We start from the raw sequence: 57,993 nt of genomic DNA on the forward strand, positions 1-57,993 counted from the left end.
GTCCGGCTGCTTGTGTCTTCTTGGACCAATGTGTTCCTCTCGACGTCCAGAGGCTTGTGTGCCTGCCTGCTATGGTCTTGTCCTGGGCCTCATCTTTCACATTCTCCTTGACTATTTTAGGGCTCTTCCTAAGCTTCCCACCTCATTTTTACAGGCCCCAGAGCAGGGGAGTGTGACTTCTTCCTACTCCATTTCTAGAGAATGGGCAGACACTCCATTGCACAATAAGCCTGAGAACCTCCAGGTCACACAGATTCTAGGCACAAGATGGGGGCATGGTGGGCCAGCGTGGTGTTGGGAAATGCAACATTTGGGCACGAAGGCAGGAGTGCCTGTCCTCACCACGGTTCGTGACCACCAGCAGGTGGGCAGAGTCCTAGCCGGCGACCCGCCCTTCCCTTCCCTTCCCAGCCCTTCCCCACCCCCCTTCCATATCAAAGTGTTCCGTCTGGGACAGAAAAGGGAACTAAGCCTCCAGGAAAAAATCCTTGTGGCAAGTTCGCAACCCGATTACAGTATGAGGAAATGATTTTGGATGTGCCAATCAGCTGGGATTAGAGAAGAGCAGCTGCTGCTTCAGCAAAGCTGCTTCACAGGTACAGATGTCCCTATGTCTGTTCATATATTTTCCCAGGGCCCAAGAAAATCTAATATCTTCTTTGCAGGCAATAAATGTGTCCATTGCGAATGATGGTAAGACAGGGTGTTTGTCAGGAGGAAAGCACAGGGACAAGGAATACGCAGAGGAAATAAAGAAAGGAGAGGAGAAATAAGAGCGACAAGGGAGAGGAAATAAAAGAGAGACCACATAGGGCAGAGCCCTGTGTGTGAAGCTCTTCGTTTCTCAACATACCCGTTACCAACCAAAGCCTGACTGCAGCGCCAGCACCAAGGAGGTGTTCTGATAGAATCACTCACATGCTGACCCTTCTCGGCTGCTCTGTCCCAGCCCATCAAGTTTCTCCTTCTTTCTCTCCTGCTCTTCCTTCCCCATTTTGCCACTCTCTTTCCCTTTTCCATCTCCCAATCATTTACTTTCTTCTTCTCTATTTTCTCACTCTGTAAATGCTCAACTCAGAAACAGGTAGCACTGAAAGAGCTGCTAGCCCTGGCTGTGGCGTGTGGCTCGTTACTATGTTGTTGTACTAGGAAATGGACTGAGTGAAATAAAGCAAGTCCGAAGCATTCAGCGCCCTTATTCTCATTGAGGTCAGGTCCTAGGTCAGAATTTGATAACATCCTAACACTTTCAATGGTATAACTCAGTCCTGAAGTCCTTGCCTACTCCACCCAGGTCCCTGTGACAGCCTTTGATCTTTATCACATGTAACATTTTGCAATCCTACCGCTGCAGGGGAAAGATGTTTGCGTGCAATGGGAATCCGTGATTCAGTGCTGTTACTCTGATTTCTTCTGAGATGTTTGCTGGTGTTTGGGCACTTTGGTGTTCTTGAAATTGTATATACTGGTGTGATTAGTTTGGACTCAGTTTCAAGATCATTAAGATAATCTCTTTACTGCCAGAGGAAAGTATGTTTTGAAGGAGTATATTCAGAGAGAAAAGATGCAATGTCTTTATATATAAAGTTGCACAACATTAGGTGGTGAAAATTCACTTTCTGGCACTGTTAGGAAGTCATTCATTCATTGGACACATGCTTAAATATATCAGAAGTTATATATGCTATGAATAAAAATAAAACATGGTAAAGGGATAGAAAATGGAGGGGAGGCTAGTTTAGATAAGGTGGACAGGGATGGCCTTCCTGAAAAAGTAACATTTAAATAGAGCCCTGAAAAAAGTAAGGTAGTGAGCCATGAAAACATCTGCAGAAGAGTGATGTTCCAGGTGGAAAGAACAGCAGATGTGATGGCCCTGAGATGGAAATGAGCTTGATGAGTTTGAAGAATAGCAAGAGGGCCAGTCAAGTTAAAATAGACTCAGGAATAAAGCAGTACTTGTGAGGTCACAAAGCTATGCAGAGCCTGATAGGCTATATTTCATAGTTGTGAATGTCTTGTAAATGTGATGAGAAATCGCTGGAGGATTTGAGCAGGAGAAAGACATGATCTGTTTTATGTTTTATAAAGATTACTCTGGCCTCTGATTAAATAATAGACATAAGAGAGCAGGGAGAGAAGCAGGAAAGCAGGGAGAGAAGCAGGAAGGCTGTTAGAGTAGCCAAAGTAAGAGAAGATAGGAACTGTCAGGGTTGGGATGTATTTTATAAATAGAGACAAGAGGCTCACTCTGACTTTGTTTCCTTTAATTGGGTCAAGTCCTGTGACATCTTCTCCACCAAGGTTGCTGTTCACCAGCAAGACCCCATCATTGCACTCATTCACTTGAAAACTAGACAGGTATATTTCTGCATTAGAAAAATATGATGATGCTTTGGGTGTGAGGGAAAGAGAAGATTCAAAGTCACTCCTAGGTTTTTAGCCTGAGCAATAGGTGAACAATGGAGCCATTTACTGAGATTGGAAAAGTATGGGAGGAAGGTACTAAATCCAGTGCTCAGTGTTGAACATATTAAGTTTGAGATGGCCTAAGACATCTAAGTGGAGATGCCAAGTAGGCAGTTGTAAAGCAATTCTGAAGCTCGTTGAGAGGTGCTATTTACTAACTAAAACACAAAATAAATTCAGCCCCTGGCGAGGGCACTGCACTCTATCTGACAGAGCCCTGTTCTCTGTTTCCATTCTACAGGTCACAGACTGTTAGATGAGATGTTGAGGGATCACCTGGTTTATGGAGTTCACAATCCTATCCTCTGATACTGCCTCTTGAGCAATTAAAATCTGACATTTAAGAAAGGCTCCTTGACAGCCATGTGGCTTACATCTGTAATCCTAGCAGTTTTGGAGGCTGAGGCAGGTGGATGGCTTGAGCCCAAGAGTTTCGAGACCAGCCAGGGTAATGTGGTGAAACCTCATCTCTACAAAAAATACCAAAAAAATTAGCCAGGCATGGTGATGAGCACCTGTAGTCCCAGCTACTTGGGAGGCTGAAGTGGGAGGATCATATGAGCCAAGGAGGTTGAGGCTGCAGTGAGCTGTGTTCATGCCACTGCACTCCAGACTGTGTAGCAGAGTAGGACCCTGTCTCAACAACAACAACAACTAAAAGAAGGGCCTGAACTAGTGAGGCTATGTGCTCCTTAAATATTGTCCCTAACCTAGGCAGAAACTCTGGACAACAGAGGCAGCTGAACACAAGGAACGCATGTTCCATAATGTCTGCAGATCAGTTTCAGGCATCTTAACCTTTTTCAGAGGATGTGGTGAGTCACAGATTTAAAGATATGGAGTGTTGATTCTGAATGAGGAAAGGCCACCTTGAAAGAGCATGCTATTCAAATGCTGATGGATGGAAGCCCAGAACTTATGTGGTAGGGTCACATCACCGGACATGATGATCTGGATTCTTGACAGGGCACTGAGATCCAAGAATTGCGTCATACTCAGAAAAATTGAGGATATATGCCTTAGGATACTCTAGAGTATATAACAGGATAAGTGAATAAATGAAGCATAGCATGACATTTCAATAATCAATACAGGCTTTGCTCACAATATTTTTTCATGAGATGTTTTGCCAGAATTACCAAATTAGCCAAAACTCCTTTAACGTTATAATGCTCACATAGCTGATCTTGCAAGGATTCCTCTGTGAAGAGAGTACCACCTATACTTTCTAGAGATAACACCTTCTGAGAAGGAACACAGAGACCTGGGTACACAGCATCTGTACCATGAGAAAGTCTGATTGAAGAAGGTGTCAGTAGATTTCTCATGGTATTTCTCCAGACATTGAAAGCTTATAAGGCTCACTCTGACTCTGACTTTGTCTCTTTTAACTGGGTCAAGTCTGTTTGGCATCTCCTCCACCGAGGTTGCTGTTCACCAGCAAGATCCTGTCATTGCACTCATTCACTTGAAAACTAGACAGGTATATCTCTGCAATTAGAAAAATATGTAAAAATCTTGCTTATCTTATCAAACAAGGTCTCTTTAAATCAGTTGCATGTACTACCATGAACTGTGTCATTTGTGCCCTTGGCATTATTAACAAGAGGCATAGGCTTTCAATCAGTGAGATTAGAGTTTTGAATTCAGCCTGCCACTTATTGCTTTGGTGGGTAAACTTGGGTTACTGTAAAATTAGAATGATAATAGTACCAACCTCATAATGTTGTTATGAGAATTAATTGAGTTAATACCTTCAGAAAGATTAGTAGAGTATCTAGAATATAGTAAACACAATAAATGTTAGCTACTATTATGACAATGATGAACATTATTAATTTAAAGCCCATTGGAAAAGAGACTGTTGGAACTATAGACCCAATACAAATAAGATACTTAAGTAGACCCTTCATCAAGTTTCTGCAGTCAGTTAACATTATACTATTTGTAATTTTAGAGAATGAAGTTTGGTATAAATCTTGGCCCAGTTCAAGGTTATCAGTGACTTTTTTTATTGAGGTGAAATTCACATAACATAATATTAACTTTTTTTTCGAGACAGGGTCTCGCTCTGTCACCCAGGCTGGAGTGTGGTGGCTCAATCATGGTTCACTGCAGCCTCAACCTCCCGGGCTCAAGTGATCCTCCTGCCTCAGCCTCCCAAATAGCTGGGACTACAGGTATTCACCATTGTGCATGGCTAATAGAATTAACCATTTTGAAGTGTACAATTCAGTAGCATTTAGCACATTCACAATGTTTTGCAACCATCATCACTATCTAGTTCCTGACCAATTTCATCACCCTGAGGAAGACCCCCTATCCTTTAAGCAGTCACTCTCCATTCCTCTCTCTCCCAAGCCCCTGGCAACCACCAAACTGCTTTCTGTCTCCATGGATTTACCTATTCTGGATATTTCATGTAAATGGAATAATACCATATGCAACGTTTTGTTTCTGGCTTCTTTCATATACAATGATTTATTATTGAAGATGAAGCTGCAGACTCCCAAAAGAATCTCCATACCTTCATCTCTGATAGGCTTGGAATTTTCCAGTGCTTCTAATGGAGACTCTGATCTCCAGGATGTCAGATTCTGTCCTCTGTTAATAAAGTACTTGAATCAACGGTGGATGGATTCTTGGGAAAGCTTCAGGCAGTTCTAAATTATTTGAATATATCAAGTATCTGAGACAAATGATACCCTTTAGATTTATAGATCTTGGCAATCATGCAGTTCAACCCTGTCATTATATAGAGAAGGACTTTGAGGCATAATATTGTTTTCTTTGGCTACTGTAAGACACATACAACCATTGATGCACTTATTCTAAAAAGTTCCTCTTATGAGGTTGTATAATGTTCTAGTGCCTAATGAAAGACACAGTCCCCCCAACTGCAAGCTGCCTATAGTCCACTGGAGGAAAAAGACAAATGATCAGATATTAAAACGCAATATAGGGAGGTCACTTCCAAGATGGCTGAATAGGAACAGCTCCGATCTACAGCTCCCAGCGAGATCAATGCAGAAGATGGGTGATTTCTGCATTTCCAACTGAGGTACCTGGTTCATCTCATTGGAACTGGCTGGACAGTGGGTACAGCCCACGGAGGGTGAACTGAAGCAGAGCGGGGCATCACCTCACCAGGAAGTGCAAGGGGTCGGGGGATTTCCCTTTCCTAGCCAAGGGAAGCCATAAGTGACTGTACCTGGAGAGGCGGTACACTCCTCCCCAAATACTGCACTTTTCCCATGGTCTTCACAACCACCAGACCAGGAGATCCCCTCCTGTGCCCGGCATGGCACGTCCCATGCCCACAGAGCCTTGCTCACTGCTAGTGCAGCAGTCTGAGATCAACCTGGGATATGGGAACTTGGTGGTGGGAGGGGTGTCCACCATTGCTGAGGCTTGAGTAGGCAGCTCTATGCTCACAGTGTAAACAAAGTGGCAGGGAAGCTCAAACTAGGCAGAGCCCACCACAGATCAGCAAGGCCTACTGCCTCTCTAGATTCAATCTCTGGGAGCAGGGCATATCTGAACAAAAGGCAGCAGACAGCTTCGCCACTTAAACATCCCTGCCTGACAGCTCTGAGGAGAGCAGTGGTTCTCCCAGCACAATGTTTGAGCTCCGATAATGGACAGATTGCCTCCTCAAGTGGGTCCCTTACCCCCATGTAGCCTGACTGGGAGACACCTCCCCGTAGGGGTGGACAGACACCTCATAGAGGCAGGTGCCCCTCTGGGACAAAGCTTCCAGAGGAAGGGTCAGGCACCAATATTTGCTGTTCTGCAGCCTCTGCTGGTGATACCCAGTGGACCTCCAGCAAACTCCAGCAGACCTGCAGCTGAGGGGCCTGTCTGATAGAAGGAAAACTAACAAACAGAAAGGAATAGCATCAACATCAACAATAAGCACATCCACACCAAAACCCCATTTGTAGGTCAGCAACATCAAAGACCAAAGGTAGATAAAACGACAAAGATGGGGAGAAACCAGAACAGAAAGGCTGAAAATTCCAAAAACCAGAATGTCTCTTCTCTTTCAAAAGAACACAACTCCTTGCCAGCAAGAGAACAAAACTGGATGGAAAATGAGTTTGATAATTTGACAGAAGTAGGCTTCAGAAGGTCGGTAATAGCAAACCTCTGAGTTAAACGAGCGTGTTCTAACCCATTGCAAGGAAGCTAAAAACCTTGATAAAGGTTAGAGGAATGGCTACCTAGAATAACCAGTGTAGAGAAGAGCTTAAATGACCTGACGGAGCTGAAAGCCACAGTACAAGAACTTTGTGAAGCACATATAAGCTTCAATAGCCGATTCAATCAAGTGGAAGAAAGGGTATCATTGATTGGAGATCAAATTAATGAAATAAAGTGAGAAGACAAGATTAGAGAAAAAAGAGTGAAAACAAACAATCAAAGCCCCCAAGAAATATGGGACTATGTCAAAAGAACAAATCTACATTTGATTGGTGTACCTGAAAGTGACGGGGAGAGTGGAACCAAGTTGGAAAACACTCTTCAGGATATTGTCCAGAACTTCCCCGATGTAGCAGGACATGCCAGCATTCAAATTCAGAAAATGTAGAGAACACCACAAAGATACTCCTTGAGAAGAGCAACCCCAAGACACATAATCATCAGATTCACCAAGGTTGAAATGAAGGAAAAAATGTTAAAGGCACCTAGAGAGAAAGGTCGGGTTACCCACAAAGGGGAGGCCATCAGACTAACAGTGGATCTCTCTGCAGACTAACAGTGGATCTCTCTACAAGCAAGAAGAGAGTGGGGGCCAATATTCAACATTCTTAAAGAAAAGAATTTTCAACCCAGAATTTCATATCCAGCCAAACTAAGCTTCACAAGTGAAGGAGAAATAAAATCGTTTACAGACAAGCAAATGCTGAGAGATTCTGTCTCCATGAGGCCTGCCTTATAAGAGCTCCTGAAGGAAGCACTAAACATGGATAGGAAGAACCGGTACCAGCCACTGCAAAAACATGCCAAATTGTAAAGACCATCGACGCTATGAAGAAACTGCATTAATTAACGGGCAAAATAACCAGCTAGCATCATAATGACACGATCAAATTCACACATAACAATATTAACCTAAAATGTAAACGGGTTAAATGCCCCAATTAAAAGACACAGACTGTCAAATTGGATAAAGAGTCAAGACCCATCAGTGTGCTGTATTGAGGAGACCCATCTCACGTGCAAAGACACACATAGGCTCAAACTAAATGGATGGAGGAAGATCTACCAAGGAAATGGAAAACAAAAAAAAGCAGAGGTTGCAATCCTGGTCTCTGAGAAAACAGACTTTAAACCAACAAAGATCAAAAGAGACAAAGAAGGCCATTACATAATGGTAAAGGAATCAGTGCAACAAGAGCTAACTATCCTAAATATATATGCACCCAATACAGGAGCACCCAGATTCATAAAGCAAGTTCTTAGAGATCTACAAACAGACTTAGACTCCCACACAATAATAATGGGAGACTTTAACACCCCACTGTCAATATTAGACAGATCAACAAGACAGAAAATTAACAAGGATATTCAGGACTTGAACTCAGCTCTGGACCAAGTGGACCTAATAGACAACTACAGAACTCTCCACCCCAAATCAACAGAATATACATTCTTCTCAGCACCACATTGCACTCATTCTGAAATTGACCACATAATTGGAAGTAAAGCAGTCCTCAGCAAATGTAAAAGGACAGAAATCACAGCAAACTGTCTCTCAGACCACAGTGCAATCAAACTAGAACTCAGGATTAAGAAATTCACTCAAAACCGCACAACTACATGGAAACTGAACAACCTGCTCCTGAATGACTACTGGGTACATAATGAAATGAAGGCACAAATAAAGACGTTCTTTGAAACCAATGAGAACAAACACACAATGTACCAGAATCTCTGGGACACATTTAAAGCAGTGTGTAGAGGGAAATTTATAGCACTAAATGCCCACAAGAGAAAGCAGGAGAGATCTAAAATCAACACCCTAACATCACAATTAAAAGAACTAGAGAAGCAAGAGCAAACACATTCAAAAGCTAGCAGAAGGCAAGAAATAACTAAGATCAGAGCAGAACTGGAGGAGATAGAGACACAAAAAAAACCTTCAAAAAATCAATGAATCCAGGAGCTGGTTTTTTGGAAAGATCAACAAAACAGATAGACCGCTAGTAAGACTAATAAAGAAGAAAAGAGAGAAGAATTAAATAGATGCAATAAAAAATGATAAAGGGGATATCACCACTGATCCCACAGAAATACAAACTACCATCACAGAATACTGGAAACACTTCTATGCAAATAAACTAGAAAATCTAGAAGAAATGGATAAATTCCTGGACACATACACCCTCCCAAGACTAAACCAGGATGAAGTTGAATCTCTGAATAGACCAATAACGGGTTTTGAAATTGAGGTAATAATTAAAGCCTACCAACAAAAAAAGTCCAGGACCAGATGGATTCACAGCCGAATTCTACCAGAGGTACAAAGAGGAGCTGGTATCATTCCTTCTGAAACTATTCCAATCAATAGAAAAACAGGGAATCCTCCCTAACTCATTTTACGAGGCCAGCATCATTCTGATACAAAAACCTGGCAGAGACACAACAAAAAAAAGAAAATTTTGGGCCAATATCCCTGATGAACATTGATGCGAAAATCCTCAATAAAACACTGGCAAACTGAATCCAGCAGTACATCAAAAAGCTTATCCACCAAGATCAACTTGGCTTCATCCCTAGGATGCAAGGCTGGTTGAACATACGCAAATCAATAAACGTAATCCATCATGTAAACAGAACAAACAACAAAAACCACAAGATTATCTCAATAGATGCAGAAAAGGCCTTCAACAAAATTAAACAGCCTTTTATGCTAAAAACTCTCAATAAACTAGGTATCAATGGAACATTTCTCAACATAATAAGAGCTATTTATGACAAACCCACAGCCAATATCATACTGAATGGGCAAAAACTGGAAGCATTCCCTTTAAAAACCAGCACAAGACAAGGATGCCCTCTCTCACCACTCCTATTCAACATAGTATTGGAAGTTGTAGCCAGGGCAATCAGGCAAGAGAAAGAAATAAAGGATATTCAAATAGGAAGAGAGGAAGTCAAATTGTCTCTGTTTGCAGATGACATGATTGTATATTTAGAAAACCCCATCGTCTCAGTCGCAAATCTCCTTAAGCTGATAAGCAACTTCAACAAAGTCTCAGGATACAAAATCAATGTGCAAAAATCACAAGCATTCCTATACACAAATAATAGACAAACAGAGAGCCAAATGATGAGTGAACTCCCATTCACAATTGCTACAAAGAGAATAAAATACCTAGGAATACAAGTTACCAAGGATATGAAGGACCTCTTCAAGGAGAACTACAAACCACTGCTCAAGGAAATAAGAGAGGACACAAACAAATGGAAAAACATTCCATGCTCATAGATAGGAAGGATCAGTATCATGAAAATGGCCTTACTACCCCAAGTAATTTATAGATTCAACGCTTTCCCTATCAAGCTACCACTGACTTCCTTCACAGAATTGGAAAAAACTACTTTACACTTCATATGGAACTGAAAAAGAGCCCCCATAGCCAAGACAATTCTGGGCAAGAAGAACAAAGCTGGAGGCATCACGCTACCTGACTTCAAACTTTACTACAAGGCTACAGTAACCAAAACAGCATGGTACTGGTACCAAAACAGATATATAGACCAATGGAACAGAACGGAGGCCTCAGAAATAATACCACACATCTACCACCATCTGATCTTTGACAAACTTGACACACACAAGCAATGGGGAGAAGATTCCCTATTTAATAAATGGTGTTGGGAAATCAGGCAGGAGAAAGAAATAAAGGGTATTCAAATAGGAAGAGAGGAAGTCAAATTGTCTCTGTTTGCAGGCTAGCCATATGCAGAAAACTGAAACTGAACCGCTTCCTTACGCCTTATACAAAAGTCAACTCAAGATGGATCAAAGACTTAAATGTAAGACCTAGGACCATTAAAATCCTAGAAGAAGGCCAGGCACGGTGGCTCACACCTGTAATCCCAGCACTTTGGGAGGCCAAGGCAGGCGGATTACGAGGTCAAGAGATTGAGACCATCCTGGCTAACATGGTTAAACCCCATCTCTACTAAACATATAAAAAAATTAGCTGGGTGTGGTGGTGGGTGCCTGTAGTCCAGCTACTTGGGAGTGTGAGGCAGGAGAATGGTGTGAACCTGGGAGGCAGAGCTTGCAGTGAGCAGAGATCGCGCCACTGCACTCCAGCCTGGGCGACAGAGCGAGATTCTGTCTTAAAAAAAAAAAAAAAAATCCAAGAAGAAAACCTGGGCAATATCATTCAGGACATAGACATGGGCAAAGACTTCATGTGTAAAACACCAAAAGCAATGGCAACAAAAGTCAAAATAGAAAAATGAGATCTAATTAAACTAAAGAACTTCTGCACAGCAAAAGAAACTATCATCAGAGTGAACAGGCAACCTACAGAATGGGAGAAAATTTTTGCAATCTGTTCTTCTGACAAAGGGCTAATATCCAGAATCTACAAAGAACTTAAACAAATGTACAAGAAAAAAGCAAACAACCCCATCAAAAAAATTGGCAAAGGATATGAGCAGACATGTCTCAAAAGAAAACATTTATGTAGCCAATAGACGTATGAAAAAATGCTCACCATCACTGGTCATTGGAGAAATGCAAATCAAAACCACAATGAGATACCATCTCATGCCAGTTAGAATGGGGATCATTAAAAAGTCAGGAAACAACAGATGTTGGAAAGGTTGTTGAAAAATAGGAATGCTTTTACACTGTTTGTGGGAGTGTAAATTAGTTCAACCATTGTGGAAGACACTGTGGCAATTCCTCAAGGATCTAGAAGTAGAAATACCATTTGACCCAGCAATCCCATTACTGGGCATATACCCAAAGGATTATAAATCATTCTACGATAAAGACACATGCACACGTATGTTTATTGCAGCACTATTCACAATAGCAAAGACTTGGAACCAACCCAAATGTCCATCAATGATAGACTGAATTAAGAAAATGTGGCACATACACACCGTTGAATACTATGCAGCCATAAAAAAGGATGAGTTCATGTCCTTTGCAGAGACATGGATGAAGCTGGAAACCATCATTCTCAGCAAACTATCACAAGATCAGAAAACCAAACACCACACGTTCTCACTCATAAGTGGGTGTTGAACAATCAGAACACATGGACACAAGGAGGGGAACATCACACATCAGGGCCTGTGGGAGGTGGAGGGGTAGGGGAGGGATAACATTAGAAGAAATACCTAATGTAGGTGATGGGTTGATGGGTGCAGCAAACCGCCATGGCACATGCATACCTATGCAACAAAACTGCACGTTTTGCACATGTAACCGAGCACTTAAGTATAATAATAATTTTTAAAATGCAATATAATAGGTGTTGTGACTGAATGACACACAGGGTGCCATGAGAGCACATGTGAAGCTATCCAGCCCCATGCGACGCATTGTAGGGACAGTCCTCATACAGATGGTCCCAACACATGATGGCTCAACTTAAGATTTTTCGATTTTATGATAACACAAAAGCAATAGGGATTCAGCAGAAATCATCCTTTGAATTTTGATCTTTTCCTGGGCTAGCGATAATCAGTATTATACTCTTACATGGGATATTCAACACTTTATTATAAAATAGGCTTTGTGTTAGATTATTATGCTCAACTGTAGGCTAATGTAAGTGTTCTGAGCACATTTAAGGCAGGCTGGGCTAAACTATGATGTTCAGGAGGTTAGGTATATGAAATGCATTTTTGACTTAGAATATTCTCTACTCATGATGGATAGATTAGGATGTACTCTAAGTGAAAGAGCATCTGTACTCTATCTGCCTTCCACAAAATAACAAGTTATTGCATTGCTAGTGGAAAAGCAAATTTTATGCATCACAAAGCAATATTTTTTAGAATGTGAAACAGTTGTTGGCTTCAGAGACTGTGCTAATTTATTATCAGAAAAAGAGAGCACTGTTACCTTAGGTGTTTCTCCTTACATTGCTGGTTTCTGTTTGGACACCAATGCCATGTGGCATTAAGGTACAGATTGTTCCTAAAGATAATGTTTCCTGTTGAATGGAACTACACAGTTACTGACCAGGAAATCCTTGCTGTTATTGTGGGAGTTATTCTTTCTGACTAAAATCTAACAGCTTAAACTCACCACAGACTCTGGGGGGATTCTATTCTAAGAGTAAACATGGTCTCTTAATTACATTCTGTCTCAACTCTTTGCCATAACCATGACTCTACCCCCATTGTTTGCAACATACAAGTGTTGTCACACTTGACCTTGTCATCTATGCTCAGTATCAGTCCCCAGCTGGATATCAGCTGATAGTATTACAAGTCCTCCAGCACTATGGGCACACCCATTTTCATAATAGCAAGTAAAAATGGCTCTGAGCACCATCTCTCATCTCTCTTCTTCCTCAGGGACTCTCGGGGCTTTCATTTCTCCTAGTCACTTCTTCTGACATCCTGCTTTTGCTGAATTATTGATTCTTGCTCTTGGTCTCACCTTCTGTATGTGTTTCTCCTCTTCTGTACCACACACCGCATGTTGGACACTTCTGATCTCCACTTCGCAAAATACTATTGACTAAGCAACATCAGAATACTTGGAGACAATTGAATGGTTTGTATTGCAGAAAAGGAAAGCAAAGAATTTAAAATTGAACATTTCAGTATGCTCCAAAATCCTTTTGTCCACTTATCTCTAGTCATTTTTCTTCCTCATTTCTATTTTTTCTCCCCTAATTTTCCCCAGAACTCAAATGTCCTCCCACTTTATTATTATGCAGAGCTCAGTACCTTTTGCTTCTACCTCAAACTCTGCTACTGGGCAACTTTTGTACTCACCAAAATGGCCTCGTAAATAAATAGCCATTTGCTTTGGAACACTACACTTGAATAGCACAAAGCACCTGTAGAGACTTTACAACTTGTCCTTGCTTTAGCAAGATTAAATGATCAGGCAGTGGTTCTTATAGTCCCCCAACCAACAGCATTGGCATCCCCTGGGAACTCGGTAGAATTTCAAGGTCTCGGGTCCCACCATAGACCTACTGATTGTGAAGCCATCCACAAGCCCTCCAGGTGATCCTGACGCACGCTAAAGCTTGAGAACCCCTGACTTAGGCAAACTTTGAGTTTATATATTTGTAATATGCACATGTATAGAGATCTACTTCATTTTTAATGGTGGTATGAATTTAATGATTCCATACTCATGGACATTTAGGTTGCTTCCATTTTTTTTTTTTTTTTTTTGAGATGGAGTCTCGCTCTGTCACCCAGGTGGGAGTGCAGTGGTTTGTTCTTGGCTCACTGCAACTTCTGCCTCCCAGGTTCAAGTGATTCTCCCACCTCAGCCTCCCAAGTAGCTGGGACTACAGGATCCTGCCACCACACCTGGCTAATTTTAACCAGGCTGGTCTCAAACTCCTGATCTCAAGTGATCCATCCATCTCGGCCTCCCAAAGCATTGAAATTACAGCTAACTTCCAACTTTAATACATGAACGAACACTAGAAGAGTACATGGAAAAATAAAAACAATTATGAAAAGATCTAGCTATTTTTTAGATAATTTTTTTTTCTTAAAAAATTCCTCCAATGTTACAATGTTGTTTTAACAACAAATACAAATTGGAAGAGAGAACAATGTTAGGTTAACTAAAGAAGGGAGGGAGGGATGGATTCTCCATAAAGGGTAAAGGGAGCCCACTGCAGTAGGCTGGAATAGCCATGAGGCCAGAGACCATGTCCAATGTGCTTACTTCTATATGCCCAGTGTCTTCAATGGTGCCTGACACAGAATAAGTACTTAGAAAATATTAACTGAATAAATGGATGAATCAAATGCTACTGAGGCTTCAGCTCCTATGTCTGGATTTGCCACAGTTCATGCTCTAGGACTTGAGCTTTTTGACTACCCAGGGCTATAACTGTGGCTCTACTTTGTGCCCAGGTCTCAACTGGGAAGACACTCATGATAGTAGTGCAGTAAGGAGCCGGGTATGCATTTCAGCACAAACCTTTATTAGTTTCTTTCTCCCAAAAGACCCTACCTATGACCTATCAGTAGGCAGGGTCAATAATCTGGTTCTACAACAACTGAATAATGGAAGATATTAAGGAATTAATTTTTATTTAGTTTGAATAATGGCATAGTAATTATATGTCTATTTTAAAAGAGTCTAGGATTTGCTTCAAAATCATCTGGATCGGGGAGTTGAAGAGTTGGCATAGAGATGAAATAAGATAGGCCATCAGTTGATAATTGCTGAGGCTGGGAAAATGAAAACATTTTCAAGTACATGGGGGCTTAAAATGAATATATACATATATTTATTTATAAAGAATAGAATAATGATTGTATTATTGTTAAAAAAAAAAAAAACTTCAAGTCAGCAGCAGGTGCTCTCCCAATGAGCACAGCACAGCTGTCACACCTGCCACCAACTCCTGGGTGCATGTCTCTTGTTCCTTTTGGTTACAGTAGAAGAACACTCTGGATCCCAATCTTTCTTACATTTTGATGCACTTAGTGACATCAGTTGTCTCTTTCTCTCCTGTATCAATGTCTACCTCTCCTCTGGAGTTTTATACTCAGACTTTAAATGTAACTCAATTATCTTCCATATTAAAAATCAAACAAACATCCTGTCCCCTCAGCTCAGACACTTCCTCCAGCGATTGATTGATTTTTCTTTTATCCAGAACAGGCAAACTTATCAAAAGATTTGCCTATTTTTCTCTCTACATTTCTTTGTTTCTGCCTCAATCTACTGGAGTCTGGCTCCATCCTCACCATTCAACCTTAATGGCTGTTGTCATAAAATTTCATGTGCATATTTCAGGTGTAAAATAGCAGCTCTAGCCCACATACTTCTCCTTAAAGAGACTCTAGTATTGAAAACTCACTGACCTCTCTATTTGGATATTCTGTGGTTCTATTCAAACTCAGCACTGTATGTCCAAACAGAGCTCTTCATCTTCCTCCCAACCTGTGGTCCTTTCAGTGAATCACCAATTGCCCAAATAACAAACACCCTGGCAACATTTTGCTTTGTTTTGTTCCGAACAGCTTTACTGAGGTATAAATTATAGACCACACTAAACTGCACATATTTACTGATTTGCTTTTCTGTCAGTATAGATTTGCAGTTTTCAGAACTTCATATAAATGGAGTCATGTAGCATGTACTTTTTTGTCTGGTTTCTTTCACTAAGCATGACTATTTTGAGATTCATCCATGTCGATGTGTGTATTAATAGTTCATTCGTTTTTATTAGCATGTAGCATACCATTATATGGATATACCACAATTTGTTTATTCATTTGCCTGTTGAAGGCCATTTGAATCATTTCTAGGTTTTGGCTATTGCAAATAAAACTACTATTTCATGTACAAGCCTTGGTATGTACCTATGATTTCATTTCTCTTGGTTAAATTTGCAGGAGCCGAATGTCTAGGTCACATGGTAGGTATGATTTTGTTTTAACTTTTAAAGAAACTTCTGGGTGTTACTCTTGACTTTTTGTGGCAGTCCTAGTTGGCTGCCTTCCCAACAACCATCTCATATTCCATCCCCTACTTTGCACTCTCTCTTCCACTGCAGAAGCGGAAAAGGTGACATTTGCTTTCCCAGAACCCTTTGCATCTGTGGCCAGGGCACGTGGCTCCACCTGGCTGCGGAGACTTGAAGAAAACTCCGCTGGGAGTGAGGGGTGGGGAGGGAGGTTCTGGGAAGCCACGAGGGGATGTAGCAGAAGGACTCCCTAGCACTCCTCTAACGGTGCCCTTCCCTGTAAAGGGTGGTGTCTTGGAACCAAGGGGACATTCCCACGCGGAGCTTGTGGCCCCCAACCACACCACTCTCCGTGTACCCAGGACGCAGAACTCCTTAGGCTCATCGCCCTAACCCCTGCCAGGGGCTCAGAGGGCCTCTTCCAGTCCTTTCCCCGACCGACGGCAGGCCCCGCCGCTAGCGTGCTTATCCCTGGACACAGAGGGTGGCCAATTGCAGGAGGAGATGCGCCAGGGTGGCCACACGCATGTGTGTAAGGTCCCTAATGGCGCAGGTTGCTGCACCGTGTGGAGAAAGTTTTGGGAGAGCTCTGCTTATACTCTTTAGGAGCAGAAAGTCTGCTTCTGACACCAGAAAGTGAAACAGATATTCTGAGGCTACGAGGGGCACAGCACTGCCAGCATGCTGAGAATTGTCCTTAGAAACACCTTGGAATCCCCCAAACCTTCCCTTCCAACAGCTTTGCCTCTGGTTTATACCATTTTTGTTTTGTTTTTAGAGTCAGAGTCTCCCTCTGTCACCCAGGCTGGAGTGCAGAGACATGATCATAGCTCACTGCAGCCTCAAACTCCTCAGATCAAGCGATCCTCCCACCTCAGCCTCCAGTGTAGCTTAAACCACAGGCCCGCTCCCCGACGCCAGGCTAATTTTCTTTTTAATTTTTTTTTGTAGAGACAGGGTCTTGCTCGGTTGTCCAGGCTGGTCTTGAGCTTCTGTTCCTTGCACTGCAAAGCATCCTGACTAATCCTCCCTCCCTCCCTTCCTCCCTTTCTCTCTCTCTCTCTCTCCCTCTTTCCTTCCTTCCTCCTTTTCTTTTCTTTCTTTCTTTCTTTTCTCTCTCTCTCTGTTTCTCTTTCTTTCTTTCCTTCTTTCTCTCTCTCTCTCTTTCTTTTTCTTTCTTTCTTTCTCCTCACTTCTTTTAGCCAATCACCAAGTCCTTTCATTCCTATCTCCTTAATACTCTTCAAATCTGTCCACTGTTCTCAACCCCTCTGCCCCTGTCTCAGGGCAGACCACTGTTATCTTCGCCTGAATTACCACCGATTCTGAATGTTACTCTCACAGCGCAGACCTAGCGTCACTGGGTTCAAATGCCAACTTGCTCCTTATGAGCTTAGTGACTTCTCTGTGCCTAAGTTAAAAGTGCTTTTCTGCCAAGATTATTGTGAAGACAAAATGCAATAAAATACGTGGAGCATTTGGCACGGTTCTGGTTTTTAAAATTTTTTTTTTCTTTTTTCTAACTTCCATATAATCACATGCATTGATTTTTTTGTTTGGAAAACCTTTACTTCTACTTACAAAAAAAAAAAAAATTAAGTGTAAAACAGCCTTAGGCAGGTCCTCCAGGAGATGTTCTGTAAGGCATTGCTATCATAGGAAATGACAGCTTCATGCGTCATCTGCCCTTGAAGACAATCCAGTGGGACAAGACGTGGAAGTGGATGATGGTGATGTTGATAATTCTGACCCTGTGTAGGCCTAGGCTAATGTGTATGTTTGTGTCTTTGTTTGTAATGAAAAAGCTTAAAAAGTTAAAAAAATTAAAAAATGTAAGAGTAGAAAAAAGCCTATAGAATAAAGACATAAAGAAAGAAAATATTTTTTGTACAGCCATACAATGTTTGTGTTTTAAGATAAGTGTTATTATTGGCCAGGTGTGGTGGCTCACGCCTGTAATCCCAGCACTTTGGGAGGCCGAGGTGGGCAGATCACGAGGTCAGGAGATCGAGACCATCCTGGCTAACACAGTGAAACCCTGTCTCTACTAAAAATACAAAAAAATTAGCCAGGCGTGGTGGTGGGTGCCTGTAGTCCCAGCTATTCAGGAGGCTGAGGCAGGAGAATGGCGTGAACCCGGGAGGCGGAGCTTGCAATAAGCAGACATCGAGACACTGCACTCCAGCCTGGGTGACAGAGCCAGACTCCATCTCCAAAAAAAAAAAAGACAACAACAAAAAAGATAAGTGTTATTACAAAAGAGTCAAAAAGTTGAAAGAAGTTTAGTTTTTATATAAAATAAAAAAATCTACATTGAGCTGAGGTTAATTTATTACTGAAGAAAAAAATTTTGCGTAAATTTAATGTAGACTAAGTGTACGGTAGTTTATAAATTCTATAGTTGTGTACAATAATTTCCTAGGCCTTCTCATTTACTTACCACTCACTTACTGACTCACCCTCCTAGATCCAATCATAATAAGTGTCCTATACAGGTGTATCATTTTTTATCTTTTATACCATATTTTTACTGTACTTTCCTATGTTTAGACACACAAATACTTATCATTGTGTTACAATTGCCTGCGGTATTCAGAACAGTAACATGTTGTATAGGTTTGTAGCTGAAGAGCAATAGGCTATACCGTATAGCCCTGGAGTGTAGTAGGCTATACCATCTAGGTTTGTGTAAGTACACACCATGCTGTTTGCACAGTAAAAAAATTACCTAATAATGCATTTCTCAGAACATATCCCTACTGTTAAGTGGTCCATGACCGTATACATATTTTGTATATCTAATATATGTATAAACATTAGGAACCTAAGCACAACCCACTGAAATGAGTCAATTTGACACTCATTTGCTTCCTATGTGCTAGGGTGGTGGGAATGTGGCTGTGGAGAAATCATCCCTGCCTTTGTAGAGGCAGACATTAAACAAATAATTATACAATACTAATAATAATAATTATTATTTATATACCACTGATGAAGTGCTATGGAGCTCAGGATCTTCCATAAGAAAGTAAAATTTAAGGTGACGCCTGAAGGCCAAGGAGCAGTTAACTCAATAAAAAGGCTCTTCAAAGAGCCTAGGGCCCAGAGGGAACAGTGTTCCAGGACCCTAAGGCAGAAAGGAGAGGAGGTGCAGGCAGACCAGGCTAGTTGGAATACAGTGAGTAAAGGTGATAAGATTCAGGGGGGAGAGAGTGAGCAAAGAGACCACCATACAGGGTTTGAAGCCACAATTATGGTTGGAGGCTGCATCCTAAGAACAGTGGGAAACCACTGAAAGATAGTAAGTAGGCAACTGATGTGGTTAGGTTTGAATTGAAAAAAAAAAAAAAAAACTCTCTCTGGCTGTCATGTAAGTGAATGGATCAGAAGGGACAATCTGAAAGTGGCTTGACCAGGGAGGAGAGTATTGCTATATTCCAGGTAAGGTAAATAGAAAATGCAAAATACTTAGCTCTTTGTAAACGTACTCCATGTGGCTATGAGCAATGCAGAAGTGGCAAAAGAAAGAGGAAAAGCATGTAGAAATGGCAGGAAATATGAGCAGACAGTTTATGGCATGATAAAGCTGAATAAATTGATATAGATTTTGATACTAATGCTTTTTAAATAATACCACTTTTGCAACAATGATAAGTAATAATAAAACAATAACCATAGTAGCTTAATATTTATTGAGTACTTACCATGTGCTAGATTACTGTTCTATGCTCTTTATATAAATTAATTCATTTCATCCTTGTTCCAGTTATTTGTTGCTTCTTAACAAACCACCTTACAATTTAGTGCTTAAAACAACCAAAATATATATTTTGCTCCCAAATCTGCAGCTCGGGCAAAGCTTAGGGGTTGAGGGGAGTTCATTGCTACTCCACTTGGTGTCAAAGTGTAACAAAGTCTGATTTCCAGCTTAAAGTCTGAGAGCTGGAATCTCTGAATCTTTCTCACACACATGCCTGTGATTGATGCCAGCTGTGTGCATTCTTCTACTATTACACTCAACACACTATATTGCAAAGTTTTTGTTTAAATATCTGGTTCTCTGCTAGACCTTAAGCTCCTCCAAAACATGAAATAAGTCTTATTTATCTTTGTATCACCACGGTTTGGGGCACCATCCACACAGTGGGTGCTACACAAATGTTTATAGAGTAATGAACAAATGAATAATTCTGATCTTCACTAATAGAATATTTTCCTTCCCCAAACGCTTACAGGAAATTCTCCATCTTCTATTTGAACACTCACAGTGACTGGGTTTTTATAACTTTGCAAAGCTACTATTTCATTAGGAAGTTTTCCTTGCTCCTCAGCCAAAATCTGCTTTTGCATAACTTTTACTCAGTTGTTGTAGTTAGGATTCATAGAACCGCACAGAATGAGTCTAAGTTAACTTCCATAAGACATCCATTCCCTCTAAGCTAAACACCCTATTTCCCATTTCTGGGCCTCATGGATATGGTTTCCATGATTACCTCACTCTAGATGCATTCTCAGATTGTCATTGTGGTTCACGGAGGTCCAGAACAAAATGCCTGGGGAAATATTAATGGTGAGCCTGTGGACAAAGGAACAAAGTCGGAGAGAAAACCATTCTGAAACCGTCATAAGCAAGTGAGCTAAAAAAGGAAGTGCAGGATAGGAGTGTGGATCGAGGACAGGATGAGTGGGAGACCAAATTCTATCATGGACCTTCTCTGGACAGGCTGCCTCTCTGTTGAGAAGTGGAAGGAGAATGTCTAAGAAAGTAAGCTGAGGCACTGACTGAGTGGAAGTGGAGAAGGAAAAACAGGAAAAGTGGGGAGGTCATTGAAACCCACTTGCCCACTTCTATCTGAAAATAACCTTTTTCAAAGCATAGTTTATATTGATCATGTACGTAAGAATCTCATAACCCGCAGGTTAACATGCAATGCCAGAGCTCAGCTCCATAACTATGGAATGTGCATTCTTCACAAACTCTAAGGTACTTCTTAAGCGTGTTGAAAATCTTGTTTTAAAGAATGAGGTAAGGTGGGAACTACTCATATGCAGGTTTAGAAGACTGTTTTTGAAATTTTATGTTTTGCGAAGCAAAAGACTCTCATGTTCTTCAGAAATGTCCTGGAAATATAAAAAGCCCCAGCTTAAATGTTCCGTTTGCATAAGTTCCAGCCCATAGGTCCTTATCCCAACCCATAACGGCCTGAAAAACAATTTAAAAAGAGCTGCCTTTGTCAAAAGATCCTATCACAGTAACTCTTAGAGTAAGGCCTCCCATCCGCAACCCCCTCCAGCCCTCCCCCAGAAAAATAAGCAGTTGAAGAATTCAAACTCATGATACATTTTTTCCATTCCAAGTCCACAGTTTTACAGAAATATTAAATCCTTTCTCCTTTTCTACTGATGGATTTGAAGACAGATTTTACAATAAATTTTTAGTTAAATACTGAGTAAAAAATGTGAGGTATAGTTGTAGCAAATACTCTTTTTGCTTAGAATTAGAAAGAAGCTAAAATGAAATTTAGGCAAAAAATACGGTTTTTGCTCTTTTAGGAAAATGTTTTAAGCACCCTTATGGAGTGTCCTGGGTAGATATCAGTGCATATGTTTTTAACGAAGTTGCAACAAGTGAAAATCTAACATTATTACACAAAAATATAAGCACAAACTTTTCATATGTGAAATTTTGCCTTAATAAAATAATTCAGCAGTAGCATTTCTTTAAATTTCTTCTCTGACCCTTAGCCTATCTCCCCAAAGCATTTATTTACAGAGCAGAAGGAAGATCAATGAGAAACAGATTCTTTTAATGAGATAATGACAAGTGAAGAGCAGGCTGAAATGGGGAGAAGGCATTGGTGATAATTTTACCACAAGTTATTGGGGGGAAAATGGACTTAAAGTGGATTCACTTACAGCCTTTCAGAGGCACTGCTTTAAACAGAAACACAGACTACTGCACTCACTCACTGACTCTTCAAATGTTTATTAAGATCACCAATTGTATGTCAACTGGAGATATAGAAGTTGCCAAGACAGACACAGTTCCTCTCTTCAAGATAGAGTTCATAATACCAAGGATGAAGGCATTTAGTTATAATTGTGATAAATATTATAAAGGAAAAGTGCAAAGTGCTTTGAGAATGAATTTATCATCATTACGATATTGAGCTAGAGGTTAATCTTAAATGAGGGGACAAATTTAAACAATTTTCCCCAGGCTTCAATGTGGGCTTTCTTCTTTAAGTTATTGAAAATGGTTTGGGAGAGTGCTTTTTCAAAACATGTATTGTGGGCTAACGGTAAAACAGGGAGTGAGTCCTGTCGACTGTTTGCAGTCAGCTACAACTCGAACTCCTTGTTCTACTCTTTCTCCACCTCTCACTGCTGCACTTGACTAGTAAAAAACCACCACCACCACTGCCACCACCACCACCACCGTCTATTGTGTGTCAAAGCCTGGATGTAAAACTCAGACGAAGAGATGACTTACTGCTTTCCAGTGACTTTGCTTTGCTGGTGTAATTTCCTACAGGATCCTTCTCTGAGGGCAAGGACATTCACATTTATTGAGTGCTGATTCTTTTGGAGGAATTGGGATCAATTTTGCTCAGCAATCCTAAGATGGGTGTATTTGCAAATGAGAAAACGGAGGCTCAGTAAGACAAAATAATTCATTTCAAGTCAGCTGCGCCTGTTCCTGTCACCACACTAAGCTAGAAAATGGAGGAGGGGAGAGGGTGACAGATAAAACACAAGTTTCACCGACAATTAGTTTATTGTTAGGAAAGCTAATGGGTTGAGCCAAACCTAATTAGAGCCAACAAAATGCCACCTTTTTATCAAAAGTAAACTCAGGGTCTATAGATGAAAGAATAAGTGGAGTTTCTTGAGCGAGAAATAGTAGTTGAGATTTTGTGTGAAAAATAGCTTCTAATAAAATTAGATTGTACCAAACTGCATGAGGAGACTGAGCATTGCATTCAAGCACTTTTTAAGATGTTTATTTTACCTTCAGCAAAGTTTGTAATAGATAACGAGGTAAGATTGTAGAGAATTTATTTTGTGAAATAGAAGAAATTGTGCAATGTCAGTTTACACAACCAAGTTAAAGTTTTTAATTCTAAGCAAGGAATGAGGGGAAAAGCCAAAGTAATTAGACCAGAGAAATTATAGAAAACTAGAGATAAGCTGAATATATAGTGTTAGTTAACAAGCAGTAATGTGAAAGATCAAGATTTGCTTCCTCCTGGATAATCAATCAAGAACAGAAAGCAACAACTACCAAGATTGGTAAATTCTAGTCTTAGCTCTGCTACATCTACACAGTGAAGACCAGATAGATGTCAGTTAATCAAAAGAGTTCGAAGATTGTATAAACATCCCAAAATAATTGGTGAGAGTCAATTCATTTTAAATTCAAATCCACCAGGGCCTCATCATTCAAGGTGACCCACAGGAAGGTAGGCTGTGGTGGAAACAGACTGAGATTCACCTTGAAATTTTATTCTCCACCAAATTGTCACCGTTTTTATTTAACTTATTGTGCCTTTATCAATAGAAGTGAAGAAATGCTAAGTATATATTTGTATACATAGAAGTATATATTATATATTATTAATATGTTGTATAAAAAATATATATATATTTGCACAACATTATAAGAAAGGTTCGCTTCTATATACAAAAGAATACAGTTTAGAGAGTCTTCAACAATACTATTCTGTTGAACTGGCTACAAGAAATTCTTTTCAATGATAATTTTGCTAGCAAATTATCTTACAAAAGACTGATTTTTCTATATAAACATGCCTGATGGCGATGAGCTCATCACCATTCTTTTATTCTACTACCAAGTAGCAATGACCTGTTACTCTTCCTCCTTTCTCCACTAAACATCTCAGTCACTTCCTAACCAAAAGCAGATCTAAACTCTTAAGTCATTCACCAAACAAAATAATATTGTAAAAGGCTTAGACAATTAAAAGAGAAAATAATTTGAGATTAAATTTCATATAGGACATAACCTACTTTCTTCTGTGTAATATAATTTAATATCTTTAATTTATTTACTAGATATCATATCAAGTCTGCTCAGCCTCTAGTTCCTATCAACTTGTGTAAGAATTCTAGTAATTCACCCAGAACAATAGAATCCTAGTTCAGTAAAACAATGTGTATATTATTTTAAATATACATGACATATTTCTGAAAACATTTAAATGAATTTGAGTTCGTGTGCCTCATGTAGTATTTTCTTTCCTTTTGACATGGACTCTCCCGATTTCCTTTTCAATTCTCCTTCAACAAAAAGTAAGAAATGAATAGCAGAAGGAGGTAATTGACGATGGACTTTTAAATATCCCAGAAAGCAGCAGTCTACATCTTTTTTTTTTTTTTTTTTTTTTTTTTTTTGAGATGGGAGTCTTGCTCTGTCATCCAGGCTGGAGGGCAGTGGCGTGGCCTCGGCTCACTGCAAACTCCGCCTCCCGGGCTCAAGCGATTCTCCTGTGTCAGCCTTCCAAGTAGCTGGGATCACAGGTGCATGCCACCACGCCTGGCTAATTTTTGTATTTTTAGTAGAGACAGAGTTTCGCCATGTTGGCCATGCTGGTCTCGAACCCTTGACTTCAGGTGATCCATCCACCTTGGTCTCCCAAAGTGCTGAGATTGCAAGCATGAGCCACTGCACCAGCCCAGTCTACATAACTTTTAAACAGATACCCATGAATAAGAATGGCTCTTCAATGTGACAGCACTCAATCAGAACACTTTCTGTTCTGATTGATTTAAAATGATCAGATTACTAATAAGTATAATAATGATTAAATTATTGACTTAAACCAGAACTTTAGGTGGTTTGCAAAAATACATAAAATACCCATGACAGAGGTGTAACAAAGAAATATAGTGAAAAAAATAATAAAGCCTGCCATGAGATTAGTACATGTGCCTTAAAGTCCTACATACTTGCCAGAGCTGGGTCACAAATGTGAGTCTGAACTTTCTTACAACTGAGGGGCCAGAGTCAGTTACCTGATTCACAGGATCTGTGAGACAGAAACTGGTGAAACACAGCCACTCAGATCTACCTGGGAGGCTGACACTTGGCTTGAATCAGATGTGATAGGTTGACTGAATGACCCTCAGTCAACATTGGGACTTGTCAGTGATCCAAGGCCAAATGTTCTATGCTATCGCATAGAACACTGGTGGGAAGCATTTTTTTTTTTTTTTTTTGTGAGACGAAGTCTTGCTGAGATAACGGTGGGGAGCATTTTTTTTTCTTTTTTGTGAGATGAAGTCTTGCTTTGTCGCCCAGGCTAGAATGCAATGGCACAATCTCAACTTGCTGCAACCTCCGCCTACCGGGTTCAAGGGAGGATATTATTTGGGTGACAAGGATTATCCTGCCTCAGCCTCCTGAGTAGCTGGGATTACAGGCACCCGCCACCACGCCCAGCTAATTTTGTTTTGTATTTTTAGTAGAGATGGGGTTTCGCCGTGTTGGCCAGGCTGGTCTCAATCTCCTGACCTCAGGTGATCCATCCGCCTTGGCCTCCCAAAGTGCTGGGATTACAGGCATGAGCCACTGCACCCAGCTGGGAGCATTTTTAAAGCAAGTTTTACCAAATTACAAAAGTGAACACACAAGAAAATTCTCCATAAACACCCATAGAAAACATAACCATCAGCAATAGATTTGTTGGTGAAGCTTTTAAATTGTCAAAGTATCCCTGGGTAGGTATCTGAATGAAATCCTTGCTGAAGGCAGTCATTAAGTTTCAGCCAGTTGTATTTTGAGAGATAGCTACCAAAATGGACCACTTTGGCCTCGGAATAATTGGCAGTGCTATGCAAGCATGGCCCTGCCTAGCATCTCATGACAGAACTAGTTCATAGGCAACCAAAGAAAATGTAATCTCCTGTCTTCCATAGCTGGATACTCATGCTGAAGGAACAAGAGCCCGCCACTTTGAGGTGGGTGCAGGAAGCTGTGTGTGGTTGCTGGGTATGTTAGTGTTAAGCCTGCATTCAGAAGAGATAAAGCGTACAAGTTACAGGCCTGAGGAGTGGAGAGGCAAGAAGCCGAGGAGGGGAGTTACAATCACAGGCATTGTGTTGAGCTCAATGCTATGTGTGACTTCTTATGGTGCTTGGTATAACAGATTTTGTGGGGGTGCTATGAAAAAGCTTTTCATACTTCGAAATAATTAAATAAAAAGGAGGATGGTCTGGCACGCTGCATAACTCTGGGGAATTTGTCTGCTCTGGAAAAAAGCAGACAATGTCCTGAAAATAGGACATTGACTACGATATGACTTATGAAATGTTAAAGATTTTCTTAAATTCCACTTTAAGGAATTTGCAAATCTTCAGTTTATAATTTTAAACAATGACATTCAAGTAGGATGGACAAATGCCTTCAAATTTTTAATTTAAAAAGGTGGCACGGGGGATGAAGTCAGGAAGACCTTAATACTGTAGGACAAAGAACTAAAGGAAGAGGAAAGAATGCTTCTTTTTTACCATGTCTAAGGCCTAACCAAGAATATAGGTTAAAAAGAAGCAAGAGTCAGAACAGAGTATTTTGTTTGCTTGTTTTGAATATGCTTTGGGTGGAAGAATTCTAGAACTTAACTTGCTGTTTTTTCTTATTTTAGTTAATGGTTCCGATACTTATGTAAGTATGTATGTATTGGTGAACCTGAGTTACTTTCCCTCCTCTATGGTCAAGAAGGAAAGGATTGCTTTAAAAAAATTCAAACAGGGCTGAGTACGGGGGGGTCACACCTGTAATCCCAACACTTTGGGAAGTCGAGGCAGGAGGCTCACTTGAGCCCAGGAGTTCGAGACCAGCCTGGGCAACAAACTGAGACACCCTCCCACCACATCTCTACATTAAAAAAAAAGAAAATAGCCAGGCTTGGTGGTGTACATCTGTGGCCCCAGCTGCAGGGTAGACTGAGGCAGGAGGATCACTTGAGCCGGGGGGGTCAAGGTTGCGGTGAGCCACGTTTGCACCTCTGCACTCCAGCCTGGGCAATGGAGGGAGACACTGTCTTAAAAAAAAAAACAAAAACAAATCAAACAGCTGATGTCCATGGTTATGTTTTTCCAGTAGTAAAAGTACCATCCCTAGCTACAGCATATCTTAAACTGTGTCATGTGATGCTCTGGGTTGATTGGTTTCTTAGCTGGGCTAAAACTAAATATGGCTTTGTTGTAAAACATACTCTTTCACAGTCCAGCAGGCATTTGCTGTAAGACTTTTATTTAATAATCTGCACACAACCTTAAGTTCAAAGTAACGTGGATAAATAAAAGTCAAAAAAATTTTCAACATTGGCCGGACATGGTGGCTCACGCCTGTAGTCCCAGAACTTCGGGAGGCCAAGGCAGGTGGATCACCTGAGGTCAGGAGTTTGAGACCAGCCTGGCCAATATGGTGAAATCCCGTTTCTACTAAAAATACACAAAATTAGCCGGGCATGGTGGTGGGAGCCTATAATCTCAGCTACTTGAGAGGCTGAGGCAGGAAAATCACTTGAACCCGGGAGGCAGAGGTTGCAGTGAGCCGAGATCGTGCCACTGCACTCCAGCCTGGGAAACAAGACGAAACCTTGTCTCAAAAAAAAAAAAATTTTTTTTTTCAACATTAAAAGAAATGCTTAAGTTAAAAAGATTATAAATGTTTCATCCTTTTTTTTTTTTGAGGTGGGGTCTCACTCTGTCACCTAGGCTGGAGTTCAGTGGCAAGATCTCGGCTCACTGCAACTTCCACCTCCTGGACTCAAGCGATTCTCCTGCCTCAGCCTCTCAAGTAGCTGGGATTACAAGTGCGTGCCACCACACCTGGCTAATTTTTGTATTTTTAGCAGAGATGAGGTTTTGCCCTTTTGTCTAGGCTGGCCTCAAACACCTGACCTCAAGTGATCTGCCTGCCTCAGCCTCCCAAAGTGCTGGGATTACAAGTGTGAGCCCCCTCTCCCGGCCTTCATTAGTTTTTTAAAATGTCTTTTATCAGATTAACTACATACTTTGATTTTAATTTGTTATTTTCCATAATTTTACTGATATGTAGCAATAATTAGGCCATAATCAGTTCACTTACTCAAAAATATTTGTGGAGGGTCTATTATATATAAGCCACCATGCTGGCCTTCAAAGCGGAGTTGGGTGCTGGGATAATGGTTAGCTTATTTTCCTTAAATCATAGGGAGTAAGATAGTAACACAACTGCTACCAAAAAAATCTCTTATGCAAAGGTTGCCATTTACAGAGCAGCCCATTCCTCTGCCTATAGCAGTAATTAAAATAAGTTATTTCTTATTATAGCCCAATATCTACTTCCCACCGGGCTCCTAATTTTAACTTTTAAAGCAACACCTTGCAAAGCCAATTTCTCTTTCTCTGAATACATTTTAAATACTTGAAAACAGCTATTTTCTCCCCGCTAAGTCTTCTCTCATCTACACTAAAAATTCCAAGTGATGCAAAATATTTTGGAACTCAGTATAAAATTTTATATCAATTACTGGTAAATTTTACTTTATTGCTTTCATCAGCTAGCCCACTTTATGGAAATATTTAAATATTTATTCTAGATTCAGTGTATTAGACACCTAAGTTTATCTTCCTGCCTTTGAAATATACTGAGAAAACATTTATAAGGATTTTAACAGGAGTCATCTTTCTTTTCCAGTTTAAAATAATAAAAAAAATAGGATAGTGAAGATAAAATTATTTAATCTATTTAAAAAATGTCTCAGCTGGGCATGGTGGTTCATGGCTGTAATCCCAGCACTTTGGAAGGCCAAGGCCAGAGAATAACTTGAGGTCAGGAGTTTGAGACCAGCCTGGTCAACATAGTGAGACCCCATCTCTACAAAACATTAAAAAAATTAGCTGGACTTGGTAGTGCATACCTGTAGTCCCAGCTACTTGGGAGGCTGAGATTGAAGGATGGCTTAAGCCCAGGAGTTCAAGGCTGCAGTGAGCCATGATTGGTCCACTGTACTCCATCCTGATGGACAGAGTGAGATCCTGTCTTAAATAAATAAACATTTCTCATGTGAACCCATCTGAAGTATTTAACTTTTATTTTTAAATGACACATAAAAGTCATATATATGCACACGTGTTTTGTTTTATAAGTATCTGAAACACATGTTTTTTATTCCAATAAGATAATGTAAGTAGTGACAGATGTTTTACTGTCTAAAAATATTTCCAGAATAATCAGATTAAGCTCATGAATTAGAGATGATTTCTTGTAACTTCATAAACATTAGTTTGGTTTGTCAAATAATAAAATAAGTTCAATTTTTCAGTGATACAAATTTGAAATATGCTTTATAATGGCTTTAAATAAAACCTCCAAATATATATAATATATTATATATATATTTTATATATTTATATAATATATATTTTATACATTTTATATATTTATATAATATATATAATATATTTTATATATTTATATATTATTTTATATATATATATATACACACACACACACACACACACATTTTTTTTGGTCATGGTCTTGCTCTGTCACCGAGGCTGGAGTGTGGTAGCATGATCATAGGTTGCTACAGTCTTGAACTCCTGAGGCACGAGCCTCTAGCTTTTCCCCCTCCCCTCCCCCCCCCCCTTCTTCCCCCCCCCCGCTCTCCTTCCCTCCCCTTCCCTCCCCTTCCCTTCCCTTCCTTCCTACAGACAAGGCCTTACTAGTTGACCAGGCTGGTCTCAAACACCTGGCCTCAACTGATCCTCCTGCCTCCACCTCCCAAAGTGTTAGGATTACAGGTGTGAGCCACTATGCCCAGTCCATCTATCTTTAGGTTGTGAAGAGTATGCTTTAGGATTTTTCTAAACAATACTAATATACTTTTTTTTTTTTGAGACAGGGTCTCACTGTCACCTAGGCTGGAATGCAGTGGTGTGATCTCGGCTCACTGCAGCCTCGACCGCCCAGGCTCACATGATACTCCCACCTCAGTCTCCTGAGTAGCTGGGACTATAGGCACTCACCACCATGACAAGTTAGTTTTTGTATTTTTTGTAGAGACGGAGTTTCACCATGTTGGCCAGGCTGGTCTTGAACTCCTAAGCTCAAGCGATCCATCTGCCTTGGTCTTCCAAAGTGCTGGGATTACAGGTGTGAGCCACTGTGCCTGACCAGAAGCACTTTTAATATAAGCGGATTAGGTTACATAATCTCTAAAGTCACTTCTAGTTAAAAAACAAAAAACAAAAAAAAACAGAAATATTTTCTTATCAATTGAGTTACACTTTCAGTGGAGAGTTGGTGTACTCTATTTTAAAAAATGCTTTTAAATGATGATTCTGGTATTTTCATATGAAAACAATTCTGTTACAACATGAATAACTCAGTTATCTATGAATACTTGGTTAAACCTTATCAAAATATCAGAAGAATCTGCTAAAACTCTCAATGTAATACATGACCTGCTGCTCTTCAGAAAGACAACAGATAAAGACATTTTGATTTTTGTCGTTATTTGATTGATTTTGTACTGTAAGACACACTTCAAATGTGCTAGAAAAAATATTGCTGAAGTTATAGAACATTTTGTAGCTCTCAGCTTGATAAATAGCAGGAAGTAGAGAGAAGTTAGCATTCACCTTCTCTTTCCAAGACTCTGTCACCAAGCACTCCTCCTTCCTATACTCTTCCAGCCTGCCTCTCAAGAGAAGCCATCCAGAGCTTCCTTAGGTACAATGCTACTTTCTTCCAGTTCTACCTTCCACACAGGCCCCCTTTGTGTTCCCTGAATGAATGCTTCCTTCTTGGGATCATATCCAGACACAAAGCTGTCATCAGACAGTGGACCAGGATCTTCCCCAGTTCTGTCTCTCAAATGACCAGTATGCTGGTATTTAATGAATGTGACAATGATTTGGGACCACTAGTGTTACACCTGTGCCTTAGCTATTCATGTTTGCTACTTTTGAGGGGAGTTGGTGCTGTTGCTCCTGAAAACTGAAATGTGGAAAGATCCAGAGACTACTTAGCTAGATCTGCCCAAGTACTGAAACCCTCAGGCCCTCCCAAACTGCTGCTCAGCTTTGGCCTGGCTCCAGAGGGGCAGGCCGGACCTGGTTCTCCCCTGAATCCAAGCATCTCTGGGAAAAGAAATCCAGATTAGGATCCAGTTTGTTTCAAAGGAATCTTGAGGAGAGATGAGAACCAGGTCTTCTCTAGAGTCAGGTTTGGGTTTGCTTCTGAAAAGCCTGGTGCTGGTCTACAAGGCTAAGACGTGGTGTCTGATTCTGACTCTGCCACCGATATGCCCTTGGATAAGTCATCGCTTCTCTGGGATTTAGTTTTTTCATTTGCAAAATGACAGTTCAGTTTTCATGACTCCTTCCATTGCACCATCTGCTCATTTCAAGCAGATCAAAATCTACCTGCCGAGACAGGACTGAATAAACCACCCCATACCAGACCCTACCTCCTTTCCCAATGCTGGAGGACGAGGTAACATTTGTCCTTCACGTTAAGCTGGTTATGTCCACATAAATGTTTTTATTTGTGTCTGTATTATTTGCATTTGTATTATTTTGCTATTCTCCTTGCAGATAAGATACTGTTGAATTCACTCCAGCTCACTTGGTACAAGATATTCCTTTAAGAGGGAGAGAGTAGCAGCTGTATTTGGTATTTTCACAAAGAAAATATTTTCCAGTAGAAGAGGCCAAGATATGAGAAGATAAGTCAGGTTGTGCTACATAGCTATAATCTCCAATTGACTTTTTTTTATATATATAATTGAAAAAACAGACAAAAACTCTGAACAAGAACAACAAAAGGTAACTTTATTTCCTCCCTTATACCCCTGCTATTTTTTTCTCTTCTTTTAGCTCTTACAAGCACCCTAAGTTTTCATATTTCCCTGGATTCCTTTTGTCACAGGAAAAAAGCACGTCTCACAGAGCAAGTTCTCTGAGCTGAGCTGAATGTGTTGTCTCTCCAGAATAATTCATCATTAAAAACCACAGAATGGCATCTCTTGACAGGCAAAGAAACATTAGAATACAAATTGTTAGAGAAAAATCATTCTCCCCTTTCTCTTACACTGCTGTTAGCATTTTAATTGCTGCTAAACTTTTTTTCTTTGCTTAGGCTTTTTCTATGTATATAATATATGGATTCCACAACTTGGTTTTCCACAGACTTTTTTTTTTTTTTTTTGAGATGAAGTCTCACTCTGTAACCCAGGCTGGAGTGCAGTGGTGCGATCTCAGCTCACTGCAACCTCTGCCTCCTGGGTTCATGTGATTCTTGTGCCTCAGCCTCCTGATTAGCCACCACGCCTGGCTAATTTTTATATTTTTAGTAGAGACGGGGTTTCACCATGTTGGCCAGGCTGGTTTTGAACTCCTGACCTCAGGTGATCCACCCACCTCAGCTTCCCAAAGTGTTGGGATTACAGGCGTGAGCCACCGTGCTGGGCCATTCCACAGCCTTTAAGGCCTATGCACTAAACACTCCAGGGACAAGTAGCACGTTTTCTTAACCACCATTTCTCTTTCTTAACCCTGGGAGTTGGGGATCTCAGGGTAGCTTGATGGTTAGATGAAGCAATAGAATGATACGGAGGAATCAGTTCTCACTGTTGAAACCTTATGTTCACTGGGAGGCAGATGGGGTAGAGATTTTGAACATGGGGAGAAGTTCATAGGCCCCATCCTCTAGATATTAAAGAGTAGCCAATCATGGTCAGTTTCTCTTTTCTTTCTTTTTAAAATTTAAAAATAGCTTTATTGAGATATAATTCACATATAATACAATTCACCTATTTAAAGGGTACAATTCAGTGATGTCTAGTATAGTCGCTGAGTTTGTGCAGCCATCACCATGGTCAATTTTACAACATTCATGGTCAATTTCTATGAGTGATGAGAAAGCGAATACCTTTATTTCACATGGCATTTGAAATCAGTACCCACTCATTACCTTTATACAATTGTTTATTTAAAATGAGGTTTCTCACACCAAGACTGATGGGTTAACACCCTCTAACTCCAGTCCTACCTCTGGATAGGTAGGAAGGTTAACTAGAGTTCCTATATACCAACACACACAGTTCCCTAGGGTCAACATGTGAGACAGCATTTAGCAAACAGTCTTTGTCTTAGGGCTGGGTTCACTTCTGGTTCCTGGTGCTGTGTTTTGATCTACCTTTGTTTCTGCCAGGAGTTGGGAGAGCTGATGACTTCTTTTTGCTTCAGACACTTTGGCTTCCAGACTCCAGCCCGCTCTTGACTACAGGTGACCCACTGACACCCTGGAGCCTGCTCTATTGCCTTGACCACCTTTTCTAGGGCTCTTGGCCTTGTTCTTGACCTCTTGCTGCACTGGAGTCCTCACCCTCTGTTGCAGATCCCAGTCCCTGACACTGGCGTGGCCTTCTCACGAACGCAAGCAGGCCCAGCCAATCGGTTTCATTCTACTGTAACCCTTGCCCTATTTTGAAATCATGAGTGATTCTCTGTACTTCAGCAGGGCTCACTTCACCAACTGAGGATAAGGAAGCCCCTATTACCAAGGTCATGTTTCTAAATTCAGGACTTGTAAGATAGACTGAGAACCAGAAATAAACTAGATTGAAAAATCTAGTTTAGCCTTGGTGACTTTTTTGTACAAACATATTCAGCATGTGTTATTTATAAAATTGAAATGTCCAGCAATAGAGGGTAGTTGAATGAATTATAATACATCCCCATGATGAAATATTACTCAGCAATTGATATTATTGAAAGGCTTTGATGAAGAAGGTAAATGCTTATCATATAATAGTCAGAAAATCAGGATGTAAAATTGCACACAGAGAATGATATCAACTATGTAAAACACACACATTAAAAAAAAAAAAAAGACCAGAAAGAAATAGCTAATTTTTAATCTCTGGATAGGTATTGATTTTCTTTTCTATGCTTTTCTGTACTTTCTGAGTATGCATTCCTTTTACAGCAGAAAAAAGGTAATATTAACTTTTTAAAAAAACTATTTTAGGCTAAGCGTTATGACTCACACCTGTAATTCCAGTGCTTCGAGAGGCCAAGGTGGGAGGACTGCTTGAGCCCAGGTGTTTGGAAACCAGCCTAGGCAATATAGCAAGACTCCTGTCTATAGAAAAAAAAGTTTTTTTCAAATTAGCCAGGCACACACCTATAGCTACTGGGGAGGCTGAAGCGGGAGGCACGCTTGAGCCCAGCAGATCAGGGATACAGTGAGCTATGATCACTCCATTGCACTCCAGCCTGGGCAACAGAGTGAGGCTCTATCATAAAATTCACTCATTTCAAGTGTACAGATCAATGTTGTTGGTTTTTTTTTTCTTTTCTTTTGGAGACAGAATCTTGCTCTGTCACCCAGGCTAGAGTGCAGTGGCGTCATCTCAGCTCACTGCACCCTTCGCCTCCTGGGTTCAAGTGATTCTTGTGCCTCAGCCTCCTGAATAGCTGGAATTACAGGTGCACGCCACCACCTTTGGCTAATTTTTTTTGTATTTTTTAATAGAAACAGGGTTTCACCGTGTTAGTCAGGCTGGTCTCAAATTTTTGACCTCAAGTGATCCGTCCGCCTTGGCTTCCCAAAGTGCTGGGATTACAGGTGTGAGCCACTGCACCTGGCCAAATCAATGGTTTTTAATAACTCTACCAAGTGGCACAGCCATCATCATAAATCAGTTTTATAACATTCTCTTCAGCCCAGTAAGAATCCTCATGTTCATTTATAGTTAATGCTCCTCCTCCTCAGCCACAGCACCAAGCAACCACTAATCTACTTTCTGTCCCTATTACTTTTCTGAACATTTTATGTAATAGATTCATACAACATGTGGTTATTTGTGTTGGGCTTATTTCACTTAACATAGTGTTTTTGAGGTTCATCCAGGTAGCATGTATCAATTTATTTTCTTTTATTGCTCTGTATTCTATCATATGAACAAACTACATTTTATCTATTCATTCCTCCATTGATGGACATTTAGGTTGTTTCTATTTGGGGGCTATTATGAATAATACTGTTATGAACATTTGCGTACAAGTTTCTATGTGTACATATGTTTCCATTTCTCTTGTTTGTAGACAGTCAGGTGTGAAACACTGGGTCATACAGCAACTTTGTGTTTAACTTTTTGAGAAACTGCCAAACTGTTTTCCAAAGTGGCTACATTAACAGTTTTTTCTGGCCCTTGTCTGTAAGTATATATTAGCTTCTAGAACTCCACCCTAGAACTTAAAGTATGCTTCTTGGCCTTTAGATAGACAGCTGGATCTGGCTTTTTCATCCTTTTCTCAGCAGATTTAGCTGGTGACTGAGGAGACAGACTATTACAAAAGTTATAACCATACTTGTATTGGCCCAAGACATCACCTGAGAAATTATTGATGATTCTTGTGCATCCTTCATATTTCCTTAAGCTACCAATAAACAACAGACCCTCTGCTTGGCTTTTCTGGGCTATGAAAATCTCTATCATAAAGAATTTGAGTGTTCAAGAAGGAAGTATACCTTTAGCCTAGTTGTCTGCCCCTTTGGAAATTTTTTATGGTTATCCAATAGGCAGCCTCACCTTGAAAGACTCTAGTTTACTGTAGATAGAATCTAATCATCAAGAATCTAATGAATGTTGACTACATGCCCAGCACTCTGCTAGGAGCTGTGGATTGCAGAAAATTAATCCTATGTTGTCTTTGCCCTCAAGAAAGTTACAATTTGGCTGGGAAAATTAAAAAAAAAAAACAAGCACATGTTAAACACAACAATTGATGTCTGATCAGATACTATGGTTTGGGATAGTAAACCAGAAAAATTAAATAAGACAGGAAAAGGAAGGCAGAGGCCCTGGGATTCATTTAATTTGTTTTTCTGGAACAGTCAGGCACTGTTCTAGTCACTAGAGATACAGCAATGAACAAAGTTGACAAAATCTCTACCCTCAGAGAGCTTACATTCTAAGGACATGAAAATAAGAAAAAATAAAGTAAAATAAATAGTATGACAGATGGCGGCCATGGAAAAATAAAGCAGAAAGTGGGATGTGTGTGTGCAAATTAAAATAGGTTGGTCAGGGACCATGTCTCTTAGAAGGTGATACATATGAGCAAACGGCTGAAGAAATGAAGGATCAGTCATGTGGCTGTCCAGGGGAAATAGTATTCCAGAGTCAGAAAACAGCAAGCGCAACAGCCTGAGGAGGGATGTGCCTGGTAGGTTGGAGAAGCTGCAAAAAGACGAATATGGCAGGGGCGAAATGAACAAGAAAGTAAGTAGTAGGTGATCAGGTCAGAAAGACAATGGGAGAACTTTTTGGGCAGGGCCTTGGGTGCCATTTTAAGAATATGATCTTCTACTCTGAGTGAGATGGGAATCCAGTGGGAGGTTTTGGACAAGGGAGTAAGGTATTTGGACATGCTTTAATAGAATCACTTGGCAGCTATGCTAAGAGTAGACTGAAGATAAACTGAAAGGGAAAGGCACAGAGACCAACTGGGAGGCTGTTGAAATAATCTATTGGCATGGTCTTATTTTGAAGCAGGAGCCACCATGAACAAAAGGTAGTATTCAGGAAACACAAAAGAGCCATACTTGACTGCAGAGAATGCCAAGTTGGAGATGATGGGTAACTATGGTAGGATTGGATTTGGTAGGGGGTATAAAGGAGTCTAGAGTCAGAAAAATAGGGAGTTACCCTAGTATATTAGTCTGGTAGGGTTGCCACAAGAAAATGACATAGACTGGATGCTTTAAACAACAGAAACTTATTTTTTCACAGTCCTGGAGGCTAGAAGTTCCATAGCAAGGTGCCAACTAATTTAGTCCCTGGTGAAGGCTCTCTTCTTGGCTTACGGATAATTGCTTCTCGCTGTGTCTTCACATGGCCTTTCCTCTGTGCTGACATAAAGAGAAAAAACTCTGGTCTTTCTTTTCTTACAAGGGCACCAATACTATTGGATTGGGAACCCACTCTTATTACCTCATTTGACCTTAATTACCTTCTTAGAGACCCTATCTCCAAATACATTCCCATTAAGGGTTAGGGCTTCACCATATGAATTTGGTGGGGGGTAGGGGGGGCAATATAATTCAGCTCATAGTATGTAGCTTATCAATTAGAGAATTTTGGGGAGACAAATCTGATATTGGCTACTAGGATGAATTGAAGGAGAAAAGCTTAGGGGACTAATCTGGAAGCTCTATGTAAGGATCAAGACAAGAGATGTTACAAGCCTTGACTAGGGCACAGGTTAGCTAGTGACAGACAGAGAGAGCCTTAGAGAAATTCCCTAGCTCTACTACCACATTTCTGTTATAGAAAAGGAATTTTGTGTCTTTATTAGCACTTATTTATCATATTCATTGAACATATACCAGAGCGTATATCAGAGAGTGAATATACCAGAGAAAATATACCATTTTCTCATCCATACACATACACACCAAGACACTCCACTATATGTACTTTCACTCACCCTTCCCCACTTGCACATGCCTGTGAGCATCTATGAAACAGTATTTCTTCAAATGCAGAAGAAAAAGAACATGCTTACAACATAAGTTTGTGAGAGAAAAGACTGGGTAGATAGGAAGGAGAATCAGAAGTATGACAGTTAAGAGAGAGAATTGAGATTCAGATTGCTGAAGCCCAGGAGAAGACTCATGACCAGGTAAGGTGAGTTTCTCTGTAACATATTCTACTACCGAGTTACACTAATTTTCCACTATTTTGTGGATGTAGGTCATACTAAAAGCCAGTGTTTCGTAAACAGGCATAGTAGCATACAGAGTTGATATTCATTTGATGGTTATCTTTGTTCCAGTTTCAGAAAGAGACCACCTGGCCGATGTGAACTCCCTGCTTTCAGTTTAATAGGCAGTGTCTGCTGACTCTTCTTGTACTAGGGTGGTCTCAGCGGAATGAGGACAGGGCTTTCTAGAAGGGAGATTCAAAAGAAACAAATAAAAGGTAAAGGCAATATGCTGTTTAAGCTAACACTGCAGATGTGCTGAGTAGGGTGCACCAACAGTGCAAGGGCAATAGGTGGGAAGAGAAGGGATAAAATACTGCACAGGAGAAGCTAGGAAGCACAGAGGTTAGCATATGGCCTCTGGAGTTACACTAATCTTGGTCTCAAGCTCAGCTTCTCCACTTAGTGATGTGGTCTTGAACACATTATTTAACCTTTGTGTGCCTTTGTTTTGTTAACAGAAAGGAAATCAGAAAAGAACAGTATTTACCTCATAGGTTGCAGTGAAGATTAAATGACACATCAAAAGCATTCATCATAGCTTGGCACACAGTGGGCCTGAAAATTAACTGGTGGAAGTTGTTTTTCTAAAAGCCAAAAGTGGAAACATTTGCAGTGCTAAAAATAATAAGCATTAAGCTTTCCATTTACAAATCTAACTAGATTATAGGTCTTGAGAATGGTGGGAGTATCTTGGTCAAAAAAATTTTTGTGAAACATCCCACTGGTAAAATGAGTTTTCTCACAATCCCATTCTTTGTGAGACTGAATATGCAATGCCACAGAACTAGACAGGAATCTCACTCCAAGTTTGCTGACCACCAGATGCACGGTGACATTTTCCCAAGATATTTGCTAGGTTTTTTTTCCTCCAAATAATGAGTCATTATTGTAAGATATTGTTTATTGTAAAACTCTTGTGTTCCTTCCATACATACTAAAACAAAAGGTCACTTTAAAGGCACATTATGTTGTAGTCAAGAATAAAAGAATACAATGTTGTGAAATGTCATACTGTATGATGGGCCCGGTCTTGCTGTGCCTTCTTTATATCAATTTAAAATATACACATTAGATACAAAGCAAGTGGCAGAACATTTAGTTGGACCCCACTTATGCAAAAACTGTATTTTTTTATATGCACAGAGAGTTTCTGGAAGGACAGAAAATAATCTACTGATAATGATTATATCTAAGGTCAAGATTCTTTTGCTTTTTCTTTTTTTTTTTTGAGACAGAGTTTCACTGTTATTGCCCCGGCCAGAGTTTGATGGCGCAATCTCAGCTCACCGCAACCTCCGCCTCCTGGGTTCAAGCGATTCTCCTGCCTCAGCCTCCCGAGTAGCTGGGATTACAGGCATACACACGTGGCTAATTTTGTATTTTTAGCAGAGACGGGGTTTCTCCATTTTGGTCAGGTTGGTCTCAAACTCCCGACCTCAGGTGATCCATCCGCCTCAGCCTCCCAAAGTGCTGGGATTACAGGCGTGAGCCACCATGCCTGGCCTGATTGTTTTGCTTTTCATGATATATCCTGCGTACGTTGAGTTTTTTACCAATGAACGTGTATTATTTGCAGAATAATTTTCTAAGCCATATGAAAATGCATACAGAAAAAAAAATTACACTGCCAGATTAATAGTAGGCCTCAAAACTATAGAAATAATTTAAGGAGAAGGCATAAGAAATGTCATGTGAGATTGTCTTTCAAGATAAAAGACAAACATAACAGATAAAAAATAAATATATGTGTGTGCACGTAACTATTAAAACATTATGACACGCCAGACTCAGTGGCTCACGCCTGTAATCCCAGCACTTTGGGAGGCTGAGGTGGGCGGATCACCTGAGGTCAGGAGTTCGAGACCAGCCTGATCAACATGGAGAAACCTCGTCTGTACTAAAAATACAAAATTAGCTGGGCATGGTAGCACATGCCTGTAATCCCAGCTACTCGGGAGGCTGAGGCAGGAGAATCGCTTGAACCTGGGAAGCAGAGGTTGTGGTGAGCCAAAATCGTGCCACTGCACTCCAGCCTGGGCAACAAGAGCGAAACTCTGTCTCAAAAACAAAAAAACAAAAAAACAAAACAAAAAAAACCACATAATGACACCTACAGGCTAATTCATGTAGAGAACCAGGACCTCTTCATGGGTAATACCATGAAGAATTCGCTCCAAGTATTCCCAGGGTTATTCCATAAATGTGGGGGTTTCAGCTACAGCATTTTCACTAAAATGAGGGAACCCAGTGGAGCTCAATCCAGAAGAAACTTCTGACTCAGAGGTTCTAGCCACATTTAGTATCTGGATGTATCTACGCTGCTACATCCAATTCTTCTCAGTGCTTTTCCTTCACTGAGTCAGAATAATGACCCTAGGGCTGTAGCTGTATCATAGTAGTAATGGAATCCCCATCCCTATATTGACTGGAAGCACATTTCCTAAGTACTTTGCTTTTTGTCCTATGCCCTCACTCTGACTCTTGGATATTATGACAGAAAAGCCAAATAACTTGCTCATAATTAAATGTCATGCACTCTTACACAAAAATGGACATTTAACTAGTGAAAAATTAAAATATCTTGGTAAGAAGTCTCTTGATATGGGGGTATAGTCATAAGTGACTTAAATCAGAGAATGAAGTCACTAAGAGACCTCCCAAAAGCTTCAAACTAAGGTAAGAAAAGCATTCTAAAAATTAAGGAAAAACCTTGCAAAAATAGGAGTCTTGGTGAAGACAAGACAAAATGCCATTTTATTGACAGAGTCCTCTCTAAGTTATGGAGATTGTTATAACCTCCCCTGCAGGTGTCTTCAGTAAATATTTTGCTCTACAAAATAAAATAATCCAAAAACTTATAGCTTCTCTGCCCAAACAATGATCATTTTTAACTGCTCTATGGACAGTGAGTGAACCTACATATATGGGTAGCATGAGAAGAGTTTATGGAGCATGAAGCTTTACTTTGTTCAGGCTTACAGAAAGAAATCACTGGCCAATATAAATTTCCTGCTTTCAACTAACATGACAGTGTCTGTTACATCCTTTCTTATGGTCTGGGCTAAATGAGGACAGGACTCTCTGCAAAGGAGATTCAAAAGGAAGTTGCAAAAATACGTCTTCTGTCACTGTGAATCTGTAGGTCTCATCTGGGTTTCTTTGTATTTTTCAAAACCATCTTATAATCTATTCCTCTATGCCTGATTTCCCAGATAGAAGCACTATAAAAAACCAAACCCTTGCACTGGGCACGGTGGCCCAAGCTATAATCTCAGCACTTTGAAAGGCTGAGGTGGGAGGATTGCTTGAGGCTAGGGGTTTGAGACCAGCCTGGGCAACATAGTGAGATCCCACCTCTAAAAAAAAAAAAAATACAAACACTAGCCAGGTGTGGTGGTGTGCACCTATAGTTTCAGCTACTCAGGAAACTGAGTTGGGAGGATTTCTTGAGGCTGGGAGGCCAAGGTCACAGTGAGCCATGATCATGCCACTGCACTCCAGCCTGGGCAACAGAGTGAGACCTTGTCTCAAAGGAAAAAAAAAAAAAAGAATAAGAAGTAAAAAAACCAAACCCTTAAATATATTGATTCAAAGTCACAGGAAAGAGGAAACTGGCTGGATTCTGTCTCTGGCACAAGTATAAAATACACATTATTGACAAGTACCTGGAGAGAAAACAGGATAGAAGACTCATGGTAAGATTATTGAATTGTCTGGATTAGTTTTAGCTTTTGACTATTATAACAAATGTTCCAGATTTCATCTAAGCCAAGCTATCTGCTCAGCCTTCACCCCTTTTTTTTTTGCTGCATTATAAGCAAATAAGGCATAATGGTGGTGGTGATGGCAGACCACAAACCTGTGTCACTGGAGACAAGGTGAGAGAGCTGGGACTCTGTTAAAGAAAAGTGTGTAACAGGGCAAGGGAATAGCCTACCAGGTAAACGTGAGAAACAAGTAAGGAAAGAAGGGAGGTGTCCTTTTACTTGGGTTAAGATAGCACAATGTAGGCCGGGCATGGGGGCTCACACCTATAATCCCAGCACTATGGGAGGCCAAGGCGGGTGGATCACCTGAGGTTGGGAGTTTGAGACCAGCATGACCAACATGGAGAAACCCCATCTCTACTAAAAAAAAAAAAAAAAAAAAGTACAAAATTAGCCAGGCATGGTGGTGCATGTCTGTAATCCCAGCTATTCGGGAGGCTGAGGCAGGAGAATAACTTGAATCCAGGAGGCGGAGGTTGCGGTGAGCTGAGATCACGCCATTGCACTCCAGCCTAGGCAACAAGAGTGAAACTCCGTCTTAAAAAACAAAAACAAAAAACCAGATAGCATGATGTAGAAGACGTATTAAAGTGGGGGCTTTAGGCAGCTAGCTGTGAGAAACCACGGAAAGTCAATTTGTTGAAAATGTTAAATCATTTTCTGCAATGAATGGTATTCAAACTCCACATAGTACCATAGCTTCATATTTGACATTACATAAAATCTGACTTTCAGCTCCCAGCTGGAAGTTTAATGCATACCTGGATTAGTTGTACGCTTGACTCTCATTGTTTGCAGATTTCATATCTGAGAATTCACCTACTCATTAAAATGTATTTGTAACCAGAAAATCAATATTTCTGGTGCTTTCACAGTCATTCATGAACATACATTTGCAAAGACTAATGAAAAATGTGAGTAACCCAAAGTGCACATTCCGAGCTGGGACTGATTCTCTGCCTCCTAGTTTCAGCTCTCAGAATATACACAACTGTTCTTCTTGCGACCTATTTAGTGCCACAGTTTTTGCATTTTTGGGCTTTGTGTTGGTGACTTTGCTGTTTAATGGCCCTCAAAACATAGTGCTGAAGTGCTGTCTAGTGTTCCTAAGTGCAGGAAGGCTGTATCTTGTGGAGAAAATACGTGTGTTAGGTAAGCTATGTTCAGGCATGACTTATAGTGCTGTCGGCCATGAGGTCAACCTTAATGAATCAATAATACACATTAAATAAGTTGTTTTTAAACAGAAACACACACAAAACAAAGGTATGTATGACTGATTGACAAACTGGCTCACAGAAATTTCCCGTAAATGTTGGAAAATAACTTCATGGACAGGGATATTTGTTTCCTAGGACTGCTATAACAAACTACCACAAACCTGTAGCTTAAAACAACAGAAATTGATTCTCTCACAGTTCTGGAGCCAGAAGTCTGAAATCAAGGTGCTGGCAGGGTTATATTTTCTTTGAAGGCTTTAGAGGGGAAGTTCTTCCTTCCCTTTCTCCTACCTTCTGGTGTTTCTTGGCTCTTGGTTTCTTGGCTTATGGCAGCAAAACTCCAATCTCTGCTTCTGTCTTCACTTTGACCTCTTCTCTGTGTGTCTGTGTCCAAATCTTCCTCTCCTTTCTCTTATAAAGAAATCAATAATTGAATTTAGAGCCCATCCTAAATCCAGAATGCTTTCATCTTAAGATCTTTAATTACATCTGCAAAGACGCTGCTTCCAAATGAGGTCACATTCTGAGGTCTTAGTATACATGAATTTTGGGGTGACGTTATTCAACTCACTACAATGGGCTTAATAATGGATTACACATAGCTAATGACAATATAAAACCAATATAAATTTAATAATGGATTACACATAGCTAAGTGACAATATTAAAAAAAAGGCAAATGAAAATCCAAAATAAAGCATATAAAGGCAAAAAATAAAAATAAAAAAATAAAAATTAAGGTTAGAGACATAGGATACAATGAAAAGGTCTAATATATGCTTATTTGGAGTTTCAGAAAAAAAGAAGAGAGAAAACGTGGCAGAAGCAATACCCAAGGAGACAATATCTGATATTCTGCTATAACTGGTGAGAGATATCAATCTGTAGATTCAGGAGACCCAAAGGATGCCAAGAGGATGCATTTTTAAAAGTCCACATCTAGGTACATCACAGTAAAATTGTGGAAAACCAAAGACAAAGAGAACATCTTCAAAGCAGCTGAAGTTAAAAAGACAGTTAATTTTCAAAGGCAAAACAATTAGATTGACAGTTGACTCCTCAAAAGAAACAATAAAAACCACAAGATAGTAAAATATTTTCGATGTGCTGGAAGGAAATAACAGCACACTTAGATTTATATACCCAGTGAAAATATTCTTCAAAAATGAAGATGAAACAAAGACATTTTCAGACCAATAAATACCAGAAGAATTTATTATCAGCAGATCTATATAAGGAAAATACCAAAGAGGATTTTCATATAGTTTTGAGCAAATTTACTATAATTTAATTTAAAAATGATTCAGTTCAAGAAGCTAGAAAAGGAGCCACAGAATATATATTTAAAGAAATGAGAAAAAAGGAAGTCATACAGATCAGGGCAAAAATCGGTAAGAGAACAAAAAACATAATAAAGATGAGCCCCAAACTGGAAATTTAGAAAGACTAATAAGATAGACATAATAAACAAATACAGAACAAAAAAGAGGAATAATCATAAATATAATGGATATTAAAAATAAAAAGAATATCACAAACTATATCCTAATAAATTTGAAGACTGATATAAATCAGGTATATTTCTGAAAACAAATAAAATGTGAAAATAGCACAAGATAAATTTTTGAAAGGATGAATAATCATTAAAGAAATTGCAAGATTAATTTAAAAATCTTACTATCTCTGAAATGTCTTAGTCCAAACAGCATTACAAGTGAGTTCTTTCAAGAACATATTATACATATTATATGTATACAGATCATATTATACATATATACATATATATTATACATATATTATACATATATACATATATTATACATATATGATAATGTATATTATGTGTATAATATTGTTATAATAAACAGAAATAGAGTGAAAGCTGCCTATTCATTTTATGATGTAAAATAACCTCGATAACTAAACCAATTAAAGATGGTCCAAGAAGAGAAAATTATAGCCCAATTTTACTTAAAATCATACGTGGCAAACCTCTAAAACGTTGGCTATTAAATGCAAAATTGTATTGAAAAGGAACATATAATCATCAGTCTGAGTTTATCCCAGAATGTTGGGATGATTTAACATCATGTAACTCACTATGTGAACTGTACACATGTTCATCTTATTAGGTCGAGAAATATTTTATATAGCTCATAAAACCTATTTTCATAAAACCTATTTATGATTTTTAAAGAGCTTTTAGAAGACAAAAAACAGAAGAAAATTTTTGTAATTTAATGAATGCTAACTCCTCAAAACTGATAACGAACTTCATGCCTACTGGAGAAACTTGAGATGCTTATAAATAAATAAATGTGTGTGTGTATTTTTGATATGATTATCCACATTAAAAACACAAGTGATTGGGAGGCTGAGGTGGGCAGATCACGAGGTCAGGAGATCGAGACCATCCTGGCTAACACGGTAAAACCCCGTCTCTACTAAAAACACAAAAAATTAGCTGGGTGTGGTGGCACGTGCCTGTAATCCAAGCTACTTGGGAGGCTGAGGCAGGAGAATCGCTTGAACCCAGGGGGCGGAGGTTGCAGTGAGCCAAGATCACACCACTGCACTCCAGCCTGGGCGACAGAGTGAGACTCCGTCTCAAACACACACATACACACGTGAATCAAAGACTAACTATTGATAAATAAGGTTCAGCAAGGTTGGTAAACATAAAAACCAGTATGCAAATTATCAATATCATTCTTCTATTTCCATAATAACTAAATAGAAAATATTTTAGAAAATAACAGATCATAAGCTATAGAGATTTTGAAATTAACATAACAAAGAATGCTCAAAATCTTTATAGTGAAAAAAACTAGAGTCACATAAAAGTCACATAAAAGGAAACAAATCTATCTCTGAATTTAATGTAATTCCAATTAAAAATCCACAGTAACTTAAAGAAACTTGACAAACTGATGGCAAAATTGATACAGAAAAATAAAGATAAAGATACACGAATACTAAAATAATTTTAAAAATGAGCAGAAAATTGGGTGGAGAGATTCTCCTGTAATGAAGACATCACTCAGCTCAGTAATAAAAACACAACGTGGCACTGGTGAAGAAACGAATAGAACTAGACTAGAGAACCCAGAAATATACCCCTTGCCTTTGTAGAAATGGTAGTTAAAAAAGGTAGCATCACAAATCAGTGGGGAGTAATAACTTAGTAGATGAAATTGAGAAAATGTGCTTCATTACAAAGAAATGAAAAGCTTGATGCTTACCTCAAATCATACACCATAATAAACTCCAAATAAAGATCTTAAATATAAAAGGGAAACTATAAAACAACACTTCTGTGTTGGAAAAGATTTCTTAAATGAGTTCTTAAAAAGTATGGCTGATGAGGAGGAAAAAGGATAGGCTTATCATTAGAATGAAAGTTTTATGTTCAATAAGGACATACGAGACAATGCTTCAGAGAATAGTTGCAAATCTAAAATAAGACAGATAAGAGTTTAATATCTAGAATACACAAATGACCTGACATAGATCAGTAAAAATAAGCCAATAACAGATTGTGAAGAGTAGATAGTCCATAGAAGGGGACAACTAAACGGCTAATAAATGTATGAAGAGATGTACAAGCTCATTAGTAATAAAAATGTGCATTTAAAATAACAGTAAGATACCAAAGTTAGATATTATCAAGGGCTGTCAAGGATAAAAGAAAACTGGAACCCTCATGCACTACTGGTGGGAACATAAATGACACAGCCATTTTGATGAGTTATCTGGCAGTACTTGGTGAAATTAAGTACTACGCCCTAAGACCCAGTATTTCCAGATACACATGCCAGAATAAGTTTTGCACAGGTACATAAGGAGATAAGGATAAAGTATTCATCATGGAATTATTTATGTAGTAAGGATTTGGAAGGAACCTCCATAGATGTCTATCACAGGATAAATACATAAATTGTGGCATGCATATGAGATATAAGTGACAAAACAACAGTCAGAAGTAATAAACCAGATTTTAAAATAACATGGATAAAAGCATAGTCTAAAAAGGTACTGAGAGTGTTAAAGGGATGGGTTCAAGAGGACTGAGTAGAGGCATTTGATACTTGTCTCCTCCACAAAGAAGAACCAAAATAGCAAGTAGATAATCACACTTTGAATGGATAATCTAAGAAAGAAAACTAGAATTCAACAGAGAAGTGACAGGAAACACCTAAGGCAAAGAAGGAGAGGGAATCAAGGCAGCCTGCTCAGCTAGGATTGGCTGGTAGCCTAAAGAGGCTGCTCAATGTGGAGAAAGGGTAAGTGAGAGACGGAGAGACCACCCATGGTCCACATTCCTATGGCGGACTCCCAGAGTCCTAGACAAAGGAAGAGTCCCTTACCTTCACAGGCCCTGAGACTAACATAGCGAACTGCCTGGAGACCATACCACACAACACCCTTGCTCCAAAGAGGAAACTCATGCTAGGTCCCACGCATCCCTATGAGTCCCAAGTAGCTACAACATGGCAGGATACTGAGAGCTCAGTCTCCACCAGACTGCATCCTGCCATGGGGCCCAACAGTCTCTGCATCTCCACATTCCTGGAGTCCCACTGACATGCCCTGCCTACAGCCACTGCCACTGCTGGCTACTGCTGCCAGGGCCGAAGTGGGAGCCATTGGCAATAATCCTGTTGTCCCCAGAAGCAGGGCTGTGGCATACTTATGAGTGCCATGAGGACAGGCTATCCTATCCACAGCCATACTCTGAGGCCAAATCATGTGCTACCCAGCCACCTGCTTTCTGCTGGCTACCAGTGAAAGCAACCCTGCCACCTCCACAGGGGCCTGGGGATCACTCTGCCTCTGCCAACAATAGCCAATGCCCACATGTACCACTGAGGGACCTGAGGACAGGTCTGCCAAGCCCAGCTCCACCCTCTGGCCAGTGCCTGAGAATGTCATCTGGGGCCTGGGATCACCCTGCCTCATCCATCATCATTGGCACCTGAGCACTCTTCCCAGGGTCCTAAGGATGGGACCACCCAACCTGCCACTACCACCACAGATGGCACCCACCTGAATGCATCACCTGAGGGCCTGAGTACCTGTTGCAGCCACCTCCAACACCAGTGTGAACCACCTGGGAGCCAGGGAGTTGTTCTGTCACTACCACTGCCATTGTTCACATACCACCCACTGACCAGGAGCTCAACAACCTGCCCACACACCAGGCCACCAATGCCACTGCTGGCACCCAAGCAAGGTGGCGGAAGGCCCAAGAAGTGACCCACCCGAAGCAACTAACACAAGTGCCAGTGCATGCTGTCCTGGGGCCCAAGGACAGGCATGTCCAGCCTTCCATGGCCACCACTGGGGCCAGAGGAGTAGTCTACCTGGTGTCTCTGTTCCCAGTAAAGTTTCACCAGAGCCTCCACTAACAACCACACCCTAAGCCACTGAGGAAATCACATACATACACCACAGATGCTGTTTATAGCCAAATAAATCATACAGACCCTATACTACTGCACACACCCATAATCAAAGCCAAAGTGTCCTACCCAACGAACATTATAGATACATCATCAGGAAAAAGTCCTCCTCCAAGAGGAAGTGACTATTATACCAGATGCACAGATATCAATGTAAAGACACAGAAACACGAAAAAGCAAAGAGATATGACACCTGCAAAGGAACATAATAATTCCCCAACAACAGATCCCAATGAAAAAGAAATTTATGAAATCCCAGAAAGAGAATTCAAAATGATGATATTAAAAGTATCAGTGAGATACAGAGGGACACAGATAAACAAAGAATAAGAAAAACAATTCAGGATATGAATGAGAAATTTAGCCAAGAGATAGGTATCATAAAAAAGAACTAAACAAAAATTATTGAAGAATTCATTGAATGAAATAAAAAATAAATTAAAATCTTCCACAATAGACTAGAACAAGCAGAAGAAAGAATTTCAGAACTTGAAGACAAGTCTTTTGAAATAACCCAATTTTTTTTTAAGGAATAAAAATGAATGAACAAAGCATACATGACACATAGAACTCGACAAAGCAACCAAATATTCAAAATTTCAGTGTCCCAGGAGGTGAAGAGTCAACCAAAGGGATACAAAACCTATTTCACAAGATAATAGCTAAAAACTTCCCATCTAGCAAGAGATTTACACATACAGATTCAGAAAGCTTAGAGATCCCCAAACAGATACAATTCAAAAAATCTCCACACATTATAGCCAAACTGTCAAAGTAAAAAACAATGAGATAATTCTAAAAGCAGCAAGAGAAGGCATCTGATCACTTATAAGGGAATCTCCATCAGACTAACAGTAGATTCTCAGCAGTAACCTTACAGGCTGGGATGTAAGGTTAAAATTGGATGATATATAAGTGCTGGAAGAAAAAAAACCATCAGCGAAGGATACTATATCCAGCAAAGTTATCCTTCATAAATGAAGGAAAAATAAAGTCTTACCCAGACAAGCAAAAGCTGAGGGAATCCATCACCACTAGATTGGTCCTACAAGATGTGCTCTGAAGGGTCCTACACTTAGAAGTGAAAGGATATTATCTACTATCATGAAACACATAAATGTATAAAATCAACCGGTAAACACACAAATAAGAAACAGCAAGGACTCAAAAGTTACCAATAAAGAAAACCACCAAACCACAATGACAAAGAAGAAGAGTAGAAGAAAGGTACAAAGGATATATAAATGACCAGAAATCAATTAATAAAATGACAAGAGTAAGTTCTTACATATTAATAACATTGAATTTGAACAGATTAAACATTGCACTTAAAAGATATAGATGGCTGAATGGATTTTTTTTAAAAAAACCATGACCTAATTATATGCTGCCTACAAAAAACTAATCTCATCTATAAAAGCACATATAGTCTAAAAGTCAAAGGATGGAAAAATATCCACCCATGCAAATGGGTTAAAAAAGCGAGCAGAAGTAGCTATATTTACATCAGATAAAAAAGACTTTAAGTCAAAAATAGTAAAAAGAGACACAGAAGGTCATTATGTAATGACAAAGGGATCAATTCAGCAATAGGACAATTCTAAACATATATGTACCCAACACCTAAGCACTCATATATATAAAGCAAATATTATTAGATCTAAAAGGAGAGATGATAGACTTTAATATAATAATAGTTGAGGACATCAACACATCACTCTCAGCATTACCCAGATCATATAGACAAAAAATTAACAAAGAAACATTGGATTTAAAGTGCACTATAGACCAAATGGACATAACAGACATACACAGAACAATTCATCCAACAGCTCCAGAATACACATTCTTCTCATCAGCACATGGAACATTTTTCAGGATAGACCATACGCTAGGACACAAAGCAAGTCTTAACAATTTTTTAAAAATAGAAATCATATCAAGTATTTTCTCAGACCACAGTCAAATAAAAGCAGATATCAATAACAAAAGGAACTTTAAAAATTGTACAAATATATAAAAATTAAACAACATGCTCCGCAATGACCACTGGGTCAAGAAAGAAATTAAGGAGAAAATTTTAAAAAGCTCTTGAAACAGATGAAAATCGAACACAACATACCAAAACCTATGGGATATAGCAAAAGCACTGCCAAGAGGAAATTTTGTAGCAATAAATGTGTACATCAAAGAAGAAAAATTTCAATAAACAATCCAATGATGTACCTCAAAGAACTATAAAAGCAAGAACAAGCAAACCCAAAAGTTAATAGGAAAGAAATAATAAAGATTAGAGAACTAAACAAAATAGAGCATAAAAATATACAGAATCAATAAAACAAAAATTTTAATTTTTGAAAAGATAAACAAAATCAATACACTATTAGCTAGACTAATCAAGAAAAAAAAGACAGAAGACTCAAACAAAATTAGAAAAGAAAATGAAGACATTACAACTGATACCCACAAAAACACGAAAGATTGTCAGAGATTATCATGAACAAACTGGGAAACATAGAGGAAATGGATAAATTCCTGGACATACACAATCTACCAAGATTGAATCAGGAAAAAACAGAAAACCTGAATAGACTGATAATGAGTAATAAATCAGTAATAAAAAGTCTCCCAACAAAAAAAAAGTCCATGACTGAATGGCTTCATTGCTGAATTCTACTAAATTTCCAAAAAAAGAACTAACACCAACTTTTTTTCAAACTATTCCAAAAAATTGAGGAGGGTATTCTTATTTATTTTTTTTTTGAGACCAAATCTCACTCTGTTGCCCAGGCTGGAGTGCAGTGGCATGATCGATCTATCTATCTATCTATCTATCTATCTATCTATCTATCTATCTATCTATCTATCTATCTATTTTTTTTTTTAGCTGGAGTCTCGCTGTGTCACTGAGGCTGGAGTGAATTGGTGTGATCTCAGCTCACTGCAGCCTCCACCTCCTGGGTTCAACCAATCCTCCTGTCTCAGCCTCTCATGTGGCTAGGATTACTGGCGCATGCCGCCACGTCCAGCTAATTTGAATTTTTAGTAGAGATGGGGTTTCACCATGTTGGCCAGGCTGGTCTCAAACTCCTAACCTCAGGTGATCCACCTGCCTCGGCCTCCCAAAGTGTTGGGATTACAGGCGTGAGCCACCATGCCTGGCTGAGGAGGGTATTCTTTTTAACTCATTCTATGAGGCCAGCATCATCCTGATATTACAACCAGAAGAGGATACAACAAAACAAGAAAACTACAGGCCAATAGCCCTGACAAACACAGACACAAAAATCCTCAAGAAAATACCAGCAAACCAAATCCAACAGCACATCCAAAAGATAATACACGATTAGCAATTGGGGTTTATCCCAGGGATGAAAGGATGGTATAACATATGCAAATCCATAAGAGTGAAACATCACATCAACAGAATGAAGGACAAAACCATACGATCACCTCAAAAGACACAGAAAAAGCATCTGATAATATTTCACATCCCTTTATGACAAAAGTTCTCAAGAAACTGGATACAGAAGGAAAGTATCTCAACATAATAAAGACCATATATGACAAACCCACAGCTTACATCATATTGAATGGGGAAAAATGGAAAGCTTTTTATTTAAAAACTGGAACATGATAAGCATGCCTACTTTCACCACTGTCATTCAACATAGTACTAGAAGTTTTACCACAGCAGTTAGGCAAGAGAAAAAAATAAAAGATATCCAAACTCAAAGAGAGGAAGTCAACTTGTCCTTGTTTGCACACAGCATGATATTATACATAGAAAAACTTAAGACTCCACCAGAAAACTCTTAGAACTGATAAACGAATTTAGTAAAGTTGCAAGATACAAAATGAACTTTAAAAATCACTAGTGTTTCTATACACCAATAACAAACTCTTTGAAAAAGAAATCAACCAAGCAATCCTATTTACAATAGGTATAAAAATAAAATAAAATAAAATACATATGGATAAATTTAACTAAGTAGGCAAAAGACCTTTTCAAGGAAAACTACAAAACACTGATGAAAGAAATTGAAATAACTTACTGAAAGACATCCATTCTTATGGATTAAAGAATATTGTTAAAATGACCGTACTACACAAAGTACCTACAGATTCAATGCAGTCCTTATCAAAATGCCACTGTCATTTTCACAGAAATAGAAAAAACAATCCTAACATTCACTTGAAACCAAAAAGAGCTCAAATAGCCAAAGCAATCCTGAACAAAAACAAAAACCACCAAAGCTAGAGGCATTATACTACCTGACCTCAAAAATATTACAAGGCTGTAGCAACCAAAGCAGTATGGCATTGGTAAAAAACAGATACAATGACCAATGAAACAAAATAGGGAACTCAAAAATAAATCCACATGTTGGGAAAAGAATACTCTGTTAAATTAAGTGGTGCTGGGAAAATTGGATATCCATACGCAGAAGAATAACACTGGACCTCTACCTCTCACCATACACAAATATCTACTCAACATGGATTAAAGACTTAAAACATACCACACACGGGCGGATCATGAGGTCAGGAGATCGAGACCACGGTGAAACCCCGTCTCTACTAAAAATACAAAAAAATTAGCTGGGCGTGGTGGCGGGCGCCTGTAGTCCCAGCTACTCGGAGAGGCTGAGGCAGGAGAATGGCGGGAACCCGGGAGGCGGAGCTTGCAGTGAGCCGAGATTGCGCCACTGCACTCCAGCCTGGGTGACAGAGCGAGACTCCGTCTCAAAAAAAAAAAAAAAAAAAAAAAAAAAAAAAAAAAAAACAAAACCACACGCAATTATAAAAGTACTAGAGGAAAACATAGGGGAAATGCTTCAGGGGATTGGCATAGGCAAAGATTTTATGGTTAAGGCTTTGAAAGCACAGGCAACAAAAACAAAAATACACAAATGGGATTATATTAAACTAGGAAGCTTCTGCACGACAAGGAAACAATCAACAGAGTGAAAAGACAACTTGTTGAATGGGAGAAAGTATATGCAAACTATTCGTCCAACAAGGGACTAATATCCAGAATATATAAGGAACTCAACTAAACAGTACAAAAAAAAAATCCCATTAAAAAGTAGTCAAAGGATATGAATAGACATTTCTTAAAAGACATTCAAATGGCCAACAGGTACATGAAATAATGCACAACATCACTAAACATCAAAGAAATGCAAATCAAAACCACAATGACATATCATCTTACACCAGTTAAAATGGTTATTATCAAAAAGACAAAAATAACAGATGCTGGGAAGGATGCAGAAAAAGGAACTCTTATACACTGTTGATAGGAATGTGAGTCAGTACAGCCATTATGGAAAACAGTATGGTGATTTCTCAAAGAACTAAAAAGAGAACTATCATATGATCCAGCAATCCCACTACTGAATATTTATCAAAAGGAAAAAAATCAGTAAATCAAAAGGATACTTGTACCCTGTGTTTATTGTAGAATGATTCACAACAGCAAAGACATGAAAAGAACCTGTGTCTATCAACAGATGAACAAATAAAAAGAAAAATGTGGTGTGTACACACATACACACACACACACACAAATACTATTCAGCCATAGAAAATAATGAAATCCTTGTCAATTTGCCACAACATGGATGAAACCAGAGGTCATTATGTTAAGTGAAATAAGCCAGGCACAGAAAGACAAATATCACATGTTCTTACTCACATGTGAGTGCTAAAAAAGTTGATGTAATGGAGATAGAGATTAGAATGATAGATACCAGAGGCTGAGAAGGGTGTGTATGTGGGGTGGTTGAAGAAAGGTTGGCTAATGGGTATAAATACACAATTAGAAGGAATAAATTCTAATGTTCGATAGTGGAGTAGTGTGACTATGTATTGCCTATTTTAAAATAGCTAGAAGATAGGACTGAAAATGTTTCCAACACATAGAAATGATAAATTCTCAAGGTGAAGGATACCCTACATAGCCAGACTTGATCGTTACACATCCTATGCACGTAAAGAATATTACATATGCCCCGTAAATATGTACAAGTATTATTTATCAATAAAATCTGTCATTTATAAAAATCAAAGGCCAGGCGTGGTAGCTCACGCCTGTAATCCCAGCACTTTGGGAGGCCGAGGCAGGCGGATCACCTGAGGTCAGGAGTTCGAGACCAGCCTGGCCAACATGGCGAAACCCCATCTCTACGAAAAATGCAAAAATTAGCCGAGTGTGGTGGCCGATGCCTATAATCCCAGCTACTCAGGAGGCTGAGGTAGAAGAATCACTTGAACCCAGGAGGTGGAGGTTGCAGTGAGCCAAGATTGCGCCACTGCACTCCAGCCTGCGTGACAAAGCGAGACTCCTTCTCAAAAAAAAAAAGTTAAAAATAGGCATATGTATATATTTTTTTCAAAATATACACATAACTAAATACATGGAAAGTAAACTGAAAAGACATGCTATTATGCCAAGTGACAAGGATTATGACTTTCTCTGTTCTATATACCTGAGGTTAAAAAGAATCACTCAAGTAAAAAAAATGAAGCCCAGAGAGATTAAGTGGCAAGATCTCAATTCTTAGTCAACCATATAATGCAGGTCGCCTGTTTCCTAGGTCTTTCTACTCTACCACACTTCTCTTTCCTGGGAAGCTGAAAGTGGCATCTATTAAGATAGCAACCTTGGGCACAGTGGCTCACGACTGTAATCCCAGCACTTTGGGAGGCCGAGGCGGGTGGATCACCTGAGGTCAGGAGTTTGAGACCAGCCTGACCAACATGGTGAAACCCCATCTCTACTAAAAATACAAAAATTAGCCAGGTGAGATGGTGGATGCCTATAACCCTAGCTACTTGGGAGGCTGAGACAGGAGAATTGCTTGAATCCAGGAGGCGGAGGTTGCAGTGAGCCGAGATTGTGTCACTGTACTCCAGCCTGGGTGACAGAGTGAGACTCTTTCAAAAAAAAAAAAAAAAAAAAAAAAAACCAAAAACGATAGCAACCTATCGCTAGAATTCATTATTTTTTCCACAGAAGCACAATCTCACTCAACTGTTTTCTGATTTTCTATTGAGGAGAAATGGCCATTACTTCTGAGATATCATTGCCTGTAAATTTAATTATTCTTGCCTCATGAGCATTCAAATATGTAAAGCCAAGTATGTACTTTCAGATATTAGGTTGGCATAAAAGTAACTGCAGTTTTTTCCATTACCTTCAATGGCAAAACCTGCAATTACTTTTGTACCAATCTAATAAAACATGGTAGTTTTAGATGTATTGTTATTCCACTGTGAATTTGAGATTACTCAAAATACAATTTTTCAATGTTGTTTATATTTGAACTGGTTTGTTTCTTCTAGACAAACCCAAACTTTTCTATAATTCATGATTTTTATATTAACATCTAGCTATAATGATATTCTGAGATATCACAAAAATTGATAAACCAAAAGGGCTTTGTTTACATATAAAAAATTCATTCTTCATCAACAAGGAAAAATTGACAGCTTTTGTGGGGACATACAAATGTTAGGTAAAGCCATGGATTTCAACAATTTTATAGTTAATAGGCATCAAAGAAAAACTTTAAAGTTAAATGCTTATAAATATACAGTGTTAGGTCAGGCACAGTGGCTAGCTCCTGTAATCCCAGCACTTTGGGAGGCTGAGCCAGGCAGATGACCTGAGGCTAGGAGTTCAAGACAAGCCTGGCCAACATGGTGAAACCCGTCTCTACTAAAAATCAAAAAATTAGCTGGGCATGGTGGCACACACCTGTAATCCCAGCCACTTGGGAGGCTGAGGCAGGAGAATCGCTTGAACCCGGGAGGCGGAGGCTGCAGTGAGCCGAGATCGCGCCACTGCACTTCAGCCTAGGCAACAAGAGCGAGACTCCATCTGAAAAATAATAATAATAAAATATATATAAATACACACATACACACACAGTGTTGGAAAGGAAACAAATTGGTTTTAAAATACTTTATAGGAAGAGACATTTTGTAGAAAGCTGTTTGTTATTAATGTTTGGAGTTATAGTTGGCTTTATTTCAAAATTTCCTAAGTTATTCTACTTAACATTCAGAAGATGGAAAAAAGAACCAGCTTTCAGGTAAGGACAAATACTGCATGATCATTTATGTGAGGTATCTAAAATAGTCAAACTCACTGAAGCAAAGAATAAAATGGTTGCCAGGGGCTGGGGGTTGGAGAAATGGGGAGATGGTAATTAATTAGTATAAAGTCAGTTCTGCAAGACGAAAAAGTTCTAGTGGTCTGCTGCATAACATTGTGCCTGTAGTTAATAATATTCTATTGTACCCTTAAAAATCTCATGTTTAGTGTTCTTACACTGTCTCAAAAAACAAAACAAACAAAACCACCACAACCACCAAAAAAAGGACTTAAAAAAAAACCGTTAGGCCGGGTGCAGTGGCTCACACCTATAATCCCAGCACTTTGGGAGGCAGAGGCAGGCAGATCACGAGGTCAGGAGAGTAATTTCATTTAAATAGTCATCCTTAATTTCTCACTATAAGTTAAAGTTTTTTTGTTTGTTTGTTTTGTTTTTTGAGACAGAATTTTGCTATTGTTGCCCAGTCTGGAGTGCAGTAGCACGATCTTGGCTCACTGCAACCTCTGCCTCCCGGATTCAAATGATTCTCCTGCCTCAGCCTCCTGAGTAGCAAAGACTACAGGTGTGCACCACCACGCCCAGCTAATTTTTGTATTTTTAGTAGAGACGGGGTTTCTCCATGTTGGCCAGAACCTGCTTATAAATATACAGTGCTTATATATAAATATATAAATGCTTATAAATATATGCATATATATTTATATATATATATGCAGAACTTGGCCAACATGGAGAAACCCCGTCTCTACTAAAAATACAAAAATTAGCTGGGCGTGGTGGTGCACACCTGTAGTCTTTGCTACTCAGGAGGCTGAGGCAGGAGAATCATTTGAATCCGGGAGGCAGAGGTTGCAGTGAGCCAAGATCGCGCTACTGCACTCCAGACTGGGCAACAACAGCAAAACTCTGTCTCAAAAAACAAAAGAAACAAAAAAAACCTTCAATTTATAGTGAGAAATGAAGGATGACTATTTAGATGAAATTACTCATAGTTAAATAGAAGAGCTGGAACATCTCCATCATTCCACTGAAAATGCTTATTAACATTACCAAAGACTTGCATCTTGCTAAATCCTAGGGCCCTTCTCTGCCCTTATTTAACCTCTCAGCAGCATTCAGTTAATACTGTTTGAAATGCCCATTTCTGTGACACCACTCTCTTTTATTTCCTAGCTCCTTGTCCACTATTTCTTTTACCAAAAAATACTTTCTTAAGTGTTCTCATTTAATCATACCACTGTCTACCAGTTACTCAGTAACAAATCCAAGAGCCATCCTTGATGTTTCTCTCCTTCATAACCCCCAAATTCAACTCATAAGCAAATCCTTGTCGGCCTTATCCTGATCTTATCCACTTCTCCCGTCCTAGTCCAAAAATCTCCATCATCTTTCATCCAGACTTCTGCAATGGACTCCTGTCTCCCGGCCCACACTCTTGCCCCATACAGTAATTTTTCCACATAATAGCCAGTATCATCTTTTAAATTTC

At 39.5% G+C, this 57,993-nt stretch overlaps 1 long non-coding RNA gene across 2 annotated transcripts; it reads left to right on the forward strand.

Annotated features, from left to right (window-relative positions):
• The first annotated feature begins 389 nt into the window (after positions 1-389).
• On the forward strand, positions 390-33,829 carry LOC131381225 (uncharacterized). Of its 2 annotated transcripts, XR_009209828.1 has the most exons (4): positions 390-596; positions 31,746-31,976; positions 32,080-32,208; positions 33,364-33,829. It is a non-coding gene; the product is annotated as an uncharacterized LOC131381225 (long non-coding RNA). The 2 variants fall into 2 exon arrangements; XR_009209827.1 differs by lacking the exon at positions 33,364-33,829 and having other exon boundaries at positions 32,080-32,561.
• The last annotated feature ends 24,164 nt before the right edge of the window (positions 33,830-57,993 follow it).

This window comes from Hylobates moloch, unplaced genomic scaffold (assembly GCF_009828535.3).
Source record: "Hylobates moloch isolate HMO894 unplaced genomic scaffold, HMol_V3 SCAFFOLD_14, whole genome shotgun sequence".
NCBI classification, from domain to species: Eukaryota; Metazoa; Chordata; class Mammalia; order Primates; family Hylobatidae; genus Hylobates; species Hylobates moloch.